Raw genomic sequence first — 72,089 nt, forward strand, 5'->3', positions numbered from 1 at the left:
CCTTCTATTTTCCTGCAGGGCAGGATAGATTTCTACACTCCATTGCCTTTATATCTTATTTCCCAGTTGCATGTAAAAACAATTTTTAACATTCATTTTTAAAACTTTAAGTTCCAAATTCTCTCTCTTCCTACCTCCAAACCCAGTCTCATTGAGAAGGCAAGCAATTAGATATAGGTTATACATGTGTAGTCATGCAGAACACTTCCATAATAGTCATGTTGTGAAATACTAACTATAATTCCCTCCATCCTATCCTGCTCTCCAGTTTATTTTATTCTGTCCTTTGACCCTATCCCTTATCAAAAGTGTTTACTTGAGATTACCCCTTCCCCCAATCTGCCCTCCCTTTTATCATTCCACTCCCACCCCCTTATCCCCTTTCCACCTATTTTCCTGTAGGGTAAGTTAGATTTCCATACAAAATTGAGTGCGTATGTTAAATCTTCCTTAAGCCAAATCTGATGAGACTAAGAGTCACTGGTTCCTTCTCACCTTCCCCATCTTCTCCTCTACTGTAAAATCTTTTTCTTGCCTCTTTTATGTGAGATAATTTACCCCATTCTATCTCTTCCTTTCTCCTCCTCCTAGTACAATTCTCTCTCACCCTTTGAATTTATTTTTTACATATCATCCCTTCATATTTAATTCACCCTGTGCCCTCTATATGTGTGTGTGTGTGTGTGTGTGTATGTGTATATACACACACAGCAAAGAGATCTCTGCAATCCTCCTCTGATATATATATATATATATATATATATATATATATATACACAATATGTATGTATATATTTCCTTCAAATACCCTAATTCTGAGAAAGGTCCATGAGTTACAAATATCATCTTTCCATGTAGGAATGTAAACAGTTCAACTTTAATAAGTTTCTTATGATTTTTTTTTCCTGTTTACCTTTTCATGCTTCTCTTGAGTCTTGTATTTGAAAGTTAAATTTTCTATTCAGCTCTGGTCTTTCCATCAAGAAGGCTTAAAGTCCTCTGTTTCACTGAATGTCTATTTTTCCCCTGAAATATTATACTCAGGTTTGCTGGGTAGGTGATTTTTGGTTGCAATCCTATCTCCTTTGACCTCCAGAATATTATATTCCAAGCCCTCCAGTCCCTTAATGTAAAAGCTGATAAATCTTGGGTTATCCTGATTGTGTTTCCACAATACTTGAATTGTTTCTTTCTGGCTGCTTGCAATATTTTCTCCTTGACCTGGGAACTCTGGAATTTGGCTGTAATATTTCTAGGAGTTTTCCTTTGGGGATCTCTTTTAGGAGGTGATCAGTGGATTCTTTCAATTTCTATTTTACCCTCTGGTTTTAGAATATCAGGGCAGTTTTCCTTGATAATTTCTTGAAAGATGATGTCTAGGCTCTTTTTTGATCATGGCTTTTAGGTAGCTCGATAATTTTAAAATTTTCTCTCCTGGATCTATTTTCCAGGTCAATTGTCTTTCCAATGAGATATTTCAGATTGTCTTCTAATTTTTCATTCTTTTGGTTTTGTTTTATAATTTCTTGATTTTGCAAAGATTTATTAACTTCCATTTGCTCCATTCTAATTTTTAAGGAATTATTTTCCTTAGTGAGCTTTTGGACCTCCTTTTCAATTTGACCAGTTCTGCTTTTTAAGGAACTCTTCTTCTCATTGGATTTTTGGACCTCTTTTGCCATTTGAGTTAATCTATTTTTTAAGGTGTTATTTTCTTCAATATTTTTTGGGTCTCCTTTAGCAAGTTATTGACTCATTTTTCATGATTTTCTTGCATCACTCTCTTTTCTCTTCCCAATTTTTCCTCTACTTCTCTTACTTGCTTTTCAAAATCCTTTTTGAACTCTTCCTTTGTCACCAAAGTAAGGGGCTATAGTCTGAGTTTTTTTTTTCCCGTGGCTTGCTCATGTTCCCAGTCAATTACTTTACTTTTAAACTTTTTGTTATGGTAGGGGTCTGCTTCAGTGTTGAGGGTATACTTTCCCAATTTTTGGGGTTTTGTGTAGCTGTTTTCAGAGGTACCTCTAGGGACCTGTAATTTTCAGTTCTTCCAAGGTGGTATGATCAAAGGAGTGGTGTTTACTCCTTTCCTGGTCTGTGCTCTGGTCTATGAGTGAACACAAGCACTCTTATCTGCCTTAGAACTGTGAGGAGGATTCCCTCTCCACTGCTGCACCACACTTACCTCTTTTATGTGCACTACACTTGCACTCCTTCTTGCCCCAGGACTGCGGCCCAGATCCAAGCACAGGCAAAGCCAAAGAGTCCTGCCTCAGCATCAGCAAAGAGATCTCTGCAATTCTCCTTTGATCAATCACTTGATACCCCCCACCATTTGTGGGGTGAGAGCTCTGGAAACAGCCACTGTGGTCATTGTCTTGGGGCTGCACTAGGGCCAGAGTTGGACCCTCACCCAGGTCCAAGAGACCTTTCTCACTGATGTTCTGAGTTGTCTTTGGCATTTGTAGGTTGAGCAGTCTACAAACCACCACAGCTCCCCTAGATTCAGTCCTGAGGCCTGCTCCAGGTTTGCTAGGCCCTTGTCTTTGCTGGCATGGCTCATGCTGAACTGCCCTCTTCTCCCAGCCTGGTGCAACAGACCTTTCCTGTTGATGTTACAGGTTGTCTTGGGCTGGAAATTTGCTTCACTCTGTCTTTTTGTGGGTTCTGCTGCTTTAGAATTTGTTTATAGTCAGTTTTGACAGGTATTTGGAGGGGTTTGGGGGAGAACTCAAGCAAGTCACTGCTTTTACTCTGTCATCTTGGCAGAGTATGTATATGGAAGTGTTTTGCATAACTACACATGTATAACCTATATTGAGTTGCTTGCCATTTCAATGAGGATGGGTGGGGAGGGATGAAGGGAGAGAATTTGGAACCCAAAGCTTTAAAAAGAAATGTTAAAAATTGTTTTTACATGCAACTGGGAAATAAGATATGCAGGCAATGGAGTATAGAAATCTATCCTTCCCTGCAGGAAAATAGAAGGGGAAGGGGATAAGAAAAGAGGGGGTGATAGAAGGGAGGGCAGATTATGGGAAAGAGTATTCAGAATGCACACCATCTTGGGATGGAGGGAGGGGCAAGATGGGGAGAAAATTTGGAACTCAAAATCTTGTGGAAATGAATGTTGAAAACTAAAAATAAATAAGCATTAAAAAATAATGTATGTAAAAGAATCTTAGGCTCTGGGGATCTTGGGATTGAATGCAAACATCTATGTGAGGAAGGTGGCAGGAATATAGAGCTTCCTGCATCTCTTAATGATGTCCTCAAATTTTCTGGCTTAAATTTAAGCATCATCAAAATGGTCCTTCAATACTGGCAATTTTGTTTAGACATAGTAGTAGAAGAAACAGCCCCTAAGCATTTGTGACAAAACATATCGAGGATGGAACAAGTACAGACTGTAGAAAATGGATCATGAATGGAGGGTTTGCATTGCAGTTGGAGGAAATGAGATCAGGTGTGGACACCCAAAGAGTTGGGTCTATTCCTAAGGTAAACCCTAAAATAGGAAGCAAGAGAATAGCAAAGATAAAGGAGGTATTAGGAAGTAGGTGTTCCAAGCTACTTGCCAGCCAGAGTGATTGTGTGCATGCTGGGGAGATTGTGTACACTCTCTTTTGGCAGGAACTGTATTAGTTTTGGGTGAGTGGTTAATGAAGTCCAGGGAAACTGATTTGGTTGACTCTTGTGACTGAGAGCAGGGTGAGAGCCTTTTGTTCCTCCTTTCTTTTTCACTTTTGTCCCTTTTCTGTTCCTTCTTCTTTTTCTATAGATTTTGCTCTATTGTTTCAGTCATGTCTGACTCTTTCTGATCCCATTTGGGATTTTCTTGGCAGAGAAACTGGAGTGGTTTGCCATTTTCTCCTACAGCTCATTTTACAGATGAGGAATTGAGGCAAACAGGGTTAAGTGACTTGCCCAGGGTCACACAGCCTACTAAGTGTCTGAGGCCAGATTTGAACTCAGGAAGATGAGTCTTTGATTTCAAGCCCAGCGTTCTTTCCCCTGTGCCAACAGCTACTGCTTTTTCTATGCATGATCCATCCTAAATTCCAGTGACTGGTCCTTCAGGAGGGAAAAGAGGGGACACCTGATTTTTTTGGAAGCTTGAAATAAAAGAAGTCCAGTCTGAGAGAAAATTGCATCAATGGTTATTCTTAATCTCCCTCCTATCTGAAGGTCACTTTTCTAAGTTTGTGAATTGGAGAGGAGTAGAAATTTATATCCCCTTGACTTTGAAGCTATATTTTCTAAGTTAGCAAAGTTAGTTTTATTGCATTTTTACTTTGCATGAATACATCACTACGTTTTAAACCTCAAACCTGAATTACTAGACTGTCCTGGGTTATGTCAGAATACTGCTTATGGAATAACTACAGAATTTGGGAAGCAATGAGGTGAGAGCCATAAGAGATGTTATGTCTGAATATCACAGTTACTAGCCTCCTGCATTCTCCATCCAGAAAAAGAGAGCTCTGGAGGAGGGGGATAGGATTGGAAAGGGAACACAAGCAGACATAGACCTTGAAGAGTAATTGTGGGCTATGGGCAGATGACAATAAGTCCAAAAACAAAGAATTTTGAAAAAACATAAAGCAAATATAAGGGGAAAAACAAATATAAGGAAAGTATAGGGAGGAAGCGTGACTGTCCTTAGACTGATAGACTGGAAGTTAAAAGAAGACCATAGGATCATTGCTGTAGAGCTGGAGGGAACCACAGAGGCTATCTACTTAACTCACTCTTTTTTTTTTTTTCACAGATGAGACCAAAGGAGGTTAATGGAGTTATCCAAAGAGGAAGCAAGTGCCATAGGTAGGATCTGAACTCAGATCCTCTGACTGTAACTGCTATTTTCACTATGCTTCCTCCAATAGCTAAGTTACAGCTTACTCAACTATTGGACTTTGAGCAAATCATCCAAACTCACTGGTTCTTCGTTTCCTTCTCTGTCAAAACATATTAAGAAACATTACCCTCCCCATCTCACAGGGTTTTCTAAGTAAAACAAAATCAAGTGAAATAAGAACCAGAAGATCATAGATATATGATTAGAAGAGACCTCAGAGGTCATCAAGCCCAATCCCCTCATTTTACATGTGAAGAACTTGAGGTCAGAGAGGTTAAGTGGCTTGCCCAAGTCACATCCGTTACACATAACAGCATCTTATGGTAGGATAGGACCTCAGAGGCCATCTGCAACTCCTACCTCTCTAAGAATTTCCTCTACAATAACACTGAGAATTATTTATACAGACTATTCTTGAAGATCTGCAGTGAGAGAGAACCTCCTATCACCATGTTTTTGATAGCTCTAATGGTCTAGAAGCTTTTCCCCACATGAAGTCTAAACCTGTTTATGAAACTCCTTTTAATTTTGTTTTCTGGAGTTCCCTGGAACACTCAGCAGTCTTCTAAATTGATACTGATGCACTACTATTTTGCCTTTCTGAGTTGGATTGTGAGGTTTTTATGCCCTAGTACATGGTCAATTTTTGTGCCACTTACCACTGAGAAAAAAGTATATTCCTTCCTATCCCCATTCAATTTTCTCCAAAGGTCTACCAGATCTAAATTTTCAAAAATTCTATTCACGTCCTTATCTTCTTTCTTGCTTATTTTGTGGTTAGATTTAGCTAGTTCCAGAGAGGAGGAGGTTGAGGTCCCTGACTAGTATAGTTTTGCTGTCTATTTCTTCCTGTAACTCCCTGAACTTCTCCTCTAAGAATTTGGATGCTATACCACTAGGTGCATGTAGATTTAGTAATGATATTACTTCATTGTCTATGGTATCTTTTAGCAGGATGTAGTTTCCTTCCTTATCTCTTTTAATAAAATCTGTTTTTGCATTTACTTTGTCAGAGATCAGGATTGCTACCCCTGCTTTTTTCTTTTTTTACTTCAGCTGAAGCATAATATATTCTACTCCAGCCTTTTACCTTTACCCTGTGTATATCCCTCTGTTTCAAACGTATTTCTTGTAAATATGTTGTAGGATTATGGTTTTTAATCCATTCTACTATCTGCTTCTGTTTTATGGAAGAGTTCATCCCATTCACTTTCACAGTTATGATTACTATCTGTGTCTTTCTCTCAATTCTATTTTCCCCTCCCTTGTTTATGCTTTTTTTTTCTCCTTTTCTCCCTTTCCCTCCTCACTAGAGTTTTGCTTTTGACCCCTGCCTCCTCAATCTGCCCTCCCTTTTATCAGCCTCCTTGCCTTTTCTTTCCCCTTTCCCCTCCTACTGTCTACATGGCAAGTTAAATTTTTATACCTAACTGAGTATGTTATTCCCTCCTTGAGCCAAATCTGATAAGAGTAAAGTTCAAACAATGCTCATCTCCCTCCCTTCTTTCCCCCTACTGTAATATGTCTTTGCACCTCTTCATGTGATATAATTTACCCTTTTCTGCTTCCTCCTTTCCTTTTCTCCCATTACAATTCCTTTTCACCATTTCATTAGTTTTTTATCATCACATCAAAGTCAACTTATTGACATCCCATCTGTCTATGTATATCCCTTCTAAAAGTTGTAATAAAGATACAATTCTCAAGAGTTATCAGTATCATCTTCCCATGTAGGGATGTAAATAGTGGACCATTATTGAATAACATGTTTTTTCTTTCTTTCTTGTTTACCTTTTTTATGCCTCTCTTGAGTCTTGTATTTGAAGATCAAATTTTCCATTGAGCTCTGGTGTTTTCATCAGGAAAGTCTGGGAGTCCCCTATTTCATTGAATATACATCTCCTTCCCTAAAAAAGATTATGCTCTATTTTGCTGGGTAGTTGATACTTTGTTGTAATCTAAACTCCTTTGCCTGACAGAATATCATATTCCAAGTCCACTAATCTTTTAGTGTAGAAGCTGCAAGGTCCTGTGTAATCCTGACTGTGGTTCCACAATATTTGAATTGTTTCTTTCTGGCTGCTTGTGATTTTCTCTTTGACCTGATAATTTTGGAATTTGGCTACACTATTCCTTGTCATTTTCAATTTGAGATCTCTTTCAGGAGGTGCTTGGTGGATTCTTTTGATGATTGTTTTGCTCTCTGATTCTAGGGCCTCAGAGCAGTTTTCCTTGATGATCTCCTGAAAGATGTTGTTCAGGCTTTTTTTTTGTCATAGCTTTCAAGTAAACCAATAATTCTTAAGTTATCTCTCCTAGATCTATTTTCCAGGTCAGTTGTTTTCTCAATGAGGAATTTTACATTTTCTTCTATTTTTTCATTTTTTAAAAATTTTATTTTACTGATTCTTGATGTCTCATAGAGTCATTAGCTTCCAATTGCCCAATTCTAATTTTTAATGAATTGTTTTCTTCAGTTAGTTTTTGTACATCCTTTTCCATTTGGCCCATTTTACTTTTCAGGGAGTTGTTTTCTTCAGTGTACTTTTTTCCATTTTGTCAACTGTATTTTTAAATGAATTTTTCAATTTTTCTTCTACCTCTCTTATTTGACTTTTAAAATCCTTCTTGAGCTTTTCTAAGAAGTTTTTTTGGGCTTGAGACCAGTTTATATTCCCCTCTGAGTTTTGAGATGTGGGTATATTGACAATGTTATCCTCTCCTGAATTTGTGTTTTGATCTTCCCTGTCACCAAGATACTTTTCTATGGTCATTGCTTTTCTATGTTGCTTCTTACTCATGTCATTTGCCTTTTTTCTGGCTTTTAACATTGATCTCTGCTTCTGGGGCACAGGGATCATTGTCCCAGGTTTCTTCTGCTGGGAGCTAGGGGCCTGGTTACTGGTTTGCTGAGGTGGGGCTTGTCATTGGCTTGCTGGGACACCCTTCATGTACTGGTCCCCTTCAGCCACAGCAAAAGAGACCTTTCCTGTTAATGTCCCTAGCCTCAAAAGACTGTGGTATCTCATCTTTCTGCTGACTCTACTATTTCAGAATTTTTCCTAGGGCAATATTCTCTGGGTTTTTCAAGGTTAATAAGGGAGGGTGAGAGTGAGTTACTGCTTACTCCACCATCTTGGCTCCCAGAAGTCTGAACATGTGACTTTGAAACATTCAGTCTGTGGGCTAATAGCTCCAGGAGCAGCACTGCCATTGCCACTGCCACTATTGATGCTAACTCAGTCACTCTCAAGACCTGCTCCTGGTTTGCAGGGGTTGTATTGGCACACCCTGTAGCCCTTTGCTGGACTGTTCTCTCTCATGCAGTTCCAATAGACTCCCCCCCTTGCTGACCTTCTAAATTGTCTCTAACATCTGTGATCTGAGAAGACTGGAACCTGCCATTGCTGCTAGTGATTCAGTTCACTGATGCACTATTATTGACTGCTCTTTGGTTCTGGTCATTCAGCTAGTTTGGAATCCATCTAAGAATACAATCATTGAGCCCATATTTCTTCGTTTATTTGAAATCTGGATCTACCTTTGATTCTAGGCTCAGGGCTCTTAATGATTAAGATCTTAGGAGGAACCTTGTTTTTCAATCTTTTTCTTTTTGATAATATATGTGAAATATGTTGCAAGTCTTGTTGTGTTGTTTAGTCATGTCTGATTCTTTGTGACCCCATGGACTGTACTGTCCATGGTGTTTTCTTAGCAATGATACTGGAGATGTTACCTATTTCCTACTCCAGTGGATTAAGGCAAACAGAGGTTAAATGACTTGCCCAGGGTCACGCAGCTAGTATCTGAACCTGGATTTGAACTCAGGTCTTCCTGAGTCCAGGCCCAGCACTCTATCCACTGAGCCACCTAATTGCCTCCAAACCCTTAGAGCACTATATAAATGTTAGCTGTTATTATTATTCTTATTATTCCTTCTGGAGAAAGGAGCATATTCCTGCTCTTGACTCTTCTGTGGTGGTTACGTAGGAAGTCCTATGATCTTTAATTTTTAAATTTAATTTAATTTAAATTAAATTAAAGCCCTATAATCTTTAGAGTAATTTTTAAAATATTTTGTTTTCAATTTAAAGAAATAATTTTTATTAATTTTTATTTTCTTTATTGAGCCAGCAATTCTTCCAATAGCACAGATTCATGACACGTTTTATTAAACTTCTCTTGAGCAAAGTTATCTGCTTATTAAATAGAGTTTAGTCTATCAAGTATCCTATTGTCCTGTGCTAGAAAGATCCCAAAGTATTCAAGTCCTGGCTTTATCAGATTTGGTGCCACTAATATATCTTTAACATTTATCCTGTTATAGCTTCTGCCTTCACAGCTCATCAACCTCTTAAACTCCTATGTTAGCTATCTCCACTAACCCTTAGCCACCTACAGAGCTGGTCATATCTTGGACCTCACCATCATTAAAAACCATTCTATTTCCATGACCTTGAACTCTGAAACTCTTCTATCTGATTATAAACTTTTTTTCATCTCTTCTACTATCTCATTCTCTCTTATCCCATTTATCATCCTTAATACTACCTATGACTCCTCAATTAGTCCCTATTCTCCCTCTGCTGGTGTCACTTTCTTACCTTCACAGTTTTGACCCTATTATTGGCACATTCAACAAAGTGTTGTTATCCTTTGCCCCCTTGTTCTTCAAATATTCACAAATGCTGCCAATGAAAACAATTCTGACTCAGTCCTTTACAAATTGGTTTAACCTCCTCTAAGTTAGATGACCACTTCTTTATCTTCACTTTTTAGAATCCTTATCTTCCTTTAAGGCTCATCTTAGGTACTACTTCCTAACAAATAGAGCTACAGGAAAGTGGAATGGACTGCTTGAGGGGTTTAAACCTATCTCTATAATGGTAGGGTTTATTCCTTAATAGAGGGCTAGGCAAATTGGGAAAGAATCTCATTGCTTTTATTTTATTAATAATTTTTACAAGTTCCTAAATAGTGGGAATAAATGAACCATGTCACTTGGGACAATTGCACTCCTTGGTTAATGGAGTCATTGTTCAACCAAATTTAGATGGTTTAATGTGCAAATATCTGAGGGAAGAAACTCTGGACTTTGAAGTGAGGGGGCAGAGTAGACACTTGGCAGAGTAGACAATGGAAGGGGATAACTCCTGGGCATCCCAGTGAAAAGATAAAGGAATGGTTTGAGATAGTTGAGGCTGGTTGAAAATCCAATAATGGAGGGAAAGTAGAGAGTTTTTATTCATTTCACTTTTTTAAAATAGTGTTTTATTTTATTGTTTTGCCAGTTACATTTGAGGAATATTGTTAGCATTCATTTTAATAAGATTTTGAGTTCCAAATTTTTCTGCTTCCCTCCTTCCCTTCCCCTCTTCTTAAAATGGTAAGCAATTCGATATAGGTTATACATGTGCTATCATGTAAAATATATTTCCATATTAGTCACAGTTGTGAAAGAAGAAACAGATCAAAAGGAAAAAATACCACAAAAAAGAATAAAGTAAGTAAAATATATGCTTTGATATTTATTCAAAGTCCATCAGTTCTTTATCTGGATGTGGATCACATTTTCCTTTATGGGTCCTTTGTACTTGACTTGGATAATTGTGTTGCTGAGAAGAGCTAAGTCATTCATAGCTGGTCATCACACAATGTTACTGATACTATGTACAATGTTATCCTGGTTCTGCTCATTTCACTTTGCATCAGTTCATACAAGTCTTTCCAGGTTTTTCTGAAGTCTGTTCATCACTTTTTATTGACTATAGTATTTCATTACATTCATATACCACTGCTTGTTCAGCCATTCCCCAACTGATGGACATCCCCTCAATTTCCAATATTTTGTCATCATAAAGGAGCTGCTGTAAATATTTTTGTATATGTGGGTCCTTTTACATTTTTTATGATCTCTTTGGGATACAGACCTAGTAGTGGTATTGCTGGATCAAAAGGTATGCACAATTTGGTTGCCCTTTGGACGTAGTTCCAAATTGCTCTTCAGAATGGTTGAATCAGTTCACAGGTCCACCAACAGTGGATTAGTGTCCAAATTTTCTCACATCCTCTCCAAAATTTATCATTTTTCTTTTTTGTCAAATTAACCAATCTGATAGGTGTGAGGTGGTACCTCAGAGTTGTTTTAACTTGCATTTCTCTAATTAAAAATTATTTAGAGTACTTCTTCATATGTCTATAGATAGCTTTGATTTCTTAATCTGAAAACTGCCTGTTCATATCTTTTGACCCTTTATCAATTGGGGTATGGCTTGTATTCTTATAAATTGGACTCAGTTCTTTACATATTTTAGAAATGGGGCCTTTATCAGTGACACTGGCTGTAAAAATTGTTTCCTAGCTTTCTACTTTCCTTCTAATTTTAGTTCTATTGGTTTTGTTTGTACAAAAGCTTTTTTAATTTTTAATAAAATCAAAATGATCATTTTACATTTTGTAATGCTCTGTATCTCTTGTTTGGTTATGAATTAATCCCTTCCCCATACATCTGACAAGTAGACTATTCCTTCTATTCCTTGCTCTTCTAAGTTGCTTTATGGTGTCACCCTTTATGTCTAAATCATGCACCAATTTTGACCTTATCTTGGTATATGCTGTAAGATGTTGGTCTATATCTAGTTTGTGATCTCTTGTTTTTCAGTTTTCCCAGCAGTTTTTGTCAAATAGTGAATTCTTATTCCCAAGGCTGGGGTCTTTGCTTTTATCAAACCCAAATTTGCTTTAGTTATTGACTACTGTGTCTTGTGTACCTAATCTATTCAACTGATCTACCACTGTATTTCTTAGCCAGTACCAGATAGTTTGATGATTATTGCTTTAAAATATAGTTTGAGACCTGTTATTGCTGGACCACCTTCCTGTGTATTATTTTCCCCATTAATTCCCCTGATATTCTTGGCATTTTGTTCTTCCAAATGAATTTATTTTTCTAGCTCTATCAAATAAGTTTTTTGTAGTTTGATTGTAATGGCACTGAATAAGCAAATTAGTTTCAACAGAATTCCATTTTTATCATATTGGCTTGACCTACACATGAGCAACTGATATTTTCCCAATTGTTTAGATCTGACTTTATTTGTGTGAAAAGTGTTTTGTAATTGTGTTCATATAGTTCCTGGGTTTGTCTTGACAGCTAGACTCCCAAGTATTTTATACTGTCTGCAGTTATTTTAAATGGCATTTCTCTTTCTATCTCTTGCTGCTGGGCTTTGTTGGTCATATAAAGAAATGTTGATGACTAGGTTTATCCTATATCCTGCAACTTTGCTGAAATTATTAATTATTTCAAGTAGTTTTTTAGTTGATTCTTTAGCATTCTCTAAGTATACCATCGTGTCATCGGCAAAGAGTGAGTTTTGTTTTTTCATTCCTCAAATCATTCTTCAATTTCTTTTTCTTTTCTTATAGCTATAGTTAACATTTCTAGTACTATATTGAATAATAGTGTGATAATGGGCATCCTTGCTTACAGCTAATCCTATTGGGAAGGCTTCTAGCTTATCCCCATTACAGATAATGCTTGCTGATGGTTTAGATAGATAGTGCCTATCATTTTAAGGAATGCTCCCTTTACTCCTATGCTTTCTGTTGTTTTTAATAGAAATGGGTGCTGTATTTTGTCAAAAGTTTTTTCAGCATCTATTGAGATAATCACATAATTTCTGTTGGTTTTGTTATTGATATGGTCAATTATGTTGATAATTTTCCTAGTATTGAACCAACTCTGTGTTCCTGGTATAAATCCCACCTGGTCATACTGTATAATTCTTGTGATATATTGCTGTAATTGCTTTGCTAGTATTTTGTTCAACATTCATTAGGTAAATTGGTCTATAATTTTCTTTCTCTGTTTTAGCTCTTATTGGTTTAGTTATTAGAACCATATTTGTGTCATGAAAGGAGTTTGGTAGGACTCCTTTGCCTATTTTTCCATATAGTTTATATTGTATTGGAATTAATTGTTCTTTAAATGTTTGGTAGAATTCATTTGTGAACCCATCTGGCCTCAGGATTTTTTCTTAGGGAGTTCATTAATGGGTTATTCAATTTCTTTTTTTAAGGTGGGTTTTTTTAAGGCATTCTATTTCCTGATCTGTTAATTTGGATAATTTATATTTTCATAAATATTCATCAGTTTCACTCAGATTGTCAGATTTATTGGTATATAATTGGGCAAAATATTCCCTAATGATTGTTTTGATTCCTTCTTCTTTCATAGTGATTTCACTCATTTAACTTTTGATACTTGATATTTGGTTTTCTTCTTTCCTTTTCTAAATCAAATTAAACAATGGCTTATTTATGTTGTTGGTCTTTTCCTAAAACCAGATTGTAGATTTATTTATTAGCTCAATAGTGTTTTTTTTTTCTTTTTGCTTTCAATCTTATTAATCTCACCTTTGATTTTTAGAACTTCCAATTTGGTGCTCAATTGAGGATTTTTAATTTGTTCCTTTTCTAGTTTTTTTTAGTTGCATGCACAGTTCATTGATCTATTCTTTTTCTATTTTGTTGATGTCAGAATTTAGAGAAATAAATTTTCCCCTAAGTATTGCTTTGGTTGCATCCCATAAATTTTGGTATGTTGTCTCATTGTTGCCATTCTCTTTAATAAAATTATTAGTTGTTTCTATGATTCGTTCTTTGACTCATTTATTCTTTAGGATTAGATTCTTTAGTTTCTAATTAATTTTTAATCTACCTTTCCACTGCCTTTTGTTGAATATATTTTTTATTGCATCATGATCTGAAAAGAATACATTTAATATTTCTGCTTTTCTATATCTGATTTTGTGGTTTTTATTGCTAAATACAGTCAATTTTTTTTTGTAGGTGCCATATTCCTTTCTCTTCCAATTCAGTTAGCAATACCAATTGGCTTAACATCTATACATATGTATTTCTCATTGACCCATTTCCACCAAAAGATCCTTTGGTTTTAGCTTAATATCTTTCCTCTCTATGGTATCCTTCCCCATACTTTACTGTTTTGAATATGAAGTCTTTTCATTGTGGACATCTTGATAGAATTCCTTTGATAAAGAAGAATTTTTGAGGAGTTATGTGCATACATACTGCTACATATAAATCTAGAAAATGGTATTTACAAAGTATAGAGCTGTCCAATTCCATTATGGGAAGAAATTGTGAATGCCAATGTATTAACTAACAAATGATTAGTTCTTCTTTACTTTTTCTAAGCCCTTAAATAAACTGATGGTTAATGTTGCCACTTGATTCTGCATGTTGGTTCATGTTAATTAAGCTAATCAATAGCCTTGTATTATTGAGTGTCTGTTTTTACTAAAATCCATTTGACAAAGCTGTATTAATTTAGGAGCAATGTGCACTTTTGTTCTGGTGAGCCCTTTTTGTAATTATCTTGCAGCCTTCATTCACCAGTGAAATTAGTCTATGGTTGCTGCAGCTAATGGAAGTCCTCAGCTTTTAGCAGAAAAAAAGTCACTTGATGATTTCCCTAGACTCACTTGCATAAACATAACTAAAGTTTTGCTGAATAGTCTCCCCTGAATGAATAATTGGAGTACAAGAGTAATTAGACAGAATTTGCATACAAGGCAAAATGGTATTTAATTTGGAGCAACTTCTCTATAGAATACAGTCTCCTCAAGGTCAAGAACTGTTTTATTTTTGTGTCTGTATCCCCAAAACTTAGCACAATGTCTGAGCCATAATAGGCACTTAAATAAATGCATATTGAATATATTGATGAGATATTGACAGAAAAATGGAAAGGGAAAATAGGACTATAGTTTTAGATTTAATCATAGTGTGCACCTTCTGGGTCACTGAATCTAACTCCTTCATTTTACAGATGAGGAAATTGAGGCACACAGAGATTAAGTATTTAAATAGAATCACTCATCTACTAAATGTCTGTGATGGGATTTGAAGCTAGGACTTTATGACTTCAAGTCCAGTGCCATATTATTTGGTCTGAGGAGGTGGCAATTTCTTATGAGGCATATCACAAAAGATTTAGTGTAATAGTTTAGAATCAGGAACCTAGTCTTGCTATTTAGAGCCAAATTCAGATTGTGTATTTTCTTTGAAAAAAGATCAGTCCATACAAATCTTGACAAAGAACTCAGGTCACAATTTGGGAAAAGCATGGTGCTATTTAGAGCTTAGAGCACATGCTCTGTATGGTGTGACAAGTTGTTCAACCTTAGTTTTGAAAGACAACCAATGACATTTTGAGACTGATATCTTGATTTGCCTATGAATTGGATTTGAGGGAGGCAGATCTGTGTAAAGTCATCAGCCTTGCTCTCTCCTCCCAGTGTGACCAGTAGTATTGGTAAAACTCCCTTGGATTTCTAACCAGTTAAAGCAATTTACCACTACAAGTCCTTCACAAGTTTTGGTATTTGTTTGGTGTGGCATTTTACCAATGTGGCTACTTAGCTATTGCATCCATGACTTAAGAGTTACTGTGGCCAAAAATTCTTTGGAATTGATGAACCTTTCCATATTTACTTAGCTGACCTGATCCTCAGATGACAGACACACTGTGTCACCACAATCAAGGAAACAGGCCAGGTCAGTTGTGGGAGAAGGAAAGTAGCAGTTGCTGCCAAAGACCTAACAGGGCATCATCCTTTCCCCAATTTTATTTGTAGCCAGCAGTCATAATAAGCATGTAGGGGTGGGGTGGGGAAAGGGAACAAAGTGCTGATATAAGGGAGATGGTATTCTCCTTTTGTTCCAATGTCCTCTGGCAAGACGAGGTGTGATTTCCTTGGCTATCATTCCTAGGATACTAAAACTTCAGTGCCCCTCACAGGATACCTTCTTTCTCCCAACTAATAGTGAGTGAATGAGTGAGTGAGTGAGTGAGTGTGTGTGTGTGTGTGTGTGTGTGTGTGTGTGTGTGTGTGTCTGGGTGGGGTGGGGTGGCTTGTAGGCTAGGGTCTCTTAAGAGGCATTCTGCCCCTCCCAGTGTGATTATACCCTCAGAGGGATTGTCCTACGTACTCTTGTGCTCACTCCAAGGACAAGCCTCTGCAATGTTCATTCTACCTTCTTCAAATGAATTTACTTCAGGTTACCAATTATCTGACAACCCACAGATAAAAGAAAGGAAACCCAGAATATTTGTGCTCATATGGTGGCTAGAGATCTGATCATCTTGATCATCTTGAAAAGAGGGGATATAAAATAATGAGGCCTTTATATGGTTTGTTTTCCTAATGTTGAACCATGTTTTCATTGCTGCTAATAAATCCAATTTAATCATAATAGACAATTATATATATATGTATATATGTGTATATATGTATGTGTGTGTATATATATATATATATATATATTTATTATATATATATTTGCCAGGATTTTATTTAAATTTTTTTACATTCTCTCTCTCTCTCTCTTTCTTTCTCTCTCTCTCTCCCCCTGTAAATATATTAGTGATATTGAATAGTTGGCTATAGTTTTATTTCTTTGCTTTATCCTTTTCTGTTTTAGGGATTAGGGTCATGTTAGTATTACAAAAAGAATTTGGTAGAACATTTTTTCCTCAGTTGTTGACAACAAAAACCTGTGTAATTATATATATACATATATGTATATATGTATGTATGTATATTCATGTACATAAACATTAGCTACTCTTTAAATGTTTGATAAAATTTACCTGTAAAGGCATCTGGAGCAGGTTCCCCCTTTGGTAGTTTCTTTAGTGTTAGTCAAAAAAATTTTTTTTTCCCCTCAAATTGAACTGTTTAACCAGGGGTGGGGAACCTGTAGCCTTGCGGCCACATGTGGCCTTCTAGATCCTTGGGTGTGACCTTCTGACTGAGTCCAAGTTTTATTGAACAAATTCTTTTATTAAGGGGATTTGTTCTATGAATTTTGGATTCAATCAAAAGGTCTAACTTGAGGATCTAGAGGGACATGTGTCCTCAAGGCTGCAGGTTCCCCATCCCTGGCTTAAGCTATTTACTTGGTATTCTTTTAATTTGGATATTTGATTTTGTTTGGACAATCTTTTTCTTTTAAATTCTTAGTTTTGCTGGCAAAACTATAATTTTGTATAGTAGATTTTGATAATTTTTTCTTTATTTCTTTATTTCTTCACTATTGTGATTCAGCTTGTTGATTATTATCATTATTTTGGTAACATGATTTTCCTTATTTTTCTTTCTAATCAGGTTACCTAAAGATATTTGATCAATTTTGTTAGTCTTTTCAAAGAATCAACTTTTAGTCTTGTTTATCAGTGATATAGCCTTTCTGGATTATAATTTCTCTATTTCTCCCCTAATTTCAAAAATAAAATCTTTTGTGCTCATTTTGGATTTGCTCATTTTTTAAATATTTAATTTCATATTCAGTTCATTAATCCTTCTCCCCCATTTTGTTAATGTATGTTCTCAGAGATATGTTTTTGTCCCCTGAGGACTGATTTAATAGTATCCCAGAAATTTTGATATGTTGTCTCATGATTATCCTCTTTCACATAGTTATTAATTATTTCTATCATCTGTGATTTTTTGAATATAAAATAAAGTCTCTACTTAAATCTACATCTTTAGTCTTGTTCTCTGTATCAATGACTATTATTATTATATTTTATTTTATTGTTTTTTATTAAAAGCAGTGTGGCACTGGAGATTCTGATTACCTGAATAACTTTTCCTGTATGCATTTTTTCTCTCTGTTGTCTGTTCCTTGAGGATGTCTTGGGCATCTGGTAATAATATCAGTTGCTTGAGATTTTAGACCCTGAGAGTACCAAAGGACTGGAAGATGATGACTTTTGTGCCAGAAAATCAGTGACAGCTGGATTCTTGTCTGTCTGAAACCTCCTTATTCTCTCAGGGGTATCTGTGTCAGAGGTTATAGGATACTGTCATGTGTTATATTGCTAGGTCCACATTGAAGCTTTTCCAATTTGATAGGACCTGCCAAATCTTGCAGTCTCTGGAGTTCCTTTAGGAACTCAAGGATAGTGGCATTTAAAATCCTTCACAATCTGGCCCCAATCTACTTCTCTATGCTTAATGAATGAGTGATTAATTTCCAGCATTGTTGCACATTATTCTGTCCTATGTCTAGCCAAATGGCCTTCTTGCAATTCCCCATATAGGGCTCCATGCCTTTTTATTGGTGGTTCCCAAGTTTGGAATGTACTTACTTGTCACCTGTATCTCTCAGAATCTCTGGTTTCCTTCAAGGATCAGGTTAAATGCCATCTTCTATAAGAGGGCTTTCCTGGTCCTTCCCACTGTTAGTAGCTTCACTCCTAAATCACTTTATATCTATTTTGTGCCTATTATGGATAGATTTAAATATGTTCCCATGCACACACATTTACACATCTACACATATATGTTTATACACATACCTACATATATATATGAGGCAACTGGTGACTCTGTGGATAGATCACTGGGCCTGGAGTCAGGAAGACCTAAGTTCAAATACAGCCTCAGCTTCTAGCTGCTTGAACTGGGCAAGTCACTTACCTTCTGATTGCCTGACAAAATGGATCCACTGGATCCACTGGAGAAGAAAATGGCAAACCACTCCAATATCTTTGCTAAGAAAACCCCAAATGGGGTCACAAAGGGTTGGATATGACTGAACAAAAATACACATATACATGCAATTATACTTATACATATACATATACATACATACATACACGTCCCTCCTGGCTAAATTGTAAGCTTATTGAAGTTAGAGACTATTTTTCTTTTTTGTTTTGTTTTGTTTTTTTTTTTTGTCTTTGTATCTGCCTGAAACATGGTAGACGATAAATGCTGGTTTGTTGATTGATGGAACATTGGAGTAATTCTGTTCTATAATTTAGCTCATCAATCTTTAATATTTTAGGGTTTGAGCTGGGTTTGTGGCATGTGCTTGAAAGAAAAGTACATGCTTGTACTAAAAACGCTTTTGAATCCTCAATCTTATACCTAGATAAGAAAATAAGAATATCTAGTATCTTGTCCAAATGATTTAGCTAGTGCTGTGTAAGCTATTTTCTTTAAGTTTACAAGGTGGTTCTGAGAGTTTGTAGGACATACTCATTTGAAATCAGCAGCACTTTTTAGATTGCTACCAATGAGATGAGGGAATTTCTCCTTTAAATCTTCTGTTTCCGTCATGGAATAAATGTTCCCATTCTGTTTGTGCAACTTCCCTCAAGGGGAACAACAATACTAAAATGAAGCCACATTTATATAGTCTTTAAGATTTAGACAAAGCCTGATTGAAAATAATTGGATAATGTTCCCAAGGTATAAAAAATAAAGAATATTGAACTTGAGATTAAGAGACATAGGTTAGGTCTAGCCCTGGCTTTTATATATCCTACTGTGTGGCTGTGGGGAAGTAATTTGACTTTCTCTTTGCCTCAGGTCCCTCATCTGCAAAATGCTTAACTGAAGGAATGGAGAATAGAAAGTTTGATTTCTAAGATTCCTTCTATGATTCTGTGATTTTAGATAGCTGAGAAAAAAAATAAAAGTATGATTTTTTGTATAAAGACCTTGGGTAGGCAAATACTTCAGTTCAAGAAATTTTTTTTTCTATTTAGATAAGAGAAAAGCATCATAAATTGATTTCCTGAGTTTTCAGTTTTTTTTTTTTTAATTCACTTGTGATTTCATTGGTAAAAGTAGTTCCTGGAAAGGAACTTTTCCACTCCAATTCAGATTGTCCTCTTCTAATCACAGAAAAGTGCCTGAGGGAAGTGGAAGTTAAGGACCTTCCCCAGATTCATTGCAGCCATTATGAATCAAAGATGGGACTTACATCTAGACCTTCCTGACTTGGATTGTGATTTTCATTTTACTACCTGCCTCTCTAATTCAGTTCTTCATGTTGGGATTTTTCCAGGAAGAACTTAAGCTTACTCGACACAGGTATTGTGTCATAAAAGGGATCTGAAAAGAAAATAGGGAGAAAATAAAACCTTAAGCTATTATTTCAATGGTAAAGTAGTTAATCAACAAAGATTTATTAAAGGTTATTGAAAATTTTCCTTTATGAAACCAGTAAAAAATTGTCCTCTTTTCAAGATAAAGTTGGAGTGATAATTTTTGTGTGAAGTGGAGTGAGTATCTTAAATTGAACTTATTCTAAAAATTTTTAAATAAGGTGGTCTAAATGTATGTAGACCAGGCTGGTTTATTCCTTGGACTACTGCGATAATAACTATGCATTTCCCTACTCAAGTGGAAGAGTTTCTTTCTGGACCATTCTAGTCTTTTAAACTACCATGACATGTCTCCAAAAAAGAATTTCCCCAAGAGAATACAAATGAATGGATCATATGTTAGAAAACAAACTTGAAAGAAAGAAAGAAATATAAGAAAACATATATTCATTGTTATCTGAAGGTTTGGAAAAGGTCCATTCCCAAATTTCTATGAAAGGAAAGATCTGTTTGGCCTAAATGACTTAACTATTGCCCCCATGATGAAATCATTTTGACTTTCTTAATGATATAGTACTAGTTCATATGTTTATGATGCTATGTAGATTTCAAAGCAGTTTCTCCATATCAACCCCATGAGGAAGATAGTATGAGCTTCATTACCTCTAATTAAGATATGAAGTAACTGAGGTTTAGAGAGGAAGTGTAATGTAATGAAAACCACCCTGGTATTAGAGCCAGAAGACATGGATTTAAATCTTAATCCTGAGACCTTCTCTGAGACTCTGACCCCTAATTTTGAGCCTTAGTTTTCTCATATGCAAGAAATGATAATATTTGCGCTATCTCTCAAGGTTGTTGTGACAATACTTTGTAAATCTTTAGAGTGCTATATAGATGTGAGCTATTATTAAATGATAGATTCAAGATCATATAGCTAATAAATGGCAAAGGCATGACTTGAACCCAGATCTTTTCACTTCAAGTCTAATGCCTTTCTCCCAGCTTAGCAATCTGTATGTATCATGGCAATAGATAAACTCATCTGGCAGCTCTATGGGCAAATCATATTGCTTTTTCAAGACCCTTCTCCTTCAACTTTCTGAGTCACAATTTTATTCATGTGGGTACTCTCTCAACTGAGTGAGTACAGTGGGAGGCCAGGTTGTTCAGTTGAAAGAGATATAAAAAGCTAGGAGAAAGGTTCAAATCATGGATTTGCTACTTAGAACATGTATGAAGTTAAATAAGTTACTGAATGCTTCTATACCTCAGTTTCCTCATCTGTACAATGAGGGGGTTAGATCAGATGACCTCTAAGATTTCTTTCAGCTCTAAATTTATATTCTTTTGGTATTATGACCACATCCCCTCCATACCTTAGTAGTTTTGTGAGCTGTGGACAAAAGAAAAAAAATCTATTATCTAGTGGCCAAAATTTTGGCAATGTACCTACAAACAATTAACTAGTCTAATTCTCATTGTTGGGCCCATATTTGGATTCTTTTTGGACAGATAAGAGGTAGCATGGTTTAGTAGCAAGAGAACTAGAACTTTAAGTCAGGGGACTTGGGTTTAAATTCAAGCTCTGTTACACAGTACTTTTATGATTTTAGATGTTACTTTCTCTCTTTGATCCTCAGTTTCTTCATCTGTAAAATGAATGGTTTGGATCAGATAATTCTAAGATCTTTTTCAGCTCTAAATCTCTTATCCTAAGACTTTCTAGAGCTTGTGATCTTCTGCTAAATCTTTTGAGTGCACAGAGGGAAGAGGACAAGTGTTGATAAAGCACCTAGTATGTTTCAGGGATCATGTCAAATGTTTTACAAACATTATCTCATTAATGAGGTAGATGCTGTTACTATCCCTACTTAACAGCTGAGGAAACAGGCAGAGAGAAGTTAAATAAATTGCCCAAGGTCAACAAAGTTAGTAAGTATCTGAGGCCAACATGATGTCAGGTCTTTCCTGACTCCAGGCCCAGCGCTCTATTCATTGCACCACCTCCATGCCTAGAGTCACCTCCATTTTATAATGAAAACTTGGGACAGAATTTTAGCGAAAGTCCAATAAGGCCACTTAAAATTGAAAACAACTAATAATTTAAAAAAGAAACCTGAGTCTTCATATTCTTTGCAATTTTTTCCATTTTATTTTTTGGATTCAACATCTGATTTCATTGAAAGAGAACTATTGGTGAAGAAACTCCCTCTACCAATTCAGATCAGCCCTGCAACTTATGCTCTTAGAGTTGCCTGGAGTGGTAGAAAGGTCAAGAGATTAAGTGACCTGGCCATGTTGCATAGCCAGTATGTGTTAGAATCTGAACCTGAACCCACATCTTACTGAATCTGAGGCCACCTCTCTATCCGTGATACCAAACTGTTTCTCCTTGCAGTGTTAATTTATTTATTTTACTACTAAGCATTAATAATGAGCTAATGCACCCAAGCTGCCTTAAAGCACCATTTAGATAAGGGATTCTTAGTTTTTCTGTGTCATGGACCCCTTGGGCAATCTAGTGAGGGCTATGAAACTCTTCTCAGAATGATATTTTCTAGATGTATAAAATAAAATCCATTGAATTGCAAAGGAAATCAATTACTTTGAAATATAATTATCAACAAAACTTCAGATTAAGAACTCCTGTTTTAAGTAATGTGTCCTTGTAGCTCATACATTTTTTGACCTATACAAACAGTACATTTCTCTTTAGAGATTTCTTTTTCTGTTAAGAATAGTTCAACACTAAAATATGATTTGTCTGGTTATTTACTGGAGCAAATTAACAATATTTAAAACATTTAGGAGCCTTTGGGAAACAGCATTTTTTCAGCAATGGTATAGGAGGTCATTTTATATCTCTTTTCTAAACCTCCCAGCTCCATCAAGAGAAAAGTTATCAGGGACGTGATGGCCTCAGGTGACTATCATGTATTCCAAAGCATTGCTCTGAGCTATAGTTAGACAAGATAGTGGAGAAGCCGCCAGAAAGGGCAGAGGTGGTGTTGTCCTGCATGCAAAGCACAAATCTGAGAAAAAAGAAAGCTGAAAGCACAAGGAGTAAGGTTGAAAATGCACAGATCAATATTCTGCAGCTCTGCCGAAGCAAGACGGTATCTGAAAATGCTAGTGGCAAATCAACAGAGACTCAAGTGACTGTTCTCCACTGTCCTCTGAAAATTTTAAGGTGGATTGATCTGAAATTGTTCATATTTGCCATTTAAGACTGACTTGTGATCTGTATGGGCAACACAGGAATAGTGGCAAAAGAGGAAAGAGGCAGTTGACACTGCCCACAAATGGTGCTGCTGATCTTTGAAGTACTTCCTGTCTTTATTCTTTCTTCATTTGACACAATCTCAGAATTCAAAGCTAACAAGTACTTATTAACTACACAATGGGTGTAGGGTGCTGTGCTAGGTGTTAGAAGAGATAAAAAGCTTGGTTAATATGTAATTCTAGTCCTTGCAGATATTTATATTCTGCTAGGAGCATAGGACTATGATTAAATTTATGTTTATTGATATCAATAATACAAAATATTACATGTAAAGGCATCAGAGAAGTACAAAAGAAAATGACATTTGAATACAAGAAGAAAGATTTTTTTTCTTTTCTTTTCTTTTCTTTTCTTTTCTTTCTTTTTTTCCTAACTGTGGGAATCAGACAAGCCTTCACCAAGGAGATGACATTTGAGTGGGGAGATAGCATAACATAGGTTCTGAGAGCCAGAGAACCTGGATTCAAATCCTGTCTCTAACACTTACTATAGTGTCTATGTCTCATTGGACAAGTTGCTTACTCCTCTTTGTTCTTAGTTTTTTCATATGTGAAATGAAGGGCTTAGCTCAGATGGCCCTTGAGGTCACTTCCAGATTTACATATATGAATTGGGCTTTAGATAATATGAAGGAATACAACAAGCAAAGAGGGAGAGGACATAGAATACGAACTTTCATTTTTGTCTTCCTATCTCCAGGGCCTACCTCAGTTATTAGAACACAGTTGGTATTTAATAAATACTTGTTGATTGATTTGTTGACATCCTAATTTAGGGAATAGCATGAGCAAAAGCAGGGGAGGACAAATTGGAGGCCTGTTTGATCTTTTCACCTCCCCTCTTTTTTCCTTCCTTTTCCTTCCCTCCCCTCTTCTTTTCTTTTTTCTAGGATGCCATAGTAGGGGTTCCTTTTGGGTACAAATTGTGCTAGTTGGCTGCTGATGTCCCTTCTAATTCTCAAATTCTGTTGCTCTGTGACATGTCCAGATCTATTAACAAGGAAGCTTAGCCTTAATCACTTGGATGCTATATAACAAGAACTACCTATAGTAATGAAACTCTTCTCATGTTTTTGTTGAGTCCTTTAAAGAAAGGGACCACAGGGCAGCTAGGTGGTGCAGTGGATAGAGCACTGGCCCTGAAGTCAGGAGGACCTGAGTTCAAATCTGGCCTCAGACCAAACACTTGACACTTACTAGCTGTGTGACCCTGGGCAAGTCACTTAACCCCAATTGTTAAAAAAAAAAAAAAAGAAAGGGACTAGGTGCTATTCAAAGGCACAGGAGTATAGTGGAAAGGGCACAGGTGTCAGAGCCAGATCTGGATTTAAGTCTTGCTGTGATACATACAAATGGTGTGAATATGGACAACTCACATGAGCTTTCCGAGTCTCAGTTTACTCCTATGTGAAATGATCAGTTTGGATTCTCTATAATTCTGTGGTGTTCTGGGAAGGAATTTGATTCAGAGGAACTGGGTTTGAATGCTAATATTTATTAACTTGATTTATTATATTTATTACCTTTGTCACTTGGAGAAAATGACTTAACTTCTCTAGGCCTTAGTTTCCTCATCTATAAAACAAGGGATGAGATTTTCTCCAAAGTCCTTTTCTATTTCTGGTTTCTGCAACTCTAAAATGGAGATAATAATAATACCTCCTTTACAGAATTTATATGAGGAATAAATAAGGTAATATCTGTAAAGTACCTAGGCATCTAGATAGTGGATAGCCCACTGAGGCCTGAAGTCAGGGAAACCTATTTAAATTTGACCTTAGACATTTACTAGTGGTGTGACCCTGGACAAGTGACTTAACCTCTGTTTGCCTCAGTTACCTCATGTATAAAATGGGATAATAATAGAACCTATCTCTCAAAGTTATTGTGAGGTCAAAGTGAAATAATATATGTTAATGCTTTGCTAACTTTAAAGTGCTACATAAATGCTAGTTATTATTAAAATGCTTTTAAAAACTTAATATATAAATGTTAGCTATCATTATTAATAATAGAAATAATAAATAATCTGTGATCCCATAGTGTACCTCTTACTGATACTAGTGCAACAACCAGGTCTTTGAGCTAATCATGAACTCTTCAAGATGTGATAGAGTGCTGCATTGGACTGTGTATTCTCATCTTAGGGATCTTTTTAGAAATGAGTATTATTGCTACTGTCTTTATCAGTGGTTTCTCCATCAGTGCTTACTGTTACTCCCATGATAACTGGTAGTCATTTCACTTGGACCTGGGGATAAGGAATGGAATTATTTTTTCCTATGTTAAAGAAATGCCCACTAAGGTCATTGAGAAGCTGGGAAGCTTATTCATTGGACTCTTTCAGCGACATCAAAAGCTCCTCAAGAAGACACAAGCTATGATTCAGCAGTGGATGGCTATGCAGGCTTGTTTTTCATCTCTTAAAGGTTGTATGGATGCAATCCTTAGAACCTCACTGCTGCTTCCCCTGTTGGCACTGTGTGGGTGTAGTTAGGGAATAGAGACACTCTGTAGGAGGAATTATCATCACCACCTTCAATTTCATCAATTAAAAACTATCTGGGGTGATAATTCTATGTTTATAGGCACTTTGTGCTGTCATTAGAATAAAGCTAGTTGTTACATCAAGTATTGAAAAGTGAATTTATATTTATTTCTCTGTTTCCTCGTAATTAGATACTTTATTTGACTGGTTCTATAACACAGGTAATTTGGCCATTTTTTATGAGTGTGTGGGTGAATCATCTCTTTTTTTTCTACTCCTCAATGACACTTCATTGAGAGACAATATTACGTTGAATAGAGGTTCAAACTTGGATTCAAGAAGCCTTGGGGTCAAGTTCCATCTCAGATACATAATGGCAGTGAGACCATGGCTTGAAAAGTCATTTCACCTCACAGTTCCCCTAGGTAACTCTCTAAAATAGTTACACATAAGTTACAGTCTGTTTCTTTAGAATGGCATTTCCACACTGAAACTTTTCTATAATGGGTTTAGCCATCCATTCCCTTGTGATTCATTATCTCATAAACCACTTAAAGACAATAATTATACCATAATAATTATAATTGTTATGCAAATATAGTTAGTCATGGTCTTGCACTCTTTGGCACTATCACAGGGTTCAATAGATATGATTTTATCAGTAGAAATGACACTAAAGAAGATGCATTACCATCTTCTTTGTTGAAGCCCCTTAGGGATACCTGGACCTTTTTATCTGTAGCAGAACCCTATTTAAATGTGAGCCCCTTGGCAGCAGGGATTGACTTGTATTTTTATTTGCATTTCTAGAGGTTAGCACATAGAAAGCACCTAATAGATGTTTTTTTCATTCATTTATTGATACCACACATATAACCCTGAAGTCAAATTTTCTAGTGGTCCACAGGAGCCTTGATACATACTTCATGTAGAGAAGATTGTTAAAGGGATATTGGCTCAAGAATATCTGTCTTGGGATTTATAGAAGACAGCTTCTCAAACACCTTGCTAGCCTGTTTTTATCAGAGGAAAGACATTTTCATTTCACATTTCAAAGTCTGATGGGATGTCTACCAGGGAGACTTAATAGTAACAGCTAATGAGCAAATTGGCCACTGACTGGAGTCGGGGGACAAATCTTAGGTCTAGTAATTAGAAGATATGAGTCTGGTCCCAACATTGTCAGAAATAGTTGCGTGACCTTCGGCAAGTCATTTAAGGTTTTTGTGCCTCAGTTTCATATTTATTCAAATAAAGATAATGATAGCTATCCAAACTCCTCCACTGAAAAATACATTGAGCCATTTAGAAGAGAAGACACTCTGAAAAGTGTTAGTAAAATGTTAAGGATCATTACAATTGCTATACTACCCCTATGCGGGTTATGTCTTTCTTTCCTTAACAGAAGGAACCCTATCTGGCTCCATAAAGACTCACAATCACTGCTATGGGGTTGTGGAGAACACATGACTCAACTAATATTAAAAAAAAACAAAATATTGCTACTTGTATAGTATGTATCTTAGTAGAAAATTACAAGAGGACAAAGGGGAAGGGAATAAGTATTTATACGGTGTCTATTATGGGCTAGGCACTATTCTAAGTGCTTTACAAATATTATCTTCTTGGATCCTTACAAAAACTTTGCAAGTTAGGTATTGTATCTCATTTTACAATTGAGGAAACTAAGGCAAAGAGATGCTAAATGACTTGGCCAGAGTTACACAGCTAATAAATATCTGAGGTGAGATTTTAATTTGGGGCTTCCTGACTCCAAGCCCTAGGCTCTATCCCTTGTGCCATCTAGCTAACTCAAGATTCCAGCATTGACTTTGGAAAACATATACTTGTAAACTTCTCAGTGCTTATTTCCTCCATTTGTTTTATTTTTTTTTCTCTCTGTTTTTGCTTACCTAGAAACAGTTTCTCAGACCCTGAATTTTGACTTGCTAGGCCCTTTGACTTGCTAGACATTTGAATAATTTATTGAACCAGTAAAAATATATAGGACATTATAAATGACTTATTCCCTTCTGCTCATCTACTCTTTCGTTGTGCATGTGTGTGTGCACAGTCTACATCTTCTAATGTCTTTTAATTCAAAATATGACTAATTCCTCCTCTACATTCCCAATTGGTACATAAGTGGGTACTTTGTCACCTTCCTCTAACAGATTACCATAAAATATGAGATGAGAGAAAGATTATTTTCCAACCTTCTAATATAATTGTAGAAATTGCTTTGGCAGCCAATTTTGAATTTGGAAATTTTATGTTGGAGAATTCAGGAGATTATTTGTTTTGCAGTATGTGTTTGCTCATTTATATTTCCTATTTCCATGTGTAGTTTTTGTTCTCTAAGAATGCCAGACAGACACTCCTTTTCAAAATTCAATTCAATTTGTATTTATCATCATAAACATCAACCTTCTCCCAGACTGGGAAACTGATGTGGATTGGTATGATTTCTGATCATTGTCCAGAAATTTAAGAACAGTCCTGCTGGGCGTGACTTAAGCTTCTCTTTATTACTGAGCTATAATTTCAGATCAGTGAAACTATGGAAATATTGGAATACAAGAATATATTATAACCTCAGGAGTCATAAAGAAAATAAAAATAAGAAGTAGATGAATATGTACAAGAATTTCCTGAAAATATAATCTTTTTTTTGTCATGTCTCTTTAAGCTCAACATGGCATATCACAAGGCCCTTTATTTTTATTCTACCTGTGGACAGTAGATTAATGTTCTGAATTGAAATATTTCAAAATGGAAGATACAGAGTTGAATTTTATAGCAATGCAATATATTTAATAGCTGTTTTTCCTGGCTCACAGACAGCAACTTTCTTGAGAACTCCCTCTCAGTGCCTGAGAGCTGAAGATGGCACTCTTGTGCTATAACCAAGGACTGGATCTAAAGGAACACAGCAGGGAGAGATACAGGGTTAACTTCCCAAACCTTTTCTTTGAGATTTAAAGGACGCAGTCACCAAAATATTTTCTTCTCATATTTTAACCCATTGTTACCAGCATCTTGGGCAGATCATGGAGAGACAAAATCATTGCTAACAGAAATTCAGGACCTATGAGAGAACAGGGCTAATGGGAGGGGAGGCTTTTTCTAAAGACCTGTGGAGATAAATACAGTGACATATTGTGTGTATGATTCCAAATAGGGAGACCTTAGAAAATTGTCCCAAATAGCTTATAGTCTTATAGAAATATTAACATCATAGAATTCTAGGTATTGCAGCAAGAATATATATATATATATATATGTATATATATGTATATATGTATGTGTATACACACACACATACTTATGGGAGAGAATTACAGATGGGAAATCTGGGATCCATACTATGTTTTTTTATACCATTATTTGAGTAGTGTGATAGAGTGGAAAGATTGGATTTTGCAATCAAAAGATATAGGTCCAAATTTGGTTACTGTCACTTACTGTCCCATTTAGCACCAGTTACATTGCTTTTGGATTTCTTTGGACCTCATCATTATGTCTTCCTTCCGCAGGAAACTCATCATTGGGAAATCTCGTGATTCTGCAAATTTGAATTAACCTGTTACTCACAACTCATTAGTAACCTCTGACCCTCTGATTGGATCCTCTGGCTGGAGGGAGACTCCAGAGCATCTATTAAAGCAGGGGGCTCAGCTCATTTTTCTAATTTCCCACCAGCTACCTAGTTTTTATACTTCTTTGGACTTCTCCATCATGCCCCAAACTGGGTACCTCTCTCTCTCCCTGCCTTTCAGCTTCTTTTTGTGTGTTATCTTCCTCTTTAGAGTGTAAGCTTCTTGGGAGAAGGGACTGTCCCTTTTTTTAAACTTGCATTTGTATCCCCATAGTTTAGCATGGTGTCTGGCACATAGCAAGTACTTAATAAATGTTCATTGACTGACTGGTTGCCTGCATGATGATGGTTACTTGCTTCTTTTCTCAGGGATTCAGTTTACTAATCTGTACAATGAGGGTATTGGACTAGATAATTTCTAAGGTCTCTTCTAATTTTAAATTTTATGATCTTACCTATAGGAAGGAAATGAATTTCAGTCCAACTTGACTTAGAATTAGAGACAGGGCCAGAATTGAGATTCTAATTCATTTTAACCTGAGAATAGTTAACCCATTTCACATAAATACATTTTCTTACTTTCTCTAAGATTCCCAATGATCTCGCCTGTAGTGCTCTTTTTTCCTCTTCCTCATTCTGTAACCCCCACAATGAAATAAAATTAATGCCTTTGAGAGCACAGAGAGTGTAATTTTTTCTCTTTGTCCCAATGGCCCCTGAAAAGCAACATGACACAGTGGCTAGAGACCTGGCCTTACAGTCTGAAACACATGGGTTCAAATCGTACCTGTAACACATACTGTCTGCAAGAACTTTGCTGGAAAAGTCATTTAATTTTTCAGTTCCCCAGACAATTCTCATCTCTATGATTACAAGTTGGGGAAAAGATGCTGAGCTTCATTTGTAGAGGATATTTCCTCACTGGGAATTCCTTATCACACTGAAATCACAAATCTAGACATGTTCCCATTACTTAGCACAGTGCCCTATACATAGGAGATACTTAATATATATCTATTAAATTGAATTTCTAAATCCAATTGCTTTTTCTAGCACTAGTGACCAAGTTTTCTCTTGGACTATCTCTTATTCTTTGGTGTGCATGACACTGCTCTTTTCTTGTTCTCCTACATTCCTTTCCCATCCTTCTCAATCTCCCCTGCTGGTTCATTTATTTTCTACTACTTAAGTATTCTAGTCTCTCTTGTCTTTTCTCTGTGTACTCTCCTCCTTATCTTATCTCATCATCTTTATATAGATATGTGTATGTGTGTGTATCTATAGCCCTAATATTTCACTGAGTTTAAGTTCTACCTCACCTATCACCTCATAGAAATTACCACCTGCATATCCCACTGGCATTTCAAACTCAATATAGGCAAAATGAAACTGACCGCCTTTCCCCCTAAGATGATCCTTTTCCAAATTCCCTTATTTCTATTGAGAAGTACTGCATCCTTCCATTCACCTAGGTTTACAACCTTAAAGTCAGCTATCATTATTATTTCCCTATGTTTCACATCCATTCAGTTGCCAAATCTTGGCATCATATAGATTTTATCTCCACAACATCTCTTGTTTCCATCCTATTCTCCCCTTTTGCATGACTGCTACTCTGTTTCAGGCACCCATCACATTTTGTTTAGTCTATTGAAATAGCTTTCTAATTAGTTTTATTTCATTTCATTTCAGTCTGTTTTTCATAAAGATGCCAAGTCCTTTCCAAAAAAAAAAACCCCACAAAAAAACACAAATAAACAAAAGTAACAATCAGTTGGTCCCTATTGCCTGTAAAAGAAGCAGTGTTGTGTAACTGAAACCTACTCGATTTGGAACAATTGGATCTGGATTAACATCCAGATTATTTTCTTCCATGTAAAGATGAGATTGGACTAGATAACCTCTTAGGTCCTTTACAATTCTAAATCTATGATATTTACCTTGATATTTAAAATTCTCCATAATGTGGTAGCAAATTTACTTTCTAGTCCTATTTTGCATGACTCTTATTCTCCATTTAGCCAAAATTGCCCTGCTGTTTCCAAAATGTGGCATGCTGTTTCCTGCCTCTGTGAATTTGCAAGAATTATCTTCCACTCCTTCTTCCCCTTCACTTCTCAGAATTCCTATCTTCATTCAAGGCTTACTTCATGTTCTAACCTTAATTGAAGTGTTTCTTGATTCCACTTAGTTACTGCTTTCTCTGGGCAGGTTGTTGGTACAGTGGATAGAATGAGAAGGACTCATTTTCCTGAGTTCAAATCTGTCCTCAGACACTTACTAGCTATGTTACCTTGGGCAAGTCACTTATCTCGTTGTCTCAATTCCTCATCTATAAAATGAGCTGGAGAAGGAAATAGTAAATCACTCTAGTATCTTTGCCAAGAAAATCCCAAACGGGGTCAAAAAGTGTCAGACATGACTGAAACAAATGAACAACTGCTTTCTCCTTCTCATAGTAGGTGTTCTGTGAATTGCAAAGAAGTTGCTATCTTGCATTGCTAAAGGGAATTTCCTTACTGGGCATTCCTTATGCCAATGAATTACATGTCCTGTCCCTCTCCTCTTTTACTTATCTGTGCAAATGTTGTATCATCCACTGCCCACTTCCCCCAGTAAAATATAAGATTCTTGAGGAACGGGACTATGTCATTTCTTTCTTTGTCTACCCAACATCATTTGTATAGTAAGTGCTCAATATATTTCTGTAGAATGAATAAAAAGGAAAATGGAACTAATATGGTTAATTAAGGATTTATTACGACTCTGTAAGTATGAACCTAAGAATATTTTAGAATAGTTACTCCCATCTATATTGAGATATAAACAGGCCAATAGACCAAATTGTACTATTTAATAATAATTTGAAGAGATCTTAGGAATCTTTTAGTCTCATCCGTTCACTTTACAGATGAGAAAGCTTTGATTTTGAAACCATATTTTCCTGATTCCAAATTACCAACAATAGATTATTGTGATTAATTTAGTCAATAAAGCTCAATCAGATTAATATAAGGTTTAAAAATAGGAACACTAGTACTAAAGATTGAACTAATAGTTACAGATTTTTTAGGCTATATCCTAGATGTTCAATGGAATTATTTTTTCTTTCAAATTGTTTGCCTTTTTGGAAATATTTTACAATGTCACAGGGTCCTTTGGCATCACTTGAACATAAAGAACAGTACAATCCAACATTGATTTTAGTGAAATGCAAATTTTATGTTAGTGTAAGAAATCTGATCTAAATTTAAAACATTATGGGTGGGTTAGAAGTAGCAGTTTCCAAAAACCAAGGCCAGTAGCAAGGATAGAGAATAGCTGAGTAGAATCCTTTATAAGAGTTGAACCACACATTATTTTCTCATTCAAATGAAATAGAAAAAAAGGTTGACCAACAAAACAGGCTAATTTTTCATTAACAAATGCTTAACATTATTGTTCCTATTGCTTTTTTTTCATAAGAAGCTAAATGTCCCAGGTATGAACCTTAGAAAAACAAAGGATAGATTCATGGTATGGTGGAAAGAGCATGGGTATAAATCTTAGCTCTGCAACTTAGAACTTATATGGGTTTAAACAAAGTACTTCAGGTAGCGTGGTTGAAGGAGCATAGATTTCAGAGTCTGAGGATCTGGGTTAAAATTCTACCTCTGATGTTTACTCTCTTTATGACGTTGGATAAGCCACTTAAATTCCCTAGGCTATAGTTTCCTCATCCCTTAAAGAAGGTGGTTGAAGTGAATGGCCTTTGAAGTCCTTTCCAAATCTAGGTATCTGGTTTCCTTATTTGTAAGATGAGAGATTTGGACTAGATGATTTCTTAGGTCTTTTCAGCTCAAAAATCCTAGAAGTGATCATGTATAAGATTGATGTGTTTAGCAGCATTTATTAAAATTCTAGAGGCCCAAATTTGGTGTTGTATTTGAATGAAAATGGAATCATCATGGCAAATGATAGTCATCTAATAACAGTCAAGATGCTATTTTTAAATTATAGTAAATCAATTTTCAAAAATTTTAGTGTACTGTGTATGAACTGATTTAACAAACAAATCAAAGTAGGCACTTCCACTTCCCTCCTTTCTCCTTTTGTTAAGGGGAGTGCTCCTTTAATAAGTTTTTCATTTCAGAGGAAACTGCATCTGCATGAGCTTTAACTGTAAACTACTCTGGCCCCACTGAAATGAAAGGAGGCAAAGCAGTCACTCAGGTGGACATTAATGTTTTGACTCAGGATTGAAAAGATTCTTTTTTTTTTTCTCCTTAGTTGTGCAGAAGAGATCAGAAGCTATCAATTAAATGCTGGCCAGTGAATTTCCCTTAATTGATTTCCTTGACTAGTGGAACACATTGTTATTCATTACACTTTCTTGTCATCAACTTGGCTACCTCATGATTAGATTTAGATAGATGTGTTATGGGGATATAGGGTAATTGGGCAAAAAAAAAATACAAAAAAAGTATTGTATTAGCAGATCTGTTGGAGAACAGAATGATGGATTCTCCAGATTAATAAACACTCCTGAAAGCCAAGAAGATTCAAATTGACTAGATGATTGTACACATGACCATTTTTCCTTAGAAATTATTCTAATATTGGGTGGGGACCATGAGAGCTAATGAAGCTGTCAACCATAAGTGTTTATAATAGATTCCGAAGCTCTATTCAGCGTGCAGAACATTGTGATTTTGTTCTTTCTGGTGTGGGTGGTCATTAGCAATCTACTTTTGAATCATAGTAATAACAATGAAAATTTTTAAAGGAAGGTGAAAGGAAGAGTCGTTGCTATTTTGGGTCCATATGAAAATACTACAGTGCTGTCATCACAAAGGTGCCAGGTGACAAACACCTGCTACTATTTATTTCTGTGGCTCAGATTCAAAGAAAAACTTCATACCAGGAAATAGAGCTTGTCTAGTGATGCATTCTGAAGACAGCTATTGACGACAAGGTGGGTGAAACATAGACTGTCAGTCAGTCATTTATTAAATGCTCCCTTTGTACCAGGAACTGTGCTAAGAATGGTTTGCAGAATTCTCTCTCTCTCTTTCTCCCTTTTTGGTTATGGACTCATTTCAAAGATGCCATTCTATTCTTCTGGAATGATATTCTTTAAGTGTGAACAATTTTTTTTGGCATTCCCAATAGTGAAGTTTCTATGTTGAGGGACAATGATCTCATTGTTACTTTTTATGTGTTACTTGATTGAAATCTATCCTAGAAGATTGCTGACTAAGCTCTTACACATAATCAAGGGGCCTCCGGGGTCTTCCTTTCATTTTGGGGAATGTTATTTAAGGATGTAAAAGATCAGAAAGAACTTACACATTTGTGGGAAAAATCCACAGAAGTTTTTACATAGCTACTTTCTTAGTGAGTTGATGAGAGCCTATTTATAGCTACAAACACATATACACATAGAACTTTTGCTTTCCTCTGCTTCTCTCTCTTTTTTCTTGATATAGCTGTATCTATATCTCTATACCTCTATAGGTGATCAAGAAAGGTTTATTACAAGATTGGTGTGTGCTAACATTCTCATAACTATGTGATTAAAACTGATTACCTTGCTTACTCATACATTTTCATCCAATCTTTCCAAATTTTAGGAAGATACATAATATTTGCCCCAGAGTGCTATGTTCAACAAGAGTAGTCATGAATGCTTGAAAGCATAAGATCAGTACTTGCAACCTTAAATTAAATGGCTTTATAACTTGATTAAACAATTTCTGGTCATATCTATCCACCTGTATTATTAAGAGAGTGTTTATTTACTATTTTTAGTAGAAAAGGTAAAGCATATATCACTCACTACTTTCATAAAAAATAGGGAAATGTTTTTGAAATGATCAATATTACTCTGTTAATTTTCCTAATGAGGTTCAAATTCATGACATTGACATATTAGAAGTGTTTTCCTCCCTTATATTTCATTAAAAAAAAAGAAAAGAAAAGACAATGTGGTAAGGAAGCAGGTAGATCATTCCTACCACTTGAAATTTTTTTTTCTTGGTAGAAATAGAAAATTAAAAGCAAAGCTCCTATCTTTTGATAGAATTTTTCTTGACATGTCTTTAAGAAGGTGATTTCAAGATAGCCAAAAACAATGTATTTGATAAGTCTTCTGATCAATGAAAGGCAGAGCACTGAAAGTTGCTCCCCCAATTTACACACTGGTTCATATAGACAAAGCTACCTTAGGTTCAAGGTACATTGTAAGCCTATATCAACTTAAAATCTTTACCCACAAGCCCCTCAATGATATGTTTATCTCTGTCAATCAGTCTAGAGGGCATGATTTATTCAAATAAGAAGCATTTAATGAAATGATATAGGAAGAAAAATAGCGATGAATGTATTACCCACAAACTATCATTCTCTTTCATAGATATACATGTCACCATTGGGAAGAGTGGACACATACAAACAGAGAAAACAGATGGAGAAGTACAAATAGGAGAGATATGCTTGGTCAGAGATCACACAGAGAGAGATAGCTCATGCCTTCATTGCTTCAAGTCCATTTATATTTCTTGTCAGGTCTTGTCACCAAAGCAGTACTGTCATAGCCTCATACAGTCTATAGTCTCTGTCAGGCACATAGTCTCTGCCAAGCTTGTGGGCATAGCAGGTAATCCATGTTGGGTATTTCTCCTTACTGTTATCTAATGGCCATTGCTGCTCATCGAAATATCCAGTTCCACTCACTGAGCATGAGGATGTGAAGCTTCTCTCTCTGTTCTGCTTTTGCCTTTAGCTGTAGTCCTTGGCTAGGGTCCTGAAGAATGTCATCAATTTTAGCAAAAAATGTCTGCTATAGCTCTTTTAGGAAAGCACAACCTTAACATAACTAGTCCCTGGACTAGAAAAGCAAACTATGCTGCCTATTTTTCAATGATACAACTTCTCTTTCCTTGAATCTTTTGTATCTGGAGTGGATGTTTCTTTCCCAGAAGGCACAAGCACCAGGCTCTTTGGAATACTGAGCCATCTTATCTAATTAGTACCATCAAACTTAAAGCTGACTCTTGGAATCCAATTTCCTTGTCACCAAAGCCCTGCCATTGTTAGAGGCCTGACTCTAGCTTAGAATCAGCAATTCCATGTGTTCTCATGCTTAATTTCCAATAGTTAAAATATAGTTAGCGTCTGTTTTAGAAGCTGCCCTCACAACAAACTGCAAAAGTTCTTCTGGATTACCTAGTTTCTCAATTCCAAGACTCTTTTGTTTTCCCATGCAGAGAGAAATGAGAAAATAAAAGAGATGGGAACAAAAACTAAACCCATGAGGGAAGGAAATTATTGTCCTTCTCTTCACCAATGAAATTCTGATCTTTCATATATACATGTGCCTGGCAAGCTTTTCTGGTTTTTAATACTGCTCTACAAAGGTATAATCTGTTGGCATTTGCTTATCAGAAGCAATTAGGTAGCACAGTGGATGGAGAGTTGTATCTAGAGTCAAGAAGACAAATTCCAGTTTAGACTCAGACACTAGCTGTGTGACCCTGGACTAGTCACTTAACCTCTGTCTGCCTCAGTTTTCTCAACTATAAAATGGAGATCTTAATAACACCTACCTCACAGGATTATTATGAGAATCAACTGAGATAATATTTACAAAGTGCTTAGCACAGTGCCTGGAACATAGTAGACACTTAAAAATGCCTGTTCCCCATGCCCTCCCTCTTCCCTCTTCCCCTACCAAACTTTTCCCTAATTACTATGGTCTTATTCTAAATGTGCTGCCTTATAGCTATGCACAATGCAAGAAGAGTATAAATAGATCTTCTTGCTGCTCTTCAAACATGACACACATCTTCTGTCTCTGTGCTTTTGTTCTAGCTGTCTCCAATTTTTTGGAATGCAGTCTTTCTTTACCTCTGCCCCTTAGAAGCCCTAGTTTTCATTAAAACTTACCTCAAACAATAGCTTCTGTCTGAAATCCTCCCTGATCCTCCTAGCTTCTTATGCCTTTCTCTCTAAAGTTTTGTATTTTTTTGTGTTTTATATATATATGTATATGTATATATATGTATATATACATATATACACACACACATATATATGTATATATGTGTATATATGTGTGTGTGTATATATATATATATATATATACACACACACACACACACACACACATATAGGTATTCTAATAGAATACAAGCTTCCTAAAGGTAGGTATTATTTCATTTGTGCCTTTCTATCTCTAGCACAAAGTACAGTGTCTCATGCATAATAATAACTTAATAAATGCTTATTTATTTACTGAATGAGGGGTAATGGGGTACAGAGGATGTATGATGTTTCCAGCTGCCAGAATGCACTCTTGTTGGGGGTAGTATGTTTCCATTAAGTCCATTATCTTTCAACAATGAAATATCTGTAAACATGGAGAAGAAGATTTGTGATACTCTTTTTTTTTCCTTTTTCTTACAGGGGACAGAATAGGAACACACAGGAATTCAGAAGGGACAATATCTACCTTGTCATTAGAAAATTAAAAAAATAAAAATAATATAGCTATATAGAAAGATTGTTACAATTTTTGAAGTAACTATCTTTCAAAATCTAAGCTTTTAAAAATTCTCTTGAGTCCTCTATGGGTTCAGTCCACCTTCATTATTATAAACCAATGCTCCTGAGTGTAGATGAATCTGACTGAATTAGATAGCCATGAACTCCCTCGTTCATGCAATGAACTGTGGCAATAAGAAGCACTTTTGAACTGCTATCTTAATACTGACATCTCTAGAATCTGCTTAACCAGCAGCTTCATAAATGGACATGCTTAATTTGGCCTGTTGCCAAAGATCTAATACAGATTAATGTATTCCAATGAATACTAGGTAAAGAGAATGGTTAGTCTGTAATTGGCATACCTAGTATACCATGCGAATTCTTCCTTAAGAGCAATAATATTTCAGGCAGATTATTTTTTCTCAGGTATTTTGTTGATGATTTATTTTACAATACTGTCAATTTACAATCTCTCCTCTCACAGCAGAATCCTTTTTTATAACAAATACACTTAAAAATAGAAACTGACACACTGATGATATCTGACAGCATAAGAAGGAGATTGGTGGTATAGTGGACAGAATGTTGTACTTGGAATAAAGAAGACCTGAGTTTGTATCTTGTCTCAGATACTTACTAGTTATGTGAAGTCACTTAACATCTCTATGCATCAGTTTCCTTATTTATGTAATTAGGAGGTTAGAGTAAATGGCTTAAAAATCCCTTTTAGGTCTAAATACATGATCCTATGTATCTCATTCTGTACCTGTAGTCCACCATTCCCCTGAAGAGATAAGAGACATATTTCAACATGAGCCTTCTGGAAATCAAGACTGGTCATTGCAATTATATGAGTTCTAATGCCTTTTTTTTTTGTTTCACTTAACATTATCATGGTCATTATATATGTTGTTCCAATGGTTTTATTGCTTTTTTCCAGTTTTCTCTAATTCAGGTCATGTAAGTTTTTGAAATTTACTCTGATTTCTTATTCACAGTTTCATGTGTATAATAATATTCCATTACTTCCATGTACTACAATTTGTCCTGCAATCAATGAACAGTCATTTGGCTTCTAATTTTTCATTATCACAGAGTGCTGCTATGAATTTTGGTACACGTGGGATCTATCTCTCTGTCATGGACCTCTTTGGGGTATATGCCTTGCAGTGGAATCACTTTGTCAAAGGTTATAAACAGGTTAATGTCTTTTCTTATATAACTTTTTAGCCTGAGACAGACCATGACTTTTCTTAGGAGAATCTACTCTTTCAAATTCTACCTCTATTTCCAGTTTTATTACATATTACTCCCTTTTATATACTCTATGTTTCAGCCAAAGTCACTTTTTAACTTTTCCTCATGTACCACATAACCATCTCTTGTCTGACACTGTTTCCCATGTCTGGGTTATGTACTCTCTTTTTATCTTGACCTTTTAGTATCTCTATTTTCTTTCAGTTCAAGTACTACTTCTTCCATGAAACCTTTCCTGATTCTCTTCCACTTTCCTTCTAAGTGACCTTATATTGATTTTGTATATACACACACACATCTATCTGTCTACATCTATCTATCTATCTATCTATCTATCTATCTATCTATCTATCTATCTATCTATCTATCTATCTTTGATAGTTGTAAGGTTCTTTAAAGCAAGGACAATTTAGTTTTTGTTCTTGTACCTCCAGCAATTAAAAAGTGCTTGGCATATCATAGGTGCTTAATAAGTGCTTATGGATTTATTGACTAATTAATAAATGCCAACAGAAAGATGAACTTTTGTATCCCTTTCAGATACAGTGACTAATTAAAATCCTGAGTGTTTTAAAATTTTAGAACAAGGAAAGCAAGGAAACTAAAAGAGAACATATACTTGGAGAAGAACACTAGACTCATAGGCTCAGGAGAAGGGATAGCAGATTATTATAACAGCTAGCATTTATTTAGCACTTTAAGACTTGCAAAGTATTTTACAAATATATTATTTTCAAAGCTATCAATAGTTTCATGCAAAAATGCTCTAAATCACTATAAACATACAAATTAAAACACCTCTGAGGTACAACCTCAAACCTATCAGATTGATTAACATGACAGAAAAAGGAAAAGGACAAATGCTAGAGGGAATGTGGAAAAATCAGAATACTAATGCATTGTTGGTGGAGTTATGAACTTGTCCAAACATTCTGGAGACAATTTTCTGTGGCCAAAGGGCTATAAAACTCTCCATGTTCTTTCACCCAGCAATATTGCTAGTGGTCTGTATCCCAAAGAGATCGAAGTAAAAGGGAAAGGATATATGTGTATAAAATATTTATCACAGTTATTTTTGTGGCAACAAAGAATTGGAATTGAGGGGATGCCCATCAACTGAGGAATGACTGAACAAGTTGTAGTATATGGTTGTTGTGGATTACCATCGTGTTATAAGAAATGATGAATAACTCAGAAAATCCTGGAAAGACTTACATGAACTGATGCAAAGTGAAACAAGCAGAACCAAGACATCTTTTACAGTAACAGCAATATTGTATGATGATCAACTGTGAATAACTTGGCTATTTTTGGCAATACAGTGACCCAAGACAATTCTGAAGGACTTAAGGTGAAAAATGCTATCCATCTCCAGAGAAAGAATTAATGGATTTTGTATACAGATCGAAGCATACTTTTTCTTTTCTTTCTTTCTTTCTTTCTTTTTCTTTTTCTTTTTTGGCCTGTTTTCTTCCATAACATGATTAATATGGAAATATGTTTTGAATGACTACACATGTATAACCTATATCAAATTGCTTGCCTTCTCAATGGGAAGGAGGGAAGGCAAGAATTTGGAGCTCAAAATTAAAAATAAAAATGTTAAAATTACTTTATACATGTAATTGGGGGTAAAATAAAATACTGAATTATGAAAAAAAGAAATGATGAGCAAGTGATTTCAGAAACATGGGAAGACTTTTATGAACCAATGCAAACTGATCAAACCAGAAGAACATTGCTCATAAAAGTAGCAATATTGTAAGAATGGTCAACAGTGAAATATTTAGCTACTATGATCAAAACAACAATCCAAGACAATTCTTTATGATTCATTATGAAAAATATTATTTAGCTACAGAGAGAGAACTGATCAACTCAGTGCAGGATGAAGCACATTTTTCCACTTTATTATTATTTTTTTGCTTTTTTTATGGTAACATGGCCAATGTGGAAATATGTTTTACATGACCTAATGTGCATAATTCATATCATATTGCTTGCTTTCTCAATGCATGAGGAAGGGGCTGGAGGGAAGAAGAAAATTTGGAACTCAAAATGTAAAATGAAATATAAAAATAAGTAGAAACTTAAAAACCCAAATATTATGTGATTTTTATCTTCACAACAACCTTGGGAGGTAGATGTTATTATTGTCCCCAATCACCAGATAAGGAAACAGAAGTAGAGAGGCTAAGTGGCTTGCCCAGTATTGCTCAGCTAAAATGTGTCTGAGGCTGGATTTGAATTCAAATCCTACTGACTCCAGCTGCGGTTCAATTGCACTGCTGAGTTGCCTTAGCTAAAAGTTTTACACACACATGCGCACACACACACACACACACGTAAAGTTTGCAAACTAGCATTGTACTTTCAGATAATCCTTTAGGTAAACCTAGGAAGATTTCTCAGATTAGGTCTCATTTTCTTTTCCATAAAATTAGGTGAGTAGAATTTAAGGTGGTTGATGTCTAAGCTCTCTGATGGCTCTTAAAATTCCATCATTTTCTTCTTGGAAAATGGTGACCTTGGAGGCAGGTGGGAAAAGTAGCCAAACACTTCATATTTGGTGTCTGTGCTTTGTTTGTGATAACTTGTTTAAGAGCTAATCGATTTTTTTAAACCAAATTTGGTGTGCTACAAAGCTTTGACTTGTGGGTCAGTTTGCTGTATTTAAACAAAATAGTAACCAATATGAACTCTTAAATGCTTCATAGGCCATAGAACCAATAGGTACTTATACTTCAATAGGGAAGATTGGGTTCAAAATTAAAAATAAAAATGAAGCTATAAGTTTGTTTAATGGAAGTTGGAATATACTCATAGATTATAATTAAACTTTGTATTGCTTTAAATTTTAAGGAGAAATACTAAAAACATTCTCTTTTCTAGATAATATGCATTTTGGACCAGAAGGATTGTGGGGAAAAATTGATTCACATATGCCTGACTAGTCCTCCTGTTCTACCACAGTTTTAATCAATATCATAAATCATCAGTTTGCCAACAAGTTTTATTATGCTTTTGAATATGAAAAGCCATTTAAAATTTCACTTTAGTAACTCAGTAAGGCAAAAGTATCTGCCTGAAAGGTGTTAACTAATAACCACCTTACAATGTAACTAGGATAGTCAAGTAATCGATAGTTTAAGCTTTAATTTTTAACACAAGAGGAAAATGTCTATGCTTCTTAACTTGAAAAAACTTCTTCTGTTTACTTTTCAAAAAATATGTTGACTCCCAAACTTTGTTGCTTGAAAGTTATCTGGCTTTTTAATGCAATTATTTGAAAAGTCAGCATAAAAGAAAAGGAGTGTGTGGGAGACAAACAGAACATTGTGGTGGTGCTCTGGAACAAACAAAACTAAACAAAACTGTGGATTTTTTTTTATTTTGACTAAAAAGCTGTAGCAATAAAACGTTTTCATTTCTTTTCTGTTTATATCATTCATGTATAGTGTTTTAGCAGTGAAGTCCAATGAATGAACAAACCAAGTATCAAAAGGAATGCTTTGGACAAACTAACTCTCATAAAAGTCAGATCACTTGAGTTAAATAGGGGAAAACACTAAGCAAGCATCCAAAAAGAATCATACCATATGGACCCAGTCTAGGTGCTGGTAAGAACAAAGTAATCCTTGACTTTTTATATCTCTGGAAATAAAAACAATCTAGCAATTTAAATAGTTAAACTTGAATTGTGGCAACTCCAATCCAGATCTCCTGCTTCTCAACCCAATGCTATACCCATTACTGAAGGTTCCTGTCTTAGCTAACTGTAGTCACTTATGTCAGATGGATGTCACTGTAAAGAATATGTTATAGATTACATTGTCTAAGTCAAGTTAATTGCTGATGGTAGTAAACATCACTACTTTCAGCTATATCAGCATGTAAATATAACAGGAAGAGTGAAACTACTTACTTAGAGCCTTGTCTTTTTGTTGCTTGGTCAGATATTACAGAAGTAGAACTCAGTATAAGACAAATGTTGCTACAGTTTCTGGATTTTCTTCTTTTTTTGCTTTTGTTATATCATCATCATCATCATCATCACCACCACATTCATCATCACTTGGAAATTATTAGTAAGAACCAAAGTCTTTGTGATTTGAATTCTAACTTGTAGGAAATGAGACTTCATTATTAAACATTGAAGTATAAGTAGGGCAGGATGATTAGGTCTTGCAGTGATAATATCTATGAGCATACTTTCTCAAATTCAGCAGAAGAAAGCCCACTCAGGTGAGTAAGATAAGTATATATATGTTTACCTGTCCCAAAGGCTAAGATGGTACATAGAGACTTTCTATTTTTGTTGTTGTTAATTGTTTTAAAACCTTTGACTTCATCAGGGTAGGGAAGTCATAGTATAGAGACTCCCATCACAGATGCATATCACTAACTTATCTGTAGTTTATAGTTTTAGAGAGTTGCCTGGGGACATGAAGACGACAAATCATTTGTCCATAGGCAGATGGGAACATTTTTTTCAAATAAGCCATGGAGGTGGTAGAAGCAGGAGCTGTGGAGCGCTTTGAGCCTGGTTAGACATCAAAGATGCCAAAGTCATCCACGGCATCCTGGGTCATTGCCAGTTGTCTTGACTTTTTTTCTTGCCACTGGACTCCAATGGTGCTGGAAGAGAGAAGTTGGTGACTTCATGCAGTTCTGCCTCACTTAAATCCAATTTGCCCATGAGACAAAAAACATCACCCATGCCATTTTACTATTTTACCAATTCATTATCTTACTATTCAAGGATTTTATAATTTTGTTATTTTACTATTCAACTATTTTATTTATTTGTTTTACTGTTTGACCTACTTCAGAGTCCTTTGGTGACTGGCTAGTGACAAAGCAGCAGGTGCAGATACACTGGGAGCTATAGTCACAATCCTGCACACAGGCAGCCCAGAGCATAGGGTTGTTTTCTCACTGGACTGAAGCAGCAGTGGCATTCGGCTGCCCCTCTGGGTATCTGAGCAACCTTCATTAAGGCTTCATTGCTCACCTCCTAGTGTGAGGAAGAGACTAGAAAAGATGCCTTAAAAATTATCTGCTTCAAACCAGGAGAACATTGTACACAGTGACAGCAACATTGTGTGATGACCAACTTTGATAGACTTAGCTCTTCTCAGCAATGCAATGATCTAAGACAATTCCAAAAGACTCATGATGGAAAATATAATCCACATTCAGAAAAAGATCTATGGAGTCTGAATGCAGATCTAAGCATATTATTTTCTCTTTTATTTCCTTGTGATTTTCCCTTTTGTTCTGATTCTTTTTTCTCAACATGACCAATGTGGAAATATGCTTAATATGATTCTACATGTATAGCCTATATCAGATTGCATGACACCTTGGGGAGGGGGAAAGGAGAGGGAGGGAGAAAAATGAGGAACTGAAAATCTTATAAAAGTGAATGTTGAAAACTAAAAATAAATAAATTTAATTAAAAAAAAATTGTCTGCTTCAAGTGACCCTGGCCTGCTTAATGTGGCAGGCAGGGATTCCACTCAGCAGTCAAAACACATATTTTAAAAATGTACAAAAACTTTTGTGAACATGGTTCCACTCATTAACTGTGTGCATGCTTATGGACAACATGAAATCCAGTAGACCTGAAAGACATACAGCTCTTGTTGTGAGAGAAAACTCAGCAGGTATCACATCTAAATAGCAGCCCTGAGCAAAACAAGACTTATAAATGAAGACCAGTTTATTAAAGTCAGAGCTGGATATACATGTCTCTGGAGTGGCTTAAATTTCACAATCAAATCTAATCCAGTCAACAAGTTTGCATGCCTCCCAAAAGGAGTGAACAGCAGACTGATGAAAATGCAATTGCCACTTTCAGGAGAATGTTATGCCATCATTATTAGCATGTATGCTCCCACCATGACAAATCCTGATGAGGTCAAAGAAAAAATTTATGAAGACCTGGAGACCCTCATCATCAATGTGCTGAAAGAAGACAAGCTTGCAATTCTGGGTGACTTTAACACCAGAATAGTCATAGACTATCAGACATGGAAAGGAGTCCTTGGGAGGAATGGAGCTGGAAACAGCAACAGCAGTGGTTACTTACTACTGAAGACTTATGTCTCACAACTTCATCACCAGAACTGTTTCCCACTTTGTTGCTGTTCAGTTGTTTTCTGTTGTGTCCAACTTTTTGTGACCCCATTTCTCGGCAAAGATACTGAAGTGGTTTGAGATTTTCTTCTCCAGCTTATTTTACAAATGAAGAAACTGAGTTAAACAGGGTTAAGTGACTTGTCCAGTGTCACACAGCTAGTAAGTGTTTGAGGACAAATTTAAACTCAGGTCTTCCTGACTACAGGCCCTGTGCTCTATCCACTGTACCACCTACCTACCCCTATGTCTTCCATTTACTTAAATGTAATAAAATTTCGTGGATGCACCCTGTCAGCAAACATTAGCATTTAATAGATTCTATCATTGTTAGGAGAAGAGACAGACAGGATGTGAGAGTGACAAAGGTGATGTGTGGTACAGAGTGCTGGACTGATCATAGACTTATTCTCTATAAGCTAAACATTTGCATTCATCAAAAGCAATGGCCCCAAGGCATGACAACTACCTCAACACATTAAAACACTTCTCTGTGGGTGAACAGTTTGTTGCAGACCTGGAGGGAAAGCTGAGTCAGCACATGGTTGGCAACAGTGGAGCAGAAAAGGAGTGGGCAACTTTCAGAGATCTGGTATACAGCATTGCATTTACTTTTCTGGGCCAGAACATTTGCAATCATCAGGATTGGTTTGATCAAAATGATGTGGAAATTCAGAACCTACTAAATGAAAAATAAGAACTACACAGGGTTTACCAGCAGGATAGTTTATTTGTCTCTAAGAAGCATTTAACATCATCAAAAGTAAAGTTCAAGCAGAGCTTAGAGAGATGGATTCTTGGCTTGGTAAGAAGGCAGATGAGATTCAGCTTTATGCTGACAGCAAAAATCCAAAGGACTTCTACAATTCCTTGAAGGCTATTCATGGGCCAAAGACCTCTGGTACTTCTCAGTTACTGAGTGCTCATGGAACCACTCCAATTAGTGATAAGGATATGATCCTGGAGAGATGGGCTGAACATAACCATAATGTTTTCAACAGACTATTTTTAACCAATGCTGAAACCACTGGCTGTGTATACCTCTGGTGGAGGTCAATCCTTCTCTAGCCAACTTCCAATTGAAGAAGAGATTTTGAATGCTATTAAACTCCTTTTGTGTGGCAAAGCACTGGTGCCAATTCCATTTCAGCAGAGCTCTTCAAGGCACGGGGTCCACTGCTCATACAAAAAAAAATCTTTTGGGTTATATGGCAGGAGGAGGTTATCCCCAAGAGATCAAGGATGCCTCCTTTGTTTATCTCTATAAAGGTAAAGGAAATAAATTGTCCCAAGACAATCACAAGGGGCTCTTTCTCTCTCTTAGTTATTGCTAGCAACATTCTTGTCAGAGTCCTCCTTAATCTGCTAATCCTTCACCTAGAAGATGATCATATGTCTGAGAGTAGTGTGCCTTCCAAAAGGGCTAAAGAATGGTCAACATGGTATTTGCTGCCCACCAATTCCAGGAAATGCCAGGAGCAGAACAGAAATCTATATACAATGTTTGTCGATCTGACCAAGGCCTTTGATACTGTCAGTAGTGAAGGCTTGTGGAAGATTATGATGAAATTCGGTTGCCTGGAAAAGTTCATCGGCATTATATGCCAGTTTTATGATGGCACACCTGCATGGGTTCTAGATAAAGGATGATACTGTCATGCTTTCCCAGTCACCAGTGTAGTGAAGTAGGGCTATGTGTGTGCTCCCATGCTTTTTAGCGTGATGTTTTTAGTGATATTATCAGATGCTTTCAATGAGGATGAAAACATCATCAAGGTCTGCTACCATACTGATGATAAATTATTTAAATTGAAAAGGCTATAAGCCAAGACTAAAGTGGGGGAGAGTTGGTGTGCATTTATTTTGTTCACAGATGATTGTGCATTCAATGCAGCCTCTGAAGCTGAGATGCAACAAAGTATAGATTAGTTCTCTGCTGCTTGTGCTAATCTTTTCCTAACAATAGACAACAACAAAAAAACAAAAAAACAAACAAAAAAAAAAAACAACACAAATTCGCCACACGCCAGTACCACATTATCCATAAGTGGAACCATAGGTTTCAGTAAATGAAAAAATATTGAATGTTGTGGATAAATTCACTCACCTTGACAATTTACTTTTCACATAATGTACACATAAATAATAAGTTGATGTACACGCTGCCAGATCTAGCTCACTGTTTGGGAGTCTTGGAAGGAAAGTGTGGGAGAGAAGAGGTATTAGACTGCCTACCAAACTGAAGGTCTACAGAGATGTTGTGCTGACCTTGTTGTATGCCTGTGACACTTGGACAGTATGCCAATGGCATGCTTAGAAAAGGAATCACTTCCATTTGAATTGTCTTAGCAGGATCCTGAAGATCACATGGCAAGATAAGGCACTAGACACTGACATCCTTTCTTGAGCTAAAACTACCAAGGGTTCAAACTCTACTGCAGAGTGCAACTCTGATGGGCTGGCCACTTTGTTTTAATGCCAAATGTACATTTGCCTAAAAGAGTATTTTATGGAGAACTCACAGAAGGCAAGTACTCGTACAGAGGTCAGAAGAAGTGATACAAGGACACTCTCAAGGTCTCTCTGAAGAACTTTGGAATCAATTGTGTGACATGGAAGAAGCTGGCACAGGACTGCCCAACATGGCATGCCCACATCAAAAAAAGCACTGTGCTCTATCAGTGAAGCCAAATTGCAATAGCTCAAAAGAAATGTGAGATATGTAAATTCAGAGACATCTTCACTCTTTGTCCCAGACCTGCAGTAGAGCCTTTTGAGCTTATATTGGTCTGATCAGCCACAGTTAGACACACTGTACTTTGACCTCACCATCATGATATCATTTTGATCCTCCTTGAGTAAAAAAGGACAACAATAACGAATGAATCAGTATGTTGTCAGAGGCAGGGCTTGAAGCATAATATTTTGTTTTATTTAAATTTAAAATTTTAGACATCCATTTTAAAAATTTTGAGTTCTAAATTCTCTCTCTGCCTCCTGCTTCTTCCCCATCCATTGAAAAGGCAAACAATATGATATTAATCATACATGTGAAGTCATGTAAAACATATTTCCATATTGGCCATGATTCAAAAAAGCCAGAAAAATAAAGAAAGTGAAAAAAAAGCTTCACAATTGCTATTGAAATATTTGGAATAAATTTACTTACTTTCTTTTAAAGATATGTTTTGGTATCTGCTAATAAAGATTATCTTAGAGTGAAAAAAATTGAAATATTATGGTAAGTAGTCCTTAACACAAAAGCAATATTGTCTGTTTTCTTCTTCCCAGAGGCTTGGGTTATAATATTTTTTTTTACCCAATTACAGCCTCAATTATTCACGATGCTCAGTAAGTTTGTGGATATTAATATACTGAAGAGTTCACAGAGACACAATAATTCTTTTAGCCAATGAAGAGAACTAATATATTTAAAGCACATACTTGTTTCATATAAAAAAAGATATGACTGTCCAACCACCAAGGAGGCCATATGCCTCTACATGCATAATAATGTCACAAAACCAACATGGCAATTTTAAGGGGGAAAAGTAAATATAAACTGAAGTCTTTTCTTGGAGGCAAGCTTTTCATTGTTGTGAGGAAATGAATTTTTTTTTGAGAATAAAAAAAGATAATATATTGAGGAGGTGAAACTACATCTCATCCAAAAAGGCCTACTACCCAATTCAATAAGATCCAATGTGATTCAGACAGTGAAGTTAAACAGTGCCATAACCAGGAGTTCTTGTACGTAGAGCAAACTCATTTGGGGGAGGGGAGAGCCTGAAGAGTAAAACCCAACAAGCCCAACTCTCTAACTGGGGAAGCCTTTATAACTATTGGCAAAATAGTTACCAATGACAACAGAGCTACATATAAAGTCTCTAGCTATGGTGAAACCTGAGTGGCAATATCATGTAATGTATACATACTTATCAATAGCAATTGTGTGCTAACAATAACAACAAAAATCAGTAAAAGAGGAGTAAAGGAAAGATTGTCCTCCTATATCCTTGTTGCAAAATTTGTATTTTTCTTTGATGTGATGGAAAATTTTAGAATTCTTTCCTCTTTCTGTCTCTGTCTCTGTCTTTCTCTCTGTCTCTGTCTCTGTCTCTCTGACTCTGTGTGTGTGTGTGTGTGTGTGTGTGTGTGTGTGAATGTCTCTTTGACTACCTTGGGTATAGTATAAGTTAAGCAAATGGGGATAATATAGTTCATAGGATCATAGGCTGGGGACTTGAAGAGACCTTAGAGGTCATCCATTATGATCTTATTTTACAGATAGGGAAACTGAGGACTAGAGATATTAAGTGAGTTACATAAGGCCACTCAGGTAGTAAGTGACAGAGGTATGATTTAAACCTAGAACTTCTGACTCCTGAATTGGTCTCCTTTCCACTGAAACAAACAAACAAACAAAAACTTCTCTTTGGTGCCTTTTCCAGTTAGTATCCTTTGCCTTCACCCATCCTGTGTCCTGTTCTATAGATTCTCGTTGGTTAATCGATGTTAAAATGTTAATTGATAAGCAGTTTACAGTGTAACCTTGCTCAGGGATATTTTCTATTTTAAGAGGAAACACTTAAAGACTAAAAATTCTTAATAGCTAAACAGAATTAAACTATCATGGTAGATTGAATGATGCATGGAGACGATATTTTGGGGGCAGGGGCTTACCCAGTAGTTCCTGAAATTATTCTTCATCAGTGAGTGCCTACTCATGAACCAAGCTTTGGTATATCTTGTTAGTTATTTTTATTCTGTCTCTATCTCTTTATCTCCCTCTCTCTGACCATTTGATCAGAACACAGAGTACCAGAAGCCCTCTATAAGCATGAGTGGAAATTTTCTTTCTTGTCATTTTTCTTGACCTTTTCATCATGTTTCAAGATATATTCATGCCTACCAACTGGGAGCTGAACAGAACAGTTTATATCTGGGCACAATGGTTAGATGAGGTATGACAATGAGCATACTATAAATGCTCTACTAGAGTAAATGTTATTCAATAGCCAGATCCCTTGAGTTCCTCTTAAACCTCTGACCCAATAAATCAATAAATATTTAGTATATGTCTGTCATGTGCTAATGAAAGGGGGGGGAGTACTAGATTTTAAAATATATATGGTATCTGATTTTCTATCAGGTTTGTTGATGACTTAGAAAAAATAGTGAATAAATTGCCTTCTTTGTCTCTGCTTTGCAATACTTAAAAGATACCATCATTTTTAGAAACACTGGAGTAATTTCTCATTCTTTTTGTCAGAACAGAAGAGCAATAAATTCTCTTGGCAGTGTCCTTTATGCTCTCTGACCTGTCATAGAAACTGATAGGTTTTGGCTTCAATTGCTTTGAAGTCCTGAAGTATTTGGTGAGAATTATGCGGTACAAAGGTAGCGATAACAAATGTTTACTGATTGTCATATCTTATTACTCGAAGTATATTTTTCACATACCATACATTGTGAGCAGATCCCTCCTTCAGTGGGCATCTTTCTTGTTAGATTTGTAGATTATTAGAGCTGGAAAGAATCTTAGAGGTATCTAATCTCATTTTATGGACAAGATAACTGATGTGTTAGGGAAATTAAATGGCTTGTCCAAGGACAAACATCTAGTAAATGACAAATCTAGGATTAGAACTTGGGCCTTCACTGAAATACAGTGGCCTTCCAGTACCTAGGTTATAGTTAGGCTTACATGCATGATTATAAGGTATTCACACTTTGTATTTCAAATTCTGATTCAAAGCCCATATGCTTCAAGACTCCAAAGGTCCCATTTTCTCTTCCATGTAGATTTTCCCTCTAATTGTATAACCCATGAAACATGACATCTTTAAAAGTCAAGATATAAATGTCAGGTAGAAGGATCTCAGGAGAGTAGACCTTGCTTGGGTAGTTATTTGCCTTCTTTCTTCTTATGGTAATACCTTTGACATTGATTGCTATTTTGGAGGTGAACTGGGAGTGCTACTGGACCATCATGGTTTTTAGGTAAATGTTTTTAGCTAACAAAAGAAAGAATAAAGTTTTACCATTTGGACATTGCTTTGAGGCCTTGAGACATTATAATTTTTTGTTGCCAAATCATTCATTTGTTCAACAAACATTTATGTATTGGGTGTCAACAAATCTTTGCAAAAAATGTAAACTCACTTGAAATTACTATTCTTTAGATAGAGGTGATGGAAAAAGAGGTGGATATTCATAGTAATAGTTTAAAACTATACTTTTAGTGGCAGCTAGGTGGCGCAGTGAATACAGCACTGGTTCTGGAGTCAGGAGGATCTGAGTTCAAATCCAGTGTCAGACCATACACTTGACACTTACTAGCTGGGTGACCCTGGGCAAGTCACTTAACCCCAATTGCCTAAAAAAAAATAAATTCTGTTGGTATAGTTGGCTTTTATACTATCTACATTTTCCAGTGTATTCCTTCTTCTTCCTCCTTCTAGCGGTTTATTTCCTATAACAATGAATAAAAATAAAAAAACCAGCTCAGCAAATGGTGATAGATATAATAATTTACATTCTTTCATTTTGTTTATTTTAAAATTTTATTTTCTTATGACTCTATTTGTTAAAAACCTCTACTTGTCAGAGTGTTAATTATATACATATATATGCATATATATTTATATATAAAAGCTTCATCAATTTGCCCAGTGTGGTGCTGTCAGTGTTTCTCTTATAAAAGCTACTCCTGTGAAAAATCAGTGTGAAATTATATGTTCAGACCTGCTGAAGCACAAACCTTTTTCCCCTTCGTCTTTAATAAGTAAGTGTAACGTAGTGGGTGATAGTCTAACTTCCAGTTTTTTTTCCATTTTTTTTTTTTTGGTAGAAGGCATTCTTTTGCTTTAATTTTTATTCATTGTCCTTATGGCACTTGAAAATTGATGTCTTTTTTATGTAAGATTTCTTTTTTCCTAATTTATATTTCTAAATGTACAAGCAATCATGTACATAAAAATAGATAAGACTACAGGCTACTTTCCAAAATTCCTTAGATTCTTGAGTTTGATTTCCTAGGCAAAATTGCTTGGGGGAAAAAGCTTAAAAAACAAACTACCTCTCTTTTTGTCTAAACTTAAACCCAAACAAAAGATTGGGGCCTGGTTACATTCTCATCTAGGGAATATGAATAGCCCTCTGATGTAAGTACCATTTGAGGATACCATTATATATCACAGAACATTCAATCATGAATTGATGAAGATGAATCTGGATGAATATGAATGGGATAGAAGCCAACTTTACTAACCCTTTTAAAAGTTTAATTTATTATAATTTCAACGGGTCTTGATTATAAACTTGTAGATATTTCAACTTCATTTTTAAAATTTGGTCCATTTAGGCTATCATAAATTCACTTGGGTTCTATTTCACTTTAAATTTATTTTAATCTATTTAGGCCATGATGAACTTGGAATAAGAAGGAGTTATGCTGATGTATTTCAGAAATGAGGTAGAGGAAAACTCTGAAAGGCTGTTGGATTCTGACAGCCTGCCAGATCCTCTTGTTACAAAAAAGAGTTGTAGGACATCTTTTGGTTGGGATAGAAATCCTTAGGAAACAAAGACACCCTGGAGGATAAGCTTGCTGTTGTTGTTGCTGTTTGTCCTTTGTTCTCAAAGAACACCAATGACATTGTAAGGCTGATGATTTGTGTGTGAATTGTATATAAGTGACACAGAGCTCAGCAAAGTTGTAAGTAATACTCTTTCCTCCAGAGTTATCAAAGTCCAGTGCCAAGACAAAAGCTAAGATGGTCTAGGATGCAGTGGGTGACCTTGGCCTTTCTAAATTAAAGTCTTTCAATGTTCCTCAGGACCAGACCATTGTGTTTCAAAGGGTACTATTTGGAGGATCAGTTCAATTTTCTAGATGACTATGGTGGTGAATCCCTTTCCTTTTCCTTTGAAGGGTCTGTGATCTCATATGTGCACTAACTAAAGTGATATAAATTTAAACATAATTATAACACATGACTTAGAGGCCACGTAGTATAATCTCCTTATTTTGTAGGTAAGGAAATAATGACCCTAATTTTATAAAAATGAATTCATAACTGGCATTTTTACAAAGCTTTAAAGTGTATAAAGCACATACATTACCTCATTGTAACCCCCAACAACCTTCTGAAGTAAGTAGTACAATTATTATTATCTCTATTTCACAGATGAAGAAACTGAGGCTCTGAAAGTTTAAAGTGACCTGCTATGTTTCATAAAGCTATTCAGTGGCTGAGGCAGGTTTTGAACTCAGAACTTCCTGATTCCAAGTCCAGTGTTCTGTCCATTGTGCCACTGAGGTACCTAGGTGGTTACTCATTCCGTTCATTTTTTGGGGGGGGTAAATTTCCCTCCCATAAATCCTTGATAGCATAACTACTTGATGCTCTTCTGGTGAAGAAGATATGCTTGGTGGTTTTGAGCACGTTGCGGCATGTTATAAACAAGAACATGTGAAAGACAAGCAGTGAAAAAGGATGTAATCAAAGAAATGTATGATTGAAAAAATTGGGCTGATCACAGGGTGAGAGTAAGGAATAATCAATGAACAGCCTATAATCTCCATTGGAACTCTCAGGTTGCAATATTGCTGGATGAACCCTCTAGGGCAAGCAATCTAGACAAGAGTTATTCAGGATGGGCAGTCATGGATGGGTTGCAATCTGCAATGTTGGTGGGAATGTCCATGTAAGTCATTAGAGTATTATCTTTTTCAATGAAAATTTCCCCTTTTTGAGATCTTTCAAAAATCAGTATTTAATGCTTTTAAAATTGTTTCATTTCAAGATAGATTTCCTCTGTATATATTCATATCCATCTGCTCTTTCTGAGTTCATTTTCATGAGTACCATTTGCACTTCATCATGTACCACATTGACTTTCTCATTATAGAAAAACTGGTGGATTTATCCTACATCACATCTATTTGTTGTCCTTTCAGGTTTCTCTATAAATGCTTTTAGGGTGATCTAACTAATTTGGGTCTTATGCCAAGCTTTCTCAAGTTCATTTCTCAATCTTTTCTTATTTCATGAAGTAATATTGCTCAAAATTACTGTCTCCTTTATGTTTTTCAAACTTGTATATTCTAAATTTATTTTGCTTTCTGCCACCATGTTTAACAGCAAGATGCATTATGTTATAGTGGAAAGCCTAATGGACTTGGTCTCAAGGCCCTGAGTAAACTCTACTTCTTTCAACACTTTTACAATTTTGGGGACCTTGCTTAATTTCTTTGAGCATCAGTTTACTCCTTATAAAATAGAAATAGTAATACTCATGATACCTACCTTTTGAGGTGGTTGTGAGAGTAATAGTTTTTAAACATTAATATGTGTCTTGTTACCTTCAAGTGGTTAAGATTGTTTCTCAGTTCTTTAAGTCTATTTTTTACAGTAATGGAAGGAGGGAAAAAAAGTATTTATTAAGAACCTATTATCTTCTATATACTGTCCTGATGACCTTAGAAATGTTATCTCATTTAATCCTCACAACAGCCCTGGGAAATAGGTGCTTTTATCACCTTCACTTCACGATTAAGGAAACTGAGGGAGGCAGAAGTTAAGTGACCCACCCAGGATCCCACAGTTAAGTGTCTGAGGCTGGATTCCTACTTGGTTCTTCCTAACTCCAGGCCCAGAGCTCTAGCTACTGTGTCACATGATGATAGCTGTTAGCTAAACTTCTTAGGAAATAATAATCAGTTATTGTCTTCACTTTCATTCATTACCATTTTTTGGCATTAACAGCTCATTGAACTAAGTTGGGTTGGAGTTTTTGTAATTTTGTGTAGGGTTTTCTCATTTTTATCACTGACATAATCCTAGAGTCTGAAATGTTAGAGTGATCATCTCATCCGTCTCCCCTTAGTCTCAGTTATTTCATCCCAAAATGGAGAGGGGATTTAGTGGCTTTCCACTTTCACATACTGGTCATTTAGGAGAAATTATATTTGTCATGAAGGTTGCTAAGCTAGTAATTCTTTCCATATAACCTCAGTCAATGCCTCAAACTTTTCAATATTTACACAATTGCTTAGAAATCCTTTGGTTTTTTTTCCTTACTGCAAGGATTACTTCCATCTGTCAAACCCAAAGTCCAATTCTTCATAGGCTTCTTTTACTTGAAAGAAGTATAATGACCATCACAAAATATATTGTTATTAAATAGAAAATCCAACAACATCTTCTATGAATAGCACCCATACAGATGCCTGTGACCTGGGCTTAATGCTCAGTAATTCATTCAATGCCATGTATTGGTCATATCCAGATCTAATGTGTCAGCAGGACAGAAGAGTTGATAAAGAATGGATGAACAGGCAGAACAAATGATTTGTCATACAACTTCCTCTTAACAGTGGAAAGTAATTAATTTAGATAAATTATATAAAGTGTCCTGAATTCAATATGAGGATTTCATTGAAAATAAGGAAGCTTTTGTTAGCTTCTCCTTTAAAGCAATACTCTGCAGAAATAAGGAAGCATATCTCTTATAAGTCAAACCTGATACTTTTCTTTTTTGCTCTTCCACACCCACCCACCCCTTTTTGGGTGATAGAAAGAGGCTTAGATAGGGTCGTAGATATAGAGCAGGATGTGACCTTTGATGGTATCTAGTCCAACTCCTTCATTTTAAAAATGAGGAAATTGAACTTCAGAGAGAGAGGTTAACCTTTAGAGAGGTTAAGTATCAAGGTTGCAAAGGTAGTAAGTATATGAGCTGGGATTTAAATGCAGGTCCTACGATTCCATAGCCTTAACACATAGGAGCTGTTATTTCATTAGAGTGGGAACACTCTGAAATACTGAGTGCATCAAATCTGCCAAAAATGGACTCTTTAACAGAAAAGAACTTTGCTCCCATTTTCTAAGTAACAATTAAATTATGAGTTAGAGCAATTGCTGCTTGAGGACAGTGGTTCTTGTAAGTAAGTAGAAACTATTAAGCATGTAAAGATTATTTATGTAGCTGTGGAATAATTGTGAAGGATACATCAATACTTTGGTTCTGTGATCACATCCATGTGAGTGCTTCCTTTGATGGCACAAATAAGAATCCATCCATGCCTTCTCATTGTATGCAGCACTTGTCCATAGCCTCACATAAATCACCTACAGGGCATCTACCCATTGTGCTGGAAAGCCTTCCTCTAGGCTCTTTGATGTTATATGGATACCAATGTAGCATGTGATCTGTCATCTTCTGTGCTTTACTATGTGACTGATTTGTTTCCTTTTTCTGATTCTGTATCCCTTTGGTATCTTTCATGCTGTTTCTTATATATAATTCTTCATTTTCACACTTCTTGTAGTTGTTCAATCATTTTTCAGTAGTGTCTGACTCTTTGTGACCCCATTTGAGGTTTTCTCGGCAAAGATACTAGAGTGGGTTGCCATTTCCTTCTCCAGTTCATTTTACAGGTAAGGAAACTGAGGCAAACAGGGTTAAGTGACTTACTCAGGGTTACATAACTAATGAGTATCTGAGGCTAGATTTGAATCAGGAAGATGAGTCTTCCTGACTTCAGGCCCAGAACTCTATTCTCTATGCAGCCTTGCTGGCCTATCTTTGTTATATGTGATAGCCTTAATTAAGCCTACTATGCATCTCTCAATTGTCTTTTGGGTCACTTGATATTTTATTCCTTTGAAAACTATAGTATTACATGATTCTTCAGCATTCAGCACCAATAGAAGAATATGCATTTTAAAAATAAGAGGATTTGTTTTTGATAAAAGCTTGAGCTTATTTAAAGTACTCTATAATTTCCTAGGTGCAATTCAGCTTACTCTCTTCCTCCTATACACTTCTGGGTTTGGTTCAATGTCCACCCACAGTGTTGGTCCAATATATATGTACTTATTACATATATACATAATGCATATTTGTATATATATGTTTGTGCGTGTATTAACACACACATACATTATATGCAACTCCTTGAGACTGTAAGTCGAAGAGAAGGAACATCATTGCATTGGTAAAGAAAGTTTCCATACCTACGAGTTACCTATACCAATAAAATCACAGTTTCATCACTATCTCATACACATAAACATACTCATGTACAGTGTTGAACAAACTATATAGGGTAAACTTCATCACTTGGGCAATAGAAATTCTTCCTTCACTTACTTTGTTTCCTTTTTATAGTTAGGTCAAATACTTTCGAATAATTCTGGGTTACTTTTAAGAGGTTTGATAATATTCCAGGCTTGATGCAATTAGCACAATATCATTCAGAAATAAGAGTTATGGGAAATCCCTCTTTGGCTTGGATTCTGTGAAAGATATCTTCTATGACAGTGAAAAACACCTCTGGGGTACATACATCTCCATAGAACACATTCAAATGGATTGATGATCTCATTGATTTGTACGTACTTGTGCTTGTCTACCCTCTGTGATTCCAATCTATAAGTTTGACACAGCAGGTCCACTTGGTGTCTTGAGAACTTTCCTAAATTTTCTCTTACATTAAAAGGATACCAATAGAACATTTGGGCTGCACACTGTCTCTCCTTTGCCCTTGCCACATGAGCAGCTCATCTGATTTTTCTATCATATTTTCTGATGCTATCCTTTACTTAATTTCATTTTTGAAATTCCCTATTTGTTCTATATTTCAGCCTGTGTACTCATAAATAATAAATGCTCATTAAGTTAAATTGAATTAATGCCTTGTTAACTACTTAATTTTTGAATTTTTTTATTTTTAGCTTTTTTAAAAAATTAAAACACCAAATAAGGAGCATTTCCATATATACAGCAGGAAACAAAAGGAAGATTCTATAAGAGGTGATAAATCCCCATTTTGCACCACTAGCTTTTTTAAAAGATATAATAAATTCCACATTTTAACTTTCAAAACTATCCTTGTCTGCATTTCCTTCTTAACTTCCTTCTGTTCTTTCTTGTGCATCATTAAAAATCTCTCAATGCTTCTCTTTTTTAGATTAAATTTTTATATTTCATTTTTTATAATTACATGTATAGACAATTTTTGATGTTTGCTTTTTTAAAATTTAAGTTCCCAAACCTCCTTCCCTCCCTTCTCCTCTCCTTCAGTAGGCAAGCAATTTGATATAGATTATATATGTGCAGTCATACAAAACATTTCCATATGAGCAAAATGCTTAAGGAAAACCCAAATCAAAACAAAAAAGACAAGAAAAATAAAGTAGAAAAAACATGCTTTTATCTGCATTCAGACTCCATCAGTTCTTTCTCTGGAGGTAGATAACTTTTTTTTTATCCTAAGTCCTTTGGAATTATTTTGGATCATTTTATTATTGAAAATAACTAAGTCATTCCCAGTTGACCATCATACAATATTGCTTTTATGGTGAACAATATTTTCCTGGTTCTGTTCATTTCACTTTGCATCAGTTCATATAAGTCTTCCTAGGTTTTCTGAAAACATCCTTGTTATTGCTTATAGTACAATTTTATCCATTGCAATCATATACTACAACTTGTTCAGCTATTCCCTAATTAATAGACATCCCTTCAATTTCCAATTCTTTGCCACTACAAAAAGACCTGCTATAAATATTTTTGTATATATAGATCCTTTTCATTAAAAAAAATCTCTTTGGGATATAGACCTAGTAGTGGTATTGCTGAGTCAAATGGTATGCACAGTTTTATGGTCCTTTGGGCATAGTTCCAAATTTGTCTCCTGAATGATTGGACTAATTAATAACTCCACCAATAGTGCACTAATGTCTCAATTTTTCCACATCCCCTCCAACATTTGTCATTTTTCTTTTCTGTCATATTAGCCAATCTGATAAATGTGAGGTGGTACCTCAGAGTTGTTTAACTACATTTCTCTGATTTAGAGTATTTTTTCATATGATTGTAGATAGCTTTGATTTCTTCTTCTGAAAACTACCTGTTTTTGTTTTTTGACCATTTATCAATTGTCAAATGACTCATATGCTCATAAATTTGACTCATTTCTCTGTATATTTAAGAAATGAAGCCTTTATCAGAGAAATCTGCTGTAAAATTTCCCCCTATTTTTTCCTTTCCTTCTAATCTTGGCTACTTTGGTTTTGTTTTCTGTTAACACTTTTAAATTTCATGCAATCAAAAATGTCAATTTTACATCCTATGATGCTTCCTATCTCTTGTTTGATCTAAATTCTTTCCTTTTCCATAGACGTGACAGTAAAATATTCAATGCTCCCCTAATTCGCTTATGATATCACTCTTTATGTCAAAAGCATGTATCCTGAAATGGTCTCTTTTTAAAAAGAATTACTATCACTAACCTCTTTCCTGACCCTTATTAATGAAGAGGCAAAAAAGGGATATAAACATATTTGCAACAAATAAGTATATAAAAATGAATTCACACAGTGACTACGTCCAAAAATATATGTCCTTGTACTTTGTGTCCATCATGTCTTTGTCAAGAGGTAAGCAACATGCTTCTTCATAAGTCTTCTGGATGCTAGTTGGTCATTACTTCAATCACCAATCTAAAGTTTTTTATAGTTGTTTTTTCTTGTATTAATTGTTTTCCTTTTTTGCTCACTTGACTCTGCATCAATTCATACAATTTGGGATTCTCTGTGATAATATATTTCATCATTTCTAATAATATAATAATATTCCATCACATTCACATGTTACTTATATAAAGTCAACAAACAGTGTACTCTGTTGGATCTTGTAAATTTTGCACCTTTACATCAATTGTGTAAATTTAAAGATGTGACCTATCCTAGATTATAATTTGTGAATGCTTGCATATTTCCTTCTCATACCTTCATCAAGAATTCCCTTAATACACATCTAAATTGCTCTTATAAAGATTTTGTGAAAGAGAAAGCCACCATATGGATCATTGGTTATTACTATTCATGTATAATAAATGAGCAAATACAGTTTTGCCCATTTTATCTTTAGTCATGCCTTGTATTTTTAAGTTCAGGAAGGAGCCCTACTTTCTGCCGTATTGTCTAACTTGCTGATTGATAACCTTCAGAGCTACAAATAGCCCTAAATACCCTTGGTATGACCTTAAGATATACAAATAGAACATTGTAGACTATCTCAGAGTACAAGGATTTCTAACTATAACTCTCATTAATGCTAATACAGCTTCACACAGTGGGATAAAACTCCACTTCTTGGAATTGTAAGTCTGAGTGGGTGCAACACATGAATGCCTGATCAGAATCAGGCAGCCAGTCTCTCCCAGGAGAAGAAGAACTAATTTGAGTTTTGAATTTATCTTTTTAATGTTCTATTATGCCTAACAATCATAAGCAATTTTAAGATGGCTGAGTGGGGCTGCCTAGGTCTCTTCTATTCTCTGATGTCTGGTCTACTCTTGTTATTCAAAATGTGATTCTCATTCATTACTTTTATTTCTTGACAAATAGGACTATAGATATGCACATTCCTTTGTAGCCATTGTTAAACAGAGGTAGATTTTTAGCACAGAGAACTTAGAAAATGTGTGAACAAGCTGAGTAGAGTACATTGTGACCAAGTAAGCAATGGGCCAATCTCTGAAGTCTTATTTAACCCCATTCAGATTTGGAAGGAACAAATTTTTATTTTTTTTTATTTTTAATACATTTAATCTGAATACTCTGAGTCAAAGACCTAAGGGTATTTTAAAGTTCTTTTCTAATTGTGGTTTAGAAGTTTGGGGAAAGTTAGGAGAATTTTTTGGTCCAGACCTTTGATTTCACTGGTGTGGGTAACTCTCTATTATGGAAACTCCCTCCACTCATGTTGGTCAGCAGCTCATCTGTAATTTAGAATCTTAAAGTACTCTGGAGCTGTGAAAGGTTAAGTGACTTGAGCATCAAATCATATGTAATATGTGTTAAAGGCAGGGCTCTAAACAAAGTCTTCCTAACTCCAAGGCCAGCTTTCTATCTACTATGTCATACTACATCTGACATGTGGGAATATCTAAAGAGAACAGCAAGTTAGGTAGTTGGTATAAAAAAGAAAATGGATCAAATCAATCAGTTGCTTTGGTATTGAACTGAGAAAACCTTAGTTACTCTGCTTCCAGGAGGAGTAAAAACTCAATAATAAAATAGTTGAGAAGAATGTCTTTGATGCTGTGAAATGAGAATACTTGGCAAATCATTTGGATTTTTCTCAAAGTACTTCTCAATCAGGTTCATTGTTCTCTTTTACCTTGAGTCTACACTCTTCAATTTACCTCTACCAAATCTATACTGTAGAATACCTAGCTTTATTCAAGGTATTGCTCAAGAGATACTTTCTACGCAAAATAGGTTAAATTTAGACCATTGTCAACTTTATATCTTTTTGGTCAACAGAATAGGGTGATAAGGATCCAACTTTATTCTGTCACACTCAGAACTAGGCATCTTTATTTTCTTTTGTAGAAGACTAATTTCTCTGTTCTTCCTTATTGTTTAGATGAAGCAAGACCTTTTCTGAACTCAGGAGTTGTCACTGCTCTTTTCCTCCAAAAAATTACTTTGTACATATATGAGAGGCAGTGTGGGGATAGGGGACAGAGAGTTGGCCTTACATCCAGGAAGACCAGGATTTAAGTCCCACTTGTGTCCCATACTGGTCATGTGACTCTGGGGAAGTCACAATATCTTAGTGAACTCTCGAAGACTATAAGATGCACAAAAGGGGCTTAACTGCATTGGTAGAAGGAGTTTGTTTCCTTATCAGGAAATTCCTATATTAATGAAATCATACATCTAATACAGGCATTTTCAATCAGCAAATATTTATTAAGTTCTTACTATTTTCCAATTACTGTGCTGGACTTTAGGGAATACAGACAAAATGAATAGCACAATCTTTGCTTACATAAAATTTATCTAAATTTCTTTGAGACTAGGTGGATACAGATATAGATATTGATGGATCTACATATATATAGATCTATAGATAGATCCATTGATATCTATATCCACATATACATATGCACACATGTAATAAAATACCTATAAATGTTTTATGTATATGTATATATTATATAATAATATATTATATGCAAATAAATATTTTAAGGGACAACCATGTGGTGCAGTGGATAGAGCATCAGGCCTAGAGTCAGAGACTCATCTTCCTGAATTCAAATCTGGCCTCTGACTCATAATAGGTATATGTCCCTGGGCAAGTCACTTAATTATGTTTGTCTCAGTTTCCTCAACAACAAACTGGAGAAGGAAATGGCAAACCATTCTTGTATTTTTGCCAAGAAGATCTCAAATGCAGTCTCAAAGATTCAGACATAACTGAACAACAACCTATATTATAAATAAAGTTATATATACTATATATAATTATACATACAGTATATATACAATATAGTATATGATATATAATTATCTATTATACATTCAAGACATATATATATATATGTAAACTTGAGATGGAGAGTACTTTAAATAGCTTAAAAGAGATGAACAATCTTAACAGGGTTATCTGGTCTTAAATAAATTAGAAATTCATTACTTCTCTAGTTTTTGTTTTTTTTCTCAAAAGTCTTTGTACATATGCATCTCCCTCCCCCCATCCTAGCCAAATATAAACAAGTTGAGTATAGGAATTCTTTATTTTTCATCTTTATATCCTCAATTCATAACATGTTGTCAAATAGCAAGAATTTAATAAATGTCATATGAAATTAACTGAATGGAAAGAGTTAAGGATTTCCTTTGCCTAGAATAAAGAGTATATCAGGGAGGCATATCTAGCATTCAGCATGAAATTTCTTTGTTATAGAGGCATCTCTGTGTAGTTGAGAGGCCACAGGATTGGGGAACCCTTCCCAACTCACCCCAAGCTTTAGAATTCTGCCACCTACTCATTCTATGACCTTGAGAATATATTTTAAAAATTATTTTAATGACTTCCTAACTGATCTTGCATGGGTGGATTTAAGGATCAAATTAATTTGCATATAATAGTGTTTTGAAAACTGGAAAGTTTTATGCTGATATATGGTGGTGATCATTGTGCACTGATTCTTTGCCCACAAAATGTAATAATTGTGGAGCAGGGTGTAGTGCTGGTGTTATCCTTTCTTAGCCCCTTTGGTCATAACCCTTAAGAAATTAGACACAAATGATTTTTGGTATTTTCCATCCTACATTGCCCATGACATTCCCATGACCACCATATGCCCTCAAATCAACCCTGATATTATTTTGGGTGTAGGTGTCAGTGGGAAGTTGAAGCATTTTGTGCAATTGTGGTAGCAGCTCTGTAGGGGGCAATACAGAAGAGTAACTTGTGACTGTGTCATGGGATGGTTCTTTATTTAAGACCTGATTTCTGTGACAGGTTGTCTCTATCTTCTATCTGATGGAATTTTAAACTATTCAAGGAAAAGTTTATTCTTTCAAAAACTATATTTTGAATAGATTTTTCACATGTACAGTATTCTATTCTTATCACTATAATAATTACTGCAGTCATATCAGGATGATGTAAAAGGGTCCTACTGTTAATTGTGGAAAGAAAAGGATTACTTCATTATGTTTCCTGTAATTTTAAAACATGCTATTTGCAAATCTAGTGACTGCTTCAGGCTATGGAAAATGCTTTGGTTGCTCCCAGGTTAGAATTTGGCTGTAAAAACTGTCCTTGTTTGAGAGTACTGAAATGTTGCTATAGTGGTCCTTGATGAGAAGCAAATAACATGTCCTTTATCAGTGGCCTTTGGTGACCATCATAAACTCTTCAGATCTGGTCAGTGTTAGAAATTGCTGATATCCTGTAATCTGAAACTTGAAAAGATATCCACAGGCAGATCTTTTAGTTCCTTCAACAAAACAAATTTCCTATGATTTATGACTCAGGCTTAATACTATCTACCCACTCTTAACTCCCTTTACTCCCCATCATGCACCTGGCCAAACTGGACTTTTATTAACATCTTGTGCTTTCTGAGAGGGTGATAAATATTTGTAGTTTTAATTCATGCTGTTTCCATAATGTCCATTCTACCCAGCCTTATCTGTTTGGTACTTACCCATTCTTTAAGATGTAGCTCAAATGGTACTCTTTCTCTTAAGCCTTTCCTGCTTTCTCCTCCATGGCCACCCAAGATGGAAATGTTGTCTTGCTCCTTTGAACTAACTTAGCCTTTTGCACCTCTTCTATTGCATCATCACAATCTACCTGTATATTGGAATTATTTGTGCATGTCTTTTCTCCTCTACCAGAAGATAAACTCTGTGAGGGCAGAGGACTTCTATGTGTCCATTTTCTATGTGTCCATTAGAGCATCTTGTGCAGTGTTTTAAAAATAGAAGGCACTCATATAGAGTAGGTTTTACAAAGAACAAGAGTTAGTACTGAAGTGAGGAAAAGGTCCCAAATAGTTAGAGTTCTCTAAAAGGAGAATAAATGTTTCAGAAGGTGGAGAGCTCCCTGTACCAGAGGGCTTTGAGTAAAGGTAGGATGAATATTTGTCAGCCATTTTGTAGAGGAGATTATTATTTAGATATAGGTTAGACTAGAGGACCTTTGATGTCCCTTCCTTTCTGAGATTCTATGATTCTGTGAAAGGTTGGTTGAATGAATGAATGAATGGGTAAATGACATGTCTCAATAAAGAAAGTGATCACACTAAGACTTGGAAAAGACCATGAAGTTAAACCATGTATTTTGAGTACCTTTTGTGTTCATGTTACACTAATGAAAGGTAATTTCCTGGAATATTTTTTCCTCTTAAGAAAAGCTAAATATGAAAGCATGAATCAGGGATTTCTTAATTAAGTGCATTTAGGGCCAGAGGGAAAACTTTTGGTTGAGGATCTCCCTTATCCTTTTCTTTCAAGGAAGACAAATGATGGGTTGGGGAAAAGCATCAAATAAAGACAAACCTCTTTAGATTGCTAGAGTACTAAAGACAAAAATAAAATATGTGTGGAGTACATGCTCCTAGTCTTTCCATGTAGCAGTAAGTCAAGCAATATAGTTTGGCATTGTATAATTAAATGTATATCGTCCCTTAATAAATCACACAAATTTGCACAGGTAAGATTGGGAGACAACATGGTACAATAGAAAGGGAGCTAGATTAGAAGACACAAAACACAGTTTCAGATCCTGGTTCTGCCATTTATTTCCAGTGTGACCTAGGCAAATCCCTTAAGTAACAGAACCTTATTATCTTCATCTGTAAAATGAGAGGGTTGAACTATGATCCTTTCTAGCTTTAATTCTATGATTTTAGGATTTTCCTTTGGAGAAGGGACTGGTTCTGAACCTGTGATTTCATTAGTGTAAGCAACTCTGAAGAGTTAATTCCCTCCAACAATGCAGATTGGCACCAGCCTTGAAATTTATAGTCTCAATAGCCTGGGAGCATCAATGACAGGTTAAATGACTTACTTAGGACCACATAGCCAGTATGTGTCAGAGGCAGTATTTGAACTCAGATACTCCTGAATCCTAGGTGAAACATCAATCCACTCTTCCATACTGCATCTCATGATCATATGATTCTCAGATGATATATGACAAGCACTATGTCTAATGAATATATTGTTTAACATCAACATAGTCTTAGGTTTCCACAAAGATAAAGCAGAAGTCCTTTCTTCTTTGTAAGCCTGGAGACTTCTGTAAGTGGGGGGAAATTCATAAATACCATGCAGTTTCTTTGTTCATGGTGAAGAGGCTCCAGGAATGTATTGGAGTCAGCTTAAAATGGCAGGTGAGAGTCAGTTGTTAAATTTTCAAAGGGAGCATTTACACCTTGGAAATCAACAAATGCTACAAATCAGAACTTGATTTATTGCTTGATTGAAATATAGAGTTGAAAAAGTATTGGAGAAAATGTTAGTAGTCCAGACCAAACTTAAAACACATTTTTTTCCCTCAAAGATCTAGTTGTTTAACACTTACCAGCATATTGCTGAGGAGCCCTCAATTAGGGACAAGATATTAAGGAGATTCATTTAAGTATGGTATCTACAGCACTTTAGGAAGCATGAATTGGTGTTGTGAATGACAAATATTTGAAATTTCAATGTTAAAGCTGCAAGTTAGGAAGGTCTCTTATTCTAAATAAAAAAAAAAAGTTTAAAGAAAGGATGGAAAATATTGCTGTGAACCTGAGTTTCCCCTACTTTTTTCTGTGTGAAAGAGCTAGTTAATGTAACTGAAAGGTTCTCATTGTCAGACTGCTTATTGACTTACAAACTGCTTTCAAATAGCAAGAAAAAAAGTCTTCTTTTAACTATAAAATATCACCCTGGATTGCCTAAGACATGGATAATCCTTCTGTCAGGGATCCCTTCTGACAGTGCTCAGGGTACACCTTGAGAGACTTGTTACTTATGTGGATTGTTCACCTTTCCAAGATGATCTGTGAACTTCAGAATTTGAATTCTCTGATACTTATTCCAAGGGTAGACACCATCTCCCCTTGCAGGCACATGGACTCACAAGACACAAAACATGAACAGTCTTATTTAAAAATTAGTAGAAAGGGGAATGGAATCTGCTCAGTCAGAAATTAATGATGTTTACCAGTAAGTAAATCTTCCTCCCTCTCCTCCACAATTTACTATAATTCTCAGTGATTTACTTCTTTATACCACTGCTTTAAAGCATACTTTACTGCCTTACATAGATTTGAGTTTTTCTCACCACTCTGGTGCTCTTTCTTTGAAGCCAATATGTCTGTAGCATCATGGCTTACATTTGCTCTTTCCAGGTGATATTGTTCTCCATCTCCATCCCTGTCACTTGCCTGTGCAACTCTTTCTGCAGTTCCCTAATGCTTCCTGCAGGTGGGATTAGTTTGTCATCTGCCCCTTTCTGTGCTTCCCTGACACTATTCTACCTTTCTCAGCTTTTAACAAATGATGCCTGCTTCTTTTCCCTCATATAAGTTCTTCAATGACTGGCCCATAAGGGTGAACACTTTGGGTGAGCTTGTAACTCAAAAATGGACATGCAGACATGAATGCCTCTATTTTTGAAGTCTTCTTTTAAAGTTTGGTCCTGACAACTTTAAGGCTTGCATACAAGAATTCTCTTCACGGGTTATAGGGAATCTTTCATTTGCTTTCTATTCTCTCTTCCCAACTCCACAAAGGCTCAGGGTAGCTTAACAGTATTTGTATCCTCTCTCCTCTACTACCTGGGTGCTCCATCTAATGCTCATGTCAAAACTTTCTGTTGAGTCTAGGGATTTGAGGGAGCTCCTCACTTGTTTCCTATTTGACTCTCCTTTCCCTTCACCTTCACCTGGATATTTAGACAGAATTATTTAAATTATCTTAAGACTGCTTCCTGAAAAATCTACACAAAGTGTGTAGGAGCCAATCCAAATGCTGTTTATGAAAGGAGAAAGATTTGCAGTCCCTTCTGTATAAGGCAATTTAAGAAGCTTCTTCATTTGTTACTATAGTAATGCTAGGATAGTATTAAGAACACACAACCTAATAGATATTATTACAGAATCATAACCTCTCTGGATTTCAATTTCTTCACATGTAAAATGGAAGGTTTGGAAGACAGATGTATTTTAAGGTCCTTTTCAGTTCTAAATGCTATATTACTCCAATAGCACTCATATTTACAGTTGTCTGGAACTTTGAGTTTACCTTCTATCAGGACTTCAGTAGTTAAAGACCTTGTTCCTTTAATTACCATCAGTAAATAAATATCTTGTTGTTGTGAGAATAAAATGAGATAATATTTGTAAAATACTTAGCAAACCTTACAGTATTACATAAAAGTTAGTTGTTGTTATTATCACTATTCTAGAACTTTTTACCCTTCTTGAACTCCCTCCTTTTTTGTCACTAAAACATCCTCAGAAGTGTGAATTAAAGTGACAGACATTCTGAGAGAATCCTCCAGGAAGGACTCTATGGACTTTAGGTTCCAGGTGGTATTCCCTTTCTTTCTGTCATTAGCAGATTTCCTGATGGTGTTAGGGATTTCTTAGTCAGTTATTCCTCATACCATCACTTTTCAGCTGGTGTTATTATCCTCGGATGAGAGATAAAGATGAGGTCACAGATGCTTGTATTCATTTCAGATTCCTTGGCATTTTCTGCCATGTGACACGGCTGGTTTGTTGATGTTCCCCCTAAAGACTTGACACAATTTGCCCATTAATAATCACTTTCTTTGTTAGAATTTCCTTGAAATTAATTAAGAACGCAAAAAATACATTTCTTTACTTCCTACTGTATTCAGTTACATGGTGGTGGTAGTGGGAGGTATCTTGTTGAATTACTAAATTCAACTGTCATTTAACTATGTTTCATTCATTGGTAGACTAATTCTTGATTGTGCTTATTGCAAACTATTTAACTATTCCCCTCTGTGCCATATGCCTTTCTCTTTCTTCCTTTTGGTTATCTCCAGGCCCTTATTCTTATATTCTGGTTGACCTTTCTACCTTATTCAAATTAAAAATGGAGATTATCCCAGGAAAATTTCACCAATTTTGCCTTTTCCTTGCTTCCAACTCACCTCCTTTCTTCCTTTGTACAATTTGCTCTGTCTCCCAATTTCAGGTAATCCTTTCATCTGGCTTTTCAGAACTAAATCTGCACCATCTATGCATTACTATTTTCTCCTCTCCATTTCCTTTTCAAATCTTTTTCTCTTCTTTTTTACCTTTTCACTTTGGACTTCAAATGATCCATAATGCTTTCCTAATCATGTCAAAGTCTTAAAAATACCTTTTATGTCCTTGAAGCCCTAAGTTAACAATGAAATATTTCTTTTTAATTGGTTTGGGCTTGTATGTTAAATAGCAATTAGTATGTTCACTATTTTAACAGCAGTTGTATGTGTCCATTAAGGAAGTGCTATCTTTGAGATTCCAGGGGTGGGATGGGATGGAGTGGGTGGGAGGGATGGGGGTGGGGAAGGGACAAAAACTCAGAAACCCTAATTTGTAAATTTTCTCTTTACCTTCTCATTTGTTACATTTAAATATAAATTTAAAGTATATGGAAACAGAGTGATGGAGTTGATGGAGTTGATAGAGTTCTGGGTGTAGAAATAGGAAGAAGTGGGTTAAAATATTAATAGCTGTGTGACCTTAACCTCTATGTGCCCCATCTAACTGCTTCAAACTTTCCCACTGTCATAGATGGGTTAAATAAGGAGAAAGAGTGTGGCATAGTGGGTTAATGGCTGCTTTAGATTTAGGAAGACCTAACTTCAGGTCTTACCTCTGATATGTATTAACTATGTGACCTTGGGAAAGTCACTAAATGTCTCAGTCTTGGTTCCCACAAACACCTCTCTAAGATTTTAAGTTGTAGTAGAGTTGACAATTTTGCATGAGTGGGAAGAGTTTCCACACAAGGAATTCAATAGATCTCAAATAGCAACTGTTTTCATAGCAATATCTCCTTATTTATAGATGGGGAGAAAATAGGACCTTTAACAGAGCAGAGTTAACATATTATATTCCAAATCACCTTCCATGTTTTGCTCACCCATAGGACTTTCTTGGGGCACTTCTTAAATTCTTAAATTGGTGAGTATTTTTTTTTTATAAATAAATTTAGTTCATTTGGATTACACTAAGTATTCAGTGTTCATTAAACAAGGATGTGAATGTTGAGGTTGAAGAGATTTGTTATATATCTCTTTCAATTACACATATTGAGTGCAAGCACATGTTCATAAATGAATAATTATAATAACTCATTAAAAGTTGTATAGCAACAGTTTTGTATTTAATTCACCTCATTAATATCTTAAGTATGGTCTTGAATATTATTTGAGATATTTAAAGTTTACTTATCAGCAGTTGGAAAGAAGAAGGAGAATATTTAGTTTTCACTCATATTGCTGATACTTTCACTTGTCTTTTTCCCTTATTGTTTAGAAGTGAGTCATGCTCTCCACCCCATTATTCTCCCCTTGCTGTTCTATAGGGTTTTTAATCCATTTTTACATACAGCATAATAACAGCTGATACCTATAAAGTGTTTTATAGTTTAGACATTTTCTTGTGTATTATCTTATTTGGTCCCTTAAATGACAGCCTTAAAATATAGGTACTACTGTACAACTGAGGAAGCTGGGGCTCAGAGAATTTAAGTGATTTGCACAAAATCCCCAGCTAAGTAGAAATGATGGGAGTCTTGGAAGAAAGTGATCAAGTCAATAAATATACAAGCATTTATTAAATGCCTTCTCTGTGCCACATACTGTGCTAAGTGCTGGGGATTCAAAGACGGGATTGGGGGGGGTGGGGGTAAGGGTGGTGGGATTGGGGTGGGGATATAAAACAAACAAACAAACAAACCTATCTTTGTCCTAAAGAAGCTAAGTTTATTGGGAGAGGCAACATGTAAACAATTATATACAAAAAAGATATATAGGGGCAACTAAGCGGCACAGTGGATAGAACACTGGCCCTGGAGTCAGGAGAACCTGAGTTCAAATCTGGCCTCAGACACATAACATTCACTAGCTATGTGACTCTGGGCAAGTCACTTAACCCCAATTGCCTCACAAAAGAAAAGATATATAAGATAAATTGGAGATTATCAACAAGGGGATTGGAAAAAGCTTCTTGTAGGTCACATTTTAGTTGGGACTTGAGCAGCAATAATAACAAAATGAAACTAAATTCTATGAAATTATACAGTATGGGTCCAAAGAAGGGATATGGCATTATACCTCTCTTCTTTGCAGAGATTGAGGATAAATCAGGAAGCACTGCATGCAAGGTTTAACTTGGTTGAAGTGTTGGTTTTGTTAATATTTGGTTTTTCTTTGTGATTCCTTGTTATGAGGGATGCTTCTCTGGGAGGAAGAGGAGAGAGGGAAATAAAGGTGGTCATCAAAATGACAATAAAATTTTAATTAAAAAGATTAAATCTGAGAGCCTGCATGAAGTAGAAATAACTAGACAGAGTCAAGAGAGACCTGTGTTCAAAGTTTGTCTTTGACACTTGAAGGAAGCTATCAATGACAATGAAGCCATCACATTTAAATTCAGATGTTATGATCTCTGATGTGAAGTATGAAGAAATAAAATGTAAAGATGAGAAAAATATCAAGAGGGGAAGAGTACTGAGGCTAGACTAAATATGCAAAAAGGAGATTTGTGTTGGAGATGGTAACTTTAAAGGCCTTGAGGGATCTTTGCTTGATATATTTGAAAGATCTAAGGATAACAAATGTTTGGGAAAATAACAGAAGATGGTTCTACTAGAAAACAATAGCAACAACAATTGCCTAGAAAATAAATTGGCCACAAACCCCTCTGGTTAGTCATTGCCACAAAATATTTATAAAGACAACCTCCACATATATCCAGGATATTATTAATGAAATGATTGAGAAAAATGTGGAGAAAAGGAAGGGGACAGGCAGGCTTTCATAACATATAATATAACAGACTACATCCTTACAATTACATACTTTATGGAAAGATAAGGAAATATAGGATCCTGTGGTTCATATTGTTTGTTGACTTAGTTCAGTAGAACAAAGATGTTACTTTAACAGATGTCTTCCACCAAGCAGTTTCCCAGGTATATTTTAAAACTATACAAGATTAAAAAAATATACAAGATTCCAGAAAAGACACAATAACTTCTTTTCAACTATTCTTTAGTTATTAATAAGTGAGGCATATATATTCTCTCCCAAAAATCGTTTTCCACTGTTATGGAAGACATCCATTTCAGAGTCCAAGTGGAAGAACTTCATATAGATGGCGAGGTCCCCCATATACTCTTATTTGTAGGCAGCATTGAGCTGATTGCATCAAACCCTAGTACCTAATAAAAACTTCTGCTTAAGATTCAAATTACTAAAACAAGTTTGTCCTGACTACATACACAGAATAAGCATGTAGATACTCAGTGGACCAGCTTTACGGATCCATTAGTACATATGCTATAGAAATACACTCCAGATACACAATGAATTAGGCCTAGAATTAAATAAAATGAAAAGAGAACGCTTCATTGCCTTGTTGTTTTAATGATGGTTTGTA

This window comes from Vombatus ursinus, unplaced genomic scaffold (assembly GCF_900497805.2).
Source record: "Vombatus ursinus unplaced genomic scaffold, bare-nosed wombat genome assembly UNPS02014863.1, whole genome shotgun sequence".
Taxonomy (NCBI): Eukaryota; Metazoa; Chordata; class Mammalia; order Diprotodontia; family Vombatidae; genus Vombatus; species Vombatus ursinus.